Source organism: Trachurus japonicus, chromosome 15 (assembly GCF_045865225.1).
Source record: "Trachurus japonicus isolate A0001 chromosome 15, Traja_1.0".
NCBI lineage: Eukaryota > Metazoa > Chordata > Actinopteri > Carangiformes > Carangidae > Trachurus > Trachurus japonicus.
In genome coordinates, this window is record NC_140921.1 from 28,879,133 (window position 1) to 28,951,221 (window position 72,089).

Consider the following 72,089-nt stretch of genomic DNA (forward strand, 5'->3'; position numbering starts at 1 on the left):
TACATCAGCTCTCAAACCAGTGATATCTCGGTAATGGTACATTTCATTTTGGTCGCCTGCAGGCAGTGACTTCATATCCTCTATATGCAAATATCAGCACTGTGTTTTGTCATTCGCCTTATAGGTGGCTGGACTGTACGCTTGTGAACACTGAAATAAAACATCTCCATGTTGTGGGTATTTGTGCGTCTCCAGCGGCCACAGGAAGCAGCAGTGAGGCCGTTCAGGCTGCACGTCATAACAAAAGCTCTTAAGGCTACACAAAGGCCAGGTGTCTCAGGTTACAAGCCGAGGCACCTCAAGGATGAGGACAAGATGACTGGTGGAGTTAACATCCACAAGTCTGATAAAGAGCAGCCTCTCTGTCTCTGATGTTTCACAATAGTTCACCTAACCACACTGGTGTGAATAAACCTGCAGCACTTCATGGTGCCTCCAGGTGAACCTGTGCTGTCATGTTTTCTTCAGCTGTGATTGTGAACGTGTAGAAAACATCACTCACAGTTAAAGGGATAGTTCACCCAAAATTCAAATTTCACTCATTATCTACTCACCCTCATGTTGACTAAGAGCTGTGAGGATTTTTAGAGTCCTCCGTTCCTTCTCTGAGTTACGGGGGGGTCCGCACAGCAATATTTGTCAATGGATACCAACTTTCTTCGTCCAAAAAGACACACCAAAAAACATCAAAATGCCTCCATACTGCTCGTATGTAATGTCCCTCTTGTATTGAAGCCCCGACATGAGAAATTGTTCCGAAAAAAATTAAATAAGTCTATATTTTAAGCTTGTTTGTAGCGGAAGCTCCCAGTGTCTCAGTTCACTGCTCTTCCTGTGTCCGTGCAAATCTCGCGTGATTTGCACTGACCGGCGGAACAATTTCTCATGTCGGGGCTTCAATACAAGAGGGACATTACAGACGAGCAGTATGGCGGTATTTGGATGTTTTTTGGTGTGTCTTTTTGGACGAAGAAAGTTGGTATCCATTGACAAACCATTATATGGACAAATACTGCAGCGCGGACCCCCCCGTAACTCAGAGAAGGAACGGAGGACTCTGAAAATTCTCCCAGCCCTTAGTCGACATGAGGGTGAGTAGATAATGAGTGAAATTTGAATTTTGGGTGAACTATCCCTTTAAACACTTTAGAGACTCATTCGTGGTGATGATGATGCTGTGAAATTAAAAAATTAAAAATTAAAAACTCCTAGGAGTCCTAGGATTAAACAAAACAAGCTATAATCAAACCGTCTGTTCTCTTCTTATGTGGAGATTAACTGATGTGCATGCACGTGAAGAATTCCTCGGTGTCTGTCTAACTCCTGGAGAGGTGAAGCCTGTCTGTCTGTCTGTCTGAGGAGAGCTGCCTGCTGTTAGTCTGTTTATCTCCGAGGCCACACCCTACACCTTAACCTCCCTTTATCCTGGCTGCGTGTGTTTAACCACCAGTCTATTGTCCTGGCTCTCAGACCGAGGGTGTGGTTGTCCTTTACAATTACAGTCATTGGCTTTAGTAAACACAGGCGGTAAATCCACCTTAAAGCAGAGGTAGCCGGGCAGGAACACAGGACGCTTCAGAAGAGAACAGACCTTTTAAATTTAAGTATAAATATCTTTATTAGAGGAGTACAATGAGATCAGGCATGTGAACAACACAAAAATCAAATACTTTCACAATATGAAAGTTAAAAAGTCTTGCAGTCTTCAAAGTCTGACGATGTCGAACACAATCCTGAGTTCCTTCAGGCTCAGACACATCTCTGTGTGTCTGTCAGCGGCTCGGAGGCAAACTGGCAGGACTGTACTCTGCTCAACCGCAAATACAGCACACACACACACACACACACACACACACACACACACTAACATGCACACGCACACACGCGCACACACACACACACACACACACACACACACACACAGAAAAACACGTCTCATCATGTTATAAAAGAGGCAGCAGCAGAGGCCTGAGCTTGTTACTTATTAAACAAGAAGGAACCATTGAGAAAGTGACAGTTCACACGTCCTCATTTCAGCTGTTTTACTACTCATAATGCCATAAATAAATGAACAGTAACAGTAAGTTCATCACATGTATTTATTCTTATAACAATCTGTGCTGGTTTGTATGAGGATTTAAAGCTGCTATGAGTAACTCTCATACCCTTTTGTATTCAGTTTTCAGTTTTTTGTTATTCCTTTCTTTTGTTATTCTTTATTATTAGTTGATTATTGTTAGGGGTATTATAATTACTAATTCGTATTATTTTTATTGTCACACACAAGCTCTGCGGGGGTTCCCTGATGGGCCAGGCAGGTCGACGGACCCGTGGTCCCCCCGCCCCCCCCCCCCCCCCCCCCTCGTGGCCTCCCCGCTCCGCCGACTCTCTGCCGTGCCCGTCGCCGTGTGGCCCATCTCCCTATTTCTTAATGCATGACACACCAGATGAAAACAAATACAAACTAAACACTCTACATGGCCTACCCGGTCCCTTTTTAATGCACCACAAACACCCTGTTTTTAATGCACCACACTAACAAAAACAAAGGAAAGGGAAAGGTGGGCTGGGGGCGACCCAGGGTGGCTGGGTGTGGCGGGGCGGGGGGTTGACTGGGGGCGGTGGCGGCGGGGGTCCAGGGTCCGGTGCCTGGCCGAGCAACGGGACCCGATGCATCTTGTCAATGTGACATTCCACAAAATGACCCCAGTTTATTATTTACTTATCCATGCATTGACTTGTTCAATCGTTTTTGGTTTTCGCTCCTTATTTATCAACTTTATTCGTTTATTATCTATTTACTTTTTTTTTCTCCTCTTCCTCTCATTCGCATCGCTTCTTTAATTCATTTTATTAATCAATCAAATTATCTGTCTATTCTTATTTATTCACTCACGTCCAATTCCACTTAAGCATCCATCCTCTGCTCCCCCTTCCCTTGTTTCATTGTTTCATTCTTTCATCCTTGATCCCGGCTGTCCCCTTTTCTTCCTTCTTACCTCCAGAATTAATGCTGTCATCAGTACTGTTATGTTTGCTATATGTTTGCTGTCATAGCTGTTATCCCTACTACCCTTTGTATCGTTTTTGTTGTTGAGACCTAGGTCACCGTCATGATTCTTTAATTTCTTTCCTTATCTTTGCACTATTACCATCACCACACTACACTGCACTCGAACTACACACGCACATCTTCTGTATCCATTGCTGTATGTCCGTTATGTTGTTTGTCTTGTGTTTCACAATAAAAAAAAATAAAAAAAAAGCTGCTATGAGTTTTAGATGCACTTATGTTCACTATTATAATTTCTGTACAAATTCCACATTTCTTCTTTTTTTGTTGTTGAAAGAAACCATATTCAAATAAAAGCATGCTGTTCCCTATTTACCTCCATTTTCCCCACCTGGTTTGCAGCCTTTGACACGGCCAAGCTAACGTGGATGTTTGGTGACTGTCGAGCAGCATTATCCTACTCCCAGCAGGAACTGGACTTTTATCTGCAGTTCACCAGTCGCCACAGAAGCTGAGAACGACTGTGCAGCATCTTTTCCACTGGTCCGACCCTGCTAAGACCCACCGACATCAGGCCTTCATTGTGAGTGGAAGGGGTCAGATCCTGGTCAAATGATACAGACAATTACCAGAAAATATCAAAAATGTATTTAGGAACCGGGAGGGAGGTTATCAACTAAGAGGGGAACATAAATTCAAAATCTTAAAAACACGAACAACTCTGAAAGGTTTCTGTATATCCATTACTGGTGTCAAGTTATTGAACAATCAAACCGATAACCTCAGGAAAAGTCCAAATATCAGCAGGTTTAAGAAAATGTACAAAAATATGATGTTTAGCGGGTATAATGGACAGTGATCTTTAATGATAATGGTTCATTTGCTCCTTAATTGGTATGGCATGGTGATGAGGAAGTATGTATATGTGTATATGTATGTGTATAAGTGTTGATATGCATGTATTTAATATTTGTATTTAGACAAAGGGGTGAGAGCTAATAAGCTATGCCTCTTCTCACTCCTTTTCGATTATGTCACTTATTTCCCTTTTTCTTGTTTTATTTTATTTTATTTTTTTGCTTCCTCAATGCTCATTTCTATATTGTGTTGGACAAGAATTTGTTCAAGTAGCAAATCGGGAAGCTTTTATTTTATTATTTTCATATTCGAAATAAACAGTACAAACAAACAAACAAACAAATACACTAGATACAGCATTTTATCAGCTCCAGCTATGATTGGCATTGATGGAATAAAAAACACCCAGGTGAAACAACTGCAATAAATTCCATAGAGTCAGGTCACCATGAGGATGTTGGGTCAGACCCACGCATATACACTCACACACACAGCTGTCATTGCAAAATATCAGAATCCCCAGGACAGTGCCATTCAATGAACATTTCACAATAAAGTGATTCAGAGTGCGGTGGGTGGCCCGCCCGCTGGTACAAGTGCGTCTACATGTAAAGGATGTCATTTCCTGTCAACGACAACATTATGCTCTCACACACTGGGATAAAGTGATCAATCTACACCACTGGTTTACCATTTGATAAGTCACAGTAAATGGCCTGCACAACATTGACTTCTACTAGCTACTCACTGACATCTCTGTCCACAGCGTCACTGAAACACTGACTTTAAATGTGAAACTGCCTTATATGAGTCTAATAGATCCCCAGGTGTTTGATTTCGTGTCCCTAAAGGAACCCAAACTAGGAGGTCACAAAGGTCAAAAACTGCTTTTGTTGTTTTATACACTCTGTTGGACCTCATGGGCACGCACAATGGATTTTAGATTATTATTATTATTTCATTAAACAGGTGTACCAGTTTCTGCTTGTTTACCTTCCTTCTCCAGTGTAAAGCAGCTCTTTCACACCCAGATTCTGTCTTATCTTGTTTGATGGAACCACAGCTTTCAGTTTCGTCGTTACGGGAAAGGGTTATTTCATGAGTCAGTCATCTGTGGACAGGAGGGAAAAACCAGTGAACAAAGACAGGTAAAGAGATGGGAACAGATGGATGATGAAGTGATGCTTTCAAAATAAGGGTAATATCCCATGAATACATGTGAATATTGGCTTTTTCTCTGTCTGTATAGTTTTTGTTTCCTTGTCTCCTGCTAGTGCTCTCTGCAGGTATGTCTGCCTCCAGCAGTAGAATCAGGATGTGAGACTAGAGACCACCTACTACATCCATGATCCTGCTCTCTACTACTGCTTCTAATGATATAGATTTTATGTCATTATGCAGCTCAATATGGAAGTTGCATTGTCCTGTGTTGTCTTTCCTCCAGAAACATAACCATGTTAGGATACACCACAATTTGTAGGATACACCACAATTTGACAGAGCTGTTTCTTTAAGATTCTCTGGGTTGATTTACTGTATTACAGACATGACAGACAGCTGAGATTGTGAACTCTCCAAGTGAAAGGAACAACGCAGCAGAATGGACTTTCCTCTCAATAAACAACAGCCCGTCACAGACGAGGGCAGGCTGGGACGTGCAGGGACTGACACTAATGCAGTAAAGCCTGTCCAGTGTTGTACAATCACATGTCCCTGAGAGTGTTATGACAAACCTGTTAAATGTTGTGTTAAAAACCACAATGTTCAGTGAGTCTTTGTCGTGTTTGTGAGGGAGTGAAAGTTGCTTCACTGTTTTCACCTACTCCTCTACAAGGACGTTGCTTTTGTCCTGTGGTTTGTAAACTGCAGGCATCTATGGGGGTTTGTCCCCACCTGCTGGTCAACCATTGATAGAACATCTTAGTAGATGAAGTCCCTCTTCTGAAACAGTGTCAAATGTATTTGTATGTCACTTAAAATAGACTATTATGATATAATATGGGAAATAGGTTTGTGGATTTTTAAAAAAAATATATGGTAAGTGAGCTTATATAATACTATAGTGTATATATGGCAGAAAAAGTAGGAATTATCACTGACAATACAATCATATTCTAGGTTTTCATGCTTTGGTAAAAATAATCTAAATGCTGCAACTCATTAACCTTACTAATTAGTTCCTACCATTTATAACTGGTGAACTGAGCCATGTTGTAACTGTGCTGTACACTTTGATAACAATAATAATCCTTTTACCAGTTATAAATGTTTATAACTGATAATAAATGGCTGTAAACTGAGTAGAACAAACATGAATTAGATGATGAGGGAGAATGAGCTCAGTGAACAACAGACTGGGAACAGAGGATAAAGAATGAGTGAGCAGGTAAAGGAAGATCACCAACTGTGTTAGAGCTGGAGAGATAACGTCCTAAAGCAGCTGATCAACAGCTGTGATTATAATGAGGACAGCAAACACTGACATCAATCTGATCGTTGGATATGATCAGGATTTAGATCTGCCAAACCATGAAGATGCGGACGGAGGTGAACTGATGATGGAGGAAACGGAGGAAGACCAGAGATGAGATCAACAGCACAGAAAACAGTTTATAAATGTTTTATAAAGTGTCAATATACTAATCAATAAACTAGAATTACACCATTTATAAATCCTTTATGAGCATGGTCTTTCACAACACACTAAGCAGCAGCTTGTTATGTTCCAGAGTGAGAGGTTATAGTCATGAACAACTCATGAGAACTGATGATGATAATGGTAACTTTTATTTTAAAAAAGCAGATTCTGCATTTTAATCACAAGAGTCACCGGAGGACACATGTGAGTATCATCCTGATTTTCAGATTCATATAAGACAAGTCAGGAGAAAAATAAAATGAATCTAAACTCAGACATGTTACATTTCTATCACTACACTGCTGTTGGTCCTTGGAAAATCTACACCGAAACAATGGTTCTGAGAGAAAGGAGTCAAGGGTGAGTTTTTCAAACATTTAATCAAAAGATGAAACCAGTACGAGGGCATGATGAGACATCATTATCTTCAATATGATACACACAGCTGCAGGGGAGAAACTTGATAAAAGCAGCGTGGACATTTGTCTAAAACCAGAGACAGGAGAGAGGATTCACATCAGTGTCATCAGTCTTTTCATCCACATTAACCACAGGCCTGACACACAGCTGAGATGAATCACACGCAGCTGAGATGAATCTGATATTCATCTTCTCTTCTCCTCCCTGATCACGCCAACAAAGAACTTACAGGATAGAGAAAACAAAACGACAATGGTAAAGCTCTGAACTTTGTAAGTTTAGAAACTTGGACTCAACATGCAGATGTAATAATCTGAGGGATCTGTGTGAAGGGTCGTACAACACTCAGGACTTTCCCCTCTTCTCCTTTTTCTTCTCCTTCTCTTTCTCCTTCTTCTTATCCTTCTCCTTCTTTTTCTTGTGCGATTTGTCTTTACTTCTTTTGTCATCGTCGCTGGAGTAGCTGCTGTCATCTTTGCCTTTGCTCTCCTTCTTCTTCTTTTTCTTCTTGTGTGATTTGTCTTTACTCCTCCTTTTGTCATCGTCGCTGGAGTCGCTGCTGTCATCTTTGTCTTTGCTCTCCTTTCCTCTGCTGTCCTTGCTGGTTGTGTCTTCTGCCTTGGCTTTGCTGTGGCTCGTCAGCGCCTTGTCCTTCACCTCCTCCTTGACCTTGATGTTGGTCGCCGGCGTCTGTTTGCCGGGCACGGTGATGAGCAGATTTTCTTTAGGCATCTCCCCTCTCAGGGAGACGTTTTCCTGCTTCGTCTTGTTTTTGCAGCTGTCGTCCGGTTTTATTCTGCGTTCCTTCTCGTCCTTCCAGGCTTGTTGATAGGGATTTCTACATTGGTCATAGCCCCTGTCTGAGTGGAGTGGAAGTGGAATTGGGAGTGGGTTACTGCTGCTGCTGCTAGAATGGTGCGAGTGTCCTTTGCTGTCTCCAGTGTGCTTTCCCATCGGCACCTTCTGCTAAAAAAAGACAATAAAAGACCAAAATCATCAGACAACAAGGAACATAAAGGCTGTACATAATATTAGAAGTATTGGACAACAGATTTTGCTTTCCATATAAAAGCTTGCTGCAGTTGGCTCTGTGGACACCTGTTAGTAACAACAGAGAGAAACTGACATTCAGGCTTTTTTCATGTGAGAGTGAAAGCACAAGTGACCTCTGGAAAAGGCTGGTCGTAGTCTGTCACATACACTAGGTTGTAGGGGTGTGTATAGATGGTATCTATTGTGTAACCAGTTTAACCAAAAATCTATCTGCATCAGTATCTGTATTCATAGTTTCAGCAGCAATTATTGTTATTAACTGAGAACAGGTTATCGAAATTAAAAAGGAACTTCAGTGTAAAGGAAGTTGTGCAAATAAATTCTGGTCTTATAAGGTCTGAGAGAATCAAACTGATAATGATGATAATGATAAGATGCATTATTTCTCATTATTAGAACTACAGATTATTAGTATAGTGTTATCAGCAGGGACAGAGAAAAATTCTGCAGAATGGGTGTAGAGTTAGGGGAAAATATGAGGGGTTTTAAAAAAATAAATCAACAGAGATCTCAAAAGCAAGCAGACCAGATTAAAACAGTAAAAACAAAATAACACCATTTTATGCTAATAACAAGTGCTTCTACAATGTACTAAGGATGTTAGGAGGGAAGCAGGAGCTGGTTGGACATGATGTTTTAATGTCGATGAGGGAAATGCATAGTGTGCAGTTTGCAAAAGACACCTTCACTGCTGTGAATTCACTATATTGCTCCCTCCAGTGATGGTTGCGGCGCACCACCAGATGGAGCTGGACTACACTAATGTCAGGATAAAGTCAAAACACACTGCCCTCTGGAGTCAGTAAACAGCTGTCCCAGTGCTGCTGAGCAGAGAGACCAGGCCGCCAGTACCAAGAGACTTATGTATTATGTATGTTTTCTTTTACTTATTGATCTACTTTACTCAATTTTTGAATGTATGTATTTTCATTCATTCCTCTTTTAATGACAATTTACCTTTACCATTTGATTCATTTTTACAATTGGGCAGAAGGACTATGGGGGTCCTGGGTGGGATAGAAATATTACAAAAAAAAAGTGTTTCCTTCAGAAAATATTGCAAAAAAAAAAAGGACTGCTGAGTTCCAGATCAAGAAAAGTACTGTTAATATATCGGATCAATAAGAGATCACTTTTACATTTCTGATTGATAAAATAACCAGTGGTATATGGGATCAGTAAGAGAAAGAGAACTGATGAGGAAGCTGTATTGGTAGCTGGTGTTTCTGAGGAAGCACTGGAGAAGAAGACAGGAGGACATGCACAGCTCTGGTCGGTGGGACACATTCACCGTTGCTCTTTGGTCCGGAGGCACTTACACTGTTGAGGGGACTGTTTCGGTGGTTGGCTGCATGACTTTCAGCACTTTTCAATTCTCCAATGAACTCCTCACATTTCTGGCAGTAAAATCCAATGACTGGTGTCATGAAAGTCAGTCCTGCAGAGGGACAAGAGATGCAGTCAAACATTTACGGTTTTCTTTTGTGTGTGAAAGAAGGTAAAAAGAATCCAAACTAAAAGAGAAGGCTTTGTTACCATCCTGTTTCAACAACGCATCCATTTCCTTCATCAATGAGTCCATCTTACTGGCTCTGGCCTGTTTCTCTTTGTTCCTTTCCACAGGTTCACTTGTCTGGAGAAAAAGTGGCAGTTTTGAGGTTTAGTCTTAAATGTGTTCACCTTCATAATCAGAGAACATGATACACAGTCAAGACTGAGATTCGTCACCATGTGTTTATGTGAGCTCTGAGATGGGCCACTCCCCTCACTTTTGGTCCGCTTCTCCTTGGTGGCTGAGGCAGAAAGAACATGATGCTGTGTTAGAGGTCAGTGGTGTCCCTGTTTAAACCTGACGATTAATAAACTTGATACCTGACTGTTTGAGGTTCACACCTGCCAGAGGATGAAAGCAGCAGGGAAATATGGAGCAGAATCATTCACTATCATAAATCACATGTTTCTCTCTCTCCCGTCTAGGCCTGTCACAATTATTACATAATCGCCCCATCATGATCATTTGAGCTCACTGCAATTATTTTGCAAAATAGTTAAATGATTTCCATTCATCTTTATAAAAACAGCTGGATGAAACTAACAGAAATATAATATTTCCATCACTGTTTCCATGTCATTCTCCACCGTTTCAGGTTCGACTGGTGCTCTTTTAATGACATCATCACGTTGTGCTCCCTTCTTCTTCGATGGTTTAATGACACGAGTGGAACATTAGCATCACAGATTTAGTTGCAAAGCCAATAAATGTCTCTTCTTCATAAGGTGTATGTGTATTATTAAACTATGTTTAGGCTTATACTATAATAGTGGCATGAAATGATCAGAAAAAGACAATTCAATTCGTATGGCAATTAATCGTCAACTAAAGTTTCATGGTTGTGACAGCCCTAGTCCCGTCTTTGTAAAAAATTCTAGTGAGAATGTCTTAATCAAATGAATTGGGGCCAGGATGGATTAATAAATTAAAAAGGATTCATCCATCATGACTGAAACTTCATAAGACAAAAGACATCCCACATTATGTAATGTCTCACATGACACACCCCACATTGTCCCACAGATAATATTTTTATTAAAACTAAAAAAGATAAATAACTGGATTTGTGTCATGTGTTTTTCCAACCAAAATTTTGTAGTTTTATAAAGTTTTCATGTATGTAAGTGCCAGTGGATTTCATCCATCAGCTGGTGTTCTTGGTGGATATAAAATCCTCCTTCCAATTTTTTTAACTGTGCCAGATGGAGCAGCATCTTAGAGTGTACGGCCACTACATCGGTTGAATTTTTCTTCGTAATAACACAGATACACTGACAGGCACATACCTGTTAGAGTTGTTTTTTGTTTGTTATAATATATTTTAAAAATGGTTTGATCTTGTCGAGTTAATTCTCACCAGACAGATCACCTTAGAAAAAAAAAGCTGAAATAAAAAATTAATGGAATTATGTAGGAAAGAAGTAAATCTGAAGACAAAATAAAAGCAAGGAAAAGATTAGAAATGTGAAACCAGTTCATCACAGTGTTATATATGGTCAGTAATGATGGAGTTGGATTGGGATCCTCACCTTTGATCAGTGACTGCAGAGATTCCAGAGCGTGCCGGACCTTCGGGTTATTCACTGCGGACAGAGCCAAGCTTGCTGCTGTTGGTTCTGGACTGGGAAGTACAGGAGACCGCTGCTTCTCCGGCCTCTGGCCCTGCATTTTCGCCACAATGTCACTAATGTCTGCAGTACCCAGACTTTTCAAAATCCTCTTGATTTTCTCACACTCGCTGCTGTCCAGATTGGCAGAGGACAGGCTTGAGGAAGTCGTCTGAAGAGGTTGCACCTGCTTCCGATCAAGTTGGTCCTGAGAGCTAGCAAATGTGGACTTGGTCTGATGATGATGACGATGTTGACTGCGAGGAGAGCAAACATCGTCTTCTTGTTGGTGCGATTTTTTTCCAATCTCGGAAAACGATGCAAAAAGGTTGTCCTGTTTTCCTCCAGCGTCTTCACTCCCATACAGGAACGACTCTTCATCATCCAGCTCCTTGGCTCTCTGGACTGTGAAGTCCTCTTGACTTTGTCCTTGGAGCCAAGAGAAATCCCCGCCCACTCTGTCATGGGGGAGGAGCCAGCTGTCGTTCTCCTGTGACGCTGACTCCTTCTCATTGTCATGTTGCCGAGGTCTGTACTCATCTGACCCTATCCGCGCTTTTTTGCTTCCATCGGAGCCCTGGACAGAGGCAAGGCAAACACCACATGACAAACATTTAGCTTTTGCAGTTCCCATCACTTTGTCATCCTGTTGGGTTGTGGATAACATGTTAAAGGGATAGTTCAACATTTTGGTAAATTGGTCCATTGCCATAATCCCTATAGTTCTAGGAGTAGGTTCGTTACCTTTAATCGTCGGTGCAAGCTGTTTTTAGAATGGCGGAGCAGAGCCACGAGCTGCTCAGAGCTACGCTACGGAGGCTCATGGGATTTCTTGGTTTCCCTCATCAAACACACAATCCAACAACTCCAAAACGCTCTCGTGGACAAGTTGTGACCTGCACATTCACCATGCTATTTCATAATGATAATAATGATTGCAGGTCACAACTTGTCCACAAGAGCGTTTTGGAGTTGTTGGATTGTGTATTTGATGAGTTTGATGAGGGAAACCAAGAAATCCCATGAGCCTCCATAGCGGCCGTAGCTCTGCACCGCCGTTCTAAAAACAGCTTGCACCGACAATTAAAGGTAACAAACCTACTCCTAAAACTATAGGGATTATGGCAATGGGCCAATTTGCCAAAATGTTGAACTATCCCTTTAAGGTACAGGCTGGAGGGGCGTTAGTGAACAGCGTGGGTTCACCTATGTATTTAAGAGCAATTGACAACTTTTGAGAAACAACAAAAAGGGTAGCCATACTGTATGTGTCACACAGAGCTGAACTTATGAAAATGACCTCAGCACGCCTGAACACACCATCTTCAAGAATCACTTGTAGATATTTGTGCTGATAACCCACTGACAATACATCTTATTGAATGAATGTTGAACTCTACCTGAATAGTGAGGATGGCATCTTTGAGGGTGGGCAGCCGCTCTTCCAGTTCTCTGCTGTTCATGACTTGCTTCAGTCCCTCCAACAGACTCTTCCCTGTCATGTTGCTGCCAGGACTGCTGCTGCCGCTGTTGCTGCGGCTCCTCATCCTCTTCTTGTCTTTAGCGCATCTCCATTCATTGCTGCTGCTATGTGACCTGGACCTCCTGACCCGACTCTTGCTCCTCGTATGTTTTTTCTTGCTTCGGCTTGGGCTATGGCTCCTGCTCCTATCGCGAGCACTGCTGTTGCTTCTTGCCCTGCTTTTGCTTCTTGCCCTGCTTTTGCTCCTTGCCCTGCTCTTGCTTCGAGCTCGACTCTTTGCACGAACACGACTTTTGCTCCTTTCTATGCTCCGGCTGCGTACTCGGCTTTTGCTTCCTCCGCGGCTCTTGGCTGGGCCGCAGCTTTTGCCGCGACTTCTGCCACGACTTTTGCCACGGCTTCGACTACGACTTTTGCTCCTGCTCACAAGTTTCTGGAACTCCTGGTCTGATTTTACTGCTTCTTTCAGGACGTTTGCTGACTTAAACGCATCAGCCAGGTTAAAAGCCATGTTCCCTTTCAGATAATCTGGGAGGGGCTTGTTGGCTGCGATACATCTCAAGAATTCCTCACCAGCCTTGTCACTGAAAATTAACATGCATGAGTTTCAAACATTGGAAAAAAACAAAACTATGTTTAATCAACTGTTTCAATTTAGAAAAGTGCATATACCTGCTGTCTTGAGGATGAGGAGTGGGATTCCACTGTGGGACCTGTCGGGGTGGTGGTTCTGCATGTGGGACGATCTGCTGGCTGCCTCCCAAAGCAATCACTGTACTACGGTCTATGGAGAAGCTGCTACAGTGGGGCTGAGAGTATTCAGAATTCATGTTATAGAACTACACAAGACAGAACTGCAAAAGCATATCTTTTTTTTTTTGCATTTTTACTCTGTGTGGTTAAACTATTAAAAACGGGTTCCACAAACCAAATGCTTTCAAATTTACTATACATTTGCAAGTCAAAATAGTAATTGTTTAAATATCTTTTTCTGGAAAGGGATATCACAGCTTGCCGCAAATTAAATCCACAGAACCACAGAAATTGCTGAGTCAGAGACAAGGGACCATGCTGCAACGAGACTAGAGCAGCCACAACGCTGTCGACATGTTGACCTTCCAACCCACTAACACTCAGCAGCCATTACTACATTATAACATCAGTGCTTAGGTGCCATTGTTACTTAATTACATGAAAACTCAGTGTTTATTATTGTATTTACATTGACACTATGTGTTTATTACCTCTTGAGTATTGCATGATCACTCAGGGTTAATTACATAATTATGAGTACTCAGTAGTCATTTCTACATTACTTGAGTTCTCAGGCGCATTACTACAGTAGGGTGCTCAGTAGTCCTTAGAGTGTAATGATACATCAATCTATCGAATCAGTGATCACCGAATCAGTAGCATCGATCCAAAATGTAAACATCAATCGGACATCAATACATGTAATTATTTGTAAGTCACGCCTGTATTTTGAAATTCCCATGGCATGTCCTAACCATGAGTACTTTCTGCAATTTCATATTTCATTTGCAAAGACATGTGTAGCTAGCTGCCAAGTGTACTCTGATGTCAAATCAAACCAGTTCAGTTTTATATATCTAATACTATTATATATAAAACTGACTTGGTATATACACTGCCCATCCCACAAAACGAAAAAGTCACACACTCTTAATATTTCGTTGGACCGCCTTTAGCTTTGATTACGGAACGCATTTGCTGTGGCATCGTTTCGATAAGTTTCTGCAATGTCACAACATTTTTTCTGTCCAGAGTTGAAATCATTTTTTAAAGATTCTCAGTGGGGTGAAGGTCTGGACTCTGTGGTCACATTGGACCACATTTCTTCCTTGAAGATGATGGTTCCCCACTATCCTTCCAGTTTTTAATAATGTGTTGGATAGTTCTTAAAGGATAATTGCTGTGTTTTTTTTTTACAATTTGGATGATACCTGAATGATATCATCCAGGTCAGAGGTTAGTAGGTCAACCTACAGACCCTGGATGTTGATAACAGTTAACCCTGGACTCAGAGGGGAATAGCACTAGCGTATCATAACAAAATATTGGTGAAATGAACGAGTTTCTCTGCAGATAATGTGTTATTTAGAGGCGGCATTGCCGGCACTGCTCTGTAGACTCGCATTATATTGATATACGCGGCTCTCAGCTGGATCTAATTTCGTCAGAACGACTTGTAATGACACCAAAGTTATCTGGGTGAGTAAATGATCGTATTTTATGCTAGAAATAAGGTCCAGATTGTAAAAAACGGCAATTCCCCTTTAACCCAATTTTAGCTGTCTCAGAAATCTCCTTAGATGTTTTATTTGCTCGATGCCAATAATTTGACCCTTACTAACATCTTTTCCACGACCACAGGATGTGTCTTCCAACATGGTTGTTCAAGAAATGAGACTGCATCAGTTAAGGTTAAATAAGTTGTTGCCAGCTGAAACATAACCACCCATGTAGTAATTATCCAATGGGAGGCTCTTACCTATTACCTTACGCCCGGTTCACACCGGACGCCGAAGCGCCGCGAATAGCCGCGGAATGGAGCCCGCTTCCTTTCGGCGCCCTTGTTAACCGATAGTGTAGTTCAGACCAGACGCCGAAGCGGCGCCATACTCCGCGGCCGGCTCGCGCCGTGCAGCGATCGTTTCGGCGTCTGGTCTATTTTGTGCGCAAGCCGCGAGTGAGATCGCGTCCCTTCTGGCAGGAAGTCACACAAAGAAACACGAGACAATCCGGTCAATTTTCAAAATAAAAGCAATTTTCAAAATAAAATACCGTGATTGACAAATACCAGAGTCCAAAGTGTGTACGTTTGTAGCCTATTTGTGTTTATTAATCTAAACAGAGCGTGAGAGAGGGACACACACACACACATATACATAGGCTACACACACACAGCTGACGGGCGGAAGCGCTTGTCGACCGGCGTGGAGAAATAGGCGTCTGGTGTTAACAGGAGGGCCGCGGCTCGCACACGATTTTCGTGGCGCGGCACTTCGGTGGCCGGTGTGAACCGGGCGTTACCGGTAGTTAAATCAAAATGGTGACTTTTTTTGGGTGGGGGAGGGGCAGCGTATATTAGATTAGATATGCCTTTATTTATCCCACAATGGGGAAATTCCAGTGTTGTCTTCAGCAGTACACATACACATACTGTGTCATCAAAAAGTGCAGAAATATTATATATATAAAGAAAGAAAAAGTAGTAGTATCTACAGACACCCAACAGGTAGAAACGGTTGTACTTTGAGTAGTGATTAATTCTAATAACATTACTATTGAAGACTAATAAATGAATTTCCCTTTGGGGATTAATTAAGTAATTTGTCTTATATTGTATCGTATTACATTATAGTCATTACTACATTACATGAGCTCTCGGTAGCCATTACTAGATAGATAGATAGATATACTTTATTGATCCCAAGCTGGGAAATTACAGTGAAAAACAAACGAGAAGAACGAACCAACAAATAAACTGAAGTTTAAAAAACACGACGGGAGCTGTGGCTACAGGCAGCCACCTGGGATGGTGCCATCTTGAATTACTACTTTATTACCAGAGCACTCAGAGTTTATTACTATATTATAATGTGAGTGCTCAGTGGTCATGACTAAATTACACAAGCATCCAGTTGCCATTTGTACATTATGACTTACTCCATAATCTAAAAAGTACTCGGTCACTAATATCTTCAAACTTCATTCTGATCTCAACTACAGACAATCAGTTCCACAACTGTATCTTGCACAGTTGAGATGTGAATTGTGGTGACAACATTTGTTCGCACCAATGTTCTAAAGTACTCAAAACCACATCTGTTGTAGTTGCTGCTGCAGAGGGCGTCTCCAGAACGACATCTTACCATGAACATACACACACTCAAAAATGAAGAACAAGTTACGCAAATGTGGGATTTATGTTTTGCCTTCACGAGCGCTTCACAGAATTCAACCTATTATTGTCTTGTGTTGTGTCACCCTGTAGGCTAAGGCAAGTGGCAAACTGAATACAAACCAATAATTTAAAGCAGAAGTAAGTGATATATTTGTGTTAATATAAGTCTTAAATAGTTATATCTTCCGACAGCAATCACTTACATAGAGTGTTTGGACCGAAACACGGGTCTCTCAGTCCCTCTGCTCTGCTCTGAGCCCAGGAGAAAACATTTATCGTATCCTACAGTTTTTATCCAATTAGGAGAGAGAACGGCATGAGGAATGCCGTGAATGTGGCGACGTAGGGACGAGGACTGTTATGGTGCGTTCAAGGAAACTCGTATTTTTCCGACCGTGAAGTGGTACCAGGTCGATCTGGTACGAGTTCACCGGTCGGAAGTTACGAGTGGCCGTTATAGTGACTTTCACCGGTAAAACAGGTCGGAAAAACACGAGTGGGTTGCCTGGAACGCTACAAAGTCGTAAGTTGTGACTTGAAGCTGTAATTTACGATTTCAAAAGCCTGCCTGGAGCGCAGCATTAGCGAAAACGACCGGACCACTTACTTCTGCTTTAAGGACTGAACTAATGCTTGAATCTAGTCCAATGAACCTGTGATTCCCCCCCCCCCCACTCAGACACTGTTTAGGAACAAGCTGAATCTTAAAAGCTTAATATTTAAAGGTTTTTTTTTTTCCAAGTACATGTATATTATGTAAGCATTTGGCTGTTGCTGGTAATCTGCTACTACTAGATCTCTACTCGGGTCACAGGTTTTTACTGAAGGTTTAGGTTAACACCATTTTAACACTTCATGGACTGTTGTGCATTAAGTGATAAACACAGCTGTAAGTAAACTCCTATTAACACAACAACTCATCCTGCTTATGGATCTTCTTGTCAGAAAATGGCAAGTACAACCATAATATGCCACACCGTTCCACAGTATACAATCTGTCATATGATAAGCAATGCCACAATTGGTTTGCACCAGTGATATCAGTGACAGACATCAGAATACTTGCAAACAGCTCATGTCTTTGCAAATGTCAATATTTGACCTGACCAGTGCTGAGAAAAAGAATCACAGTTAAGAAAAGCTAACAGCAAGACAGGAAACTGGTTTTCTTGAAACTGTCAGATGTATTTTTTTATGTTGTTCCCTGAAGCAGACACAACAAGGCAACACAACAGCAACAGGAAAACATTACCATAAGTTAACACAATTACAGTAGTTAAAACGATCTCTTTTAACTTAACAATTCATTTTTAATCAAATTAAAATCAAGAAATAAATGCATTTAAAGACATCATATAATAAAAACAATATAGAAGACTTTAAGTAAATTTCAGGCTCCAAATGACCAATTGTTTGAATAAAGGTGGAAAAAATAACAAAGGATTGACAGACGGACAATTATCTTATACTGAAGAACACACATTCCAGTGCAATTACAACAATAAGTGGAAGTCCTCATGGCAGTGAACCTGGGAAATTTTACAGATTCAAAGACGTTGATGTATACGAAAATTCAACTATATAGACACAACACACACGTATATTGTTGTGCAATTTTGTCTTCCTGTTAACTACACACTCACACCAGAAAATTTACATTAATTTGCCGGTAACACCTTTGTACATAGCCCAGTGTCTCTGTCAAGTCTTGATTCCTTTATGTCTGTCACTGTAAGATGTGGGGGAAAACATGGAGAAGGTTTATGTTAAACATTGCTGAACAGATCATAATTTCACTAAATTATGCATTACATTCTATATATAATAAAATAAATAAAAAATAAGGTTGCATACTTGAACTATATTATTATATAAAATAACATTTAAAAAGAAGCAAAACTGTATCTTTATGATAACAATTCACATGTAATAACTACTCGTATTAGCATTACAGTGCATTATGATTAGCATTACAGTGCACTATGGTTCAGACCTATATAATAACATAATAAAATGTAGTCTCCTACAAACCAAGAGAAAAAACAGATAGTCTGTGTTGACTTACATGTTTTGATCACTCCATCCGGTACCGGTGGCTGATCCGTGTCGCCTGCTGTCAAGTGAAATGGCCTTTACAATATTTCGGGAAATATGTTTGTAGACAGCTACCGAGCAGTAGCCAAGGTGCCAGGGAACCGCAATTCAACTATAGCTGCAAACAGGACTCTCTGGCTTTGTGGCCATTATTGAACTGGTGTATTTTTTTTGTCTTGCTACATTCATCTCCTTTTCAGACCTGCAAACTCCAGAGAGTAAAAAAGGTGACAAGGTCCGAAAAACCAAACCAACCCCCCCCCCGGGAGAAAATGTTTGTGATTTTAATATGCAAGTTATGCTTTTTGGAGCGTTCCCAGTTAAACAGAGAGCAAATCTCTCATTAAAAAGACAGCTTTGAGAGAATAAGTACACCTCAATCAGGTGGGGTCAGCTGCAGAAAATGTTCACATTATTGGACTAAAAATTATGCATCAGTTTGGATGACCACATGACCTGTGGCTTTCAGCTTTCTATGATTATATTTAGCCTACTGTTTACAGCTGAGAATATCAGGTATTGTCCCCCCTCCATTAAATACAGTGCTGTGAAAAAGTATTTGCCCCCTTCCTGATTTCTTACTTTTTTGCAGATTTGTCACACAATGTTTTTATTTATTTGTATAATATTTTGATGGGGCAGCCATCTTGGTAAGGTTTTCACCACTGTTCCAAGCTTTCTCCATTAGTGGATAAAGGCTCTCACCATGGATCACTGGAGCCTGGATGTGAAGAGTGAAATTGAACCAGCTTTCCAAAAAAAATAAAAAGGTTTATCAAAGTTAGTTCATGATTTAACAAGAGGGGGCAATTACTTTTTCACATAGGATCAGGTAGGTTTGCATAGCTTTTTTCCCCTTAATAAATGAAATCATAATTTAAAAAGTGCATTTTATATTTACCGTACTTCGGTCATCTTTGTCTAGGCTATTAAAAGTTGTTTGATGACAAATAACAAGTTTGAGTAAGAAATCAGGAAGGGGAAAATACTTTTTCACAGCATTGTATGTAGCCTGGGGGTTGAAAATCACAGCACATAAAATGAGTGTGTATCACGTCTTTCCACATACGTTCTTCCTTCGCCTTTCAAACGGAGCAGAACCGGTCTGACAGAACACCAGCGGTAGAAGCAGGTCCATGGAGCTGTGTGCCGCGAACGTGCATGAAAAAACAAGCACGGCGAATGTGCGGCGCGCCGCGTGCATAACTCGCGCCTGCATTGAAAGTATGTGAGCAAAAGACGCTACAGCTGAATGGCCCCGATGCACACACACACGCTTATCCAAGGCGCCTGTCATCATAGTTTTCTGCGTTCCACCGATACATCAGATAACTTCCCGCGTGTCGTTTCAAAATAAAAGCTGTCCGATATGTTTATCAAGACTCTATCACCCCCCCCCCCAACCCCCCCCCCGCTTTGAAAAACTCCCCGGTTCTGCACGATTCACGTAAACGACCCAGTTGACCAGAAAAACGGCGATTATAGCCGAAAGGCGACTAGTTTGCAGGTATGCTTTTATGAAACAGACTGGGGTGATTTTGTGTCGCCAATGAGAGTAACCCTTTTTTGTGGATAATAAAAGCACATTGACTACTTTCCACACCTATAGGGGTTTCATGATTATAGATTTTCTTGGTACGATATTTGTCAGAAAAATAATCACAATTATTACGATCATTATATTTAATTTTTATAATAATTTTACAACACTGTGAATGTGTAAAATCAAATATAGTCAAAATGTAATTGCATTACTAATTATATAAACAAATATTTAAAGTATCTATTAAAATAAGATCAATTATTAATCCTTTAGAGGAAATGTTTGAAGTTTTTTAAATCTTTTTTTTCTTAGAAATGCCGTGCTAACAATTAAATTCCTAACAGTAAATTGACATTAACGCAGGTATTTACCTTTACTTAGGCGTACAAAGCCAGGTGGTTCAGACGTTCATATCAGCCATATTTCCTCTTTTTGCTGCTATTTCATTGTGGCAAGTTTGACAGGCTGGTATGGAAAGCCGTTTTAGTCATAATGAAATAAATTAATAAATGCATAAATAAATAAATATAGCCATGAAATGAGTCCCGAATTAAATAAATAGGATGATAAATAGATATAAATGAAATATAAATACATATATTTTTATTTTAAAAACAACATTTTTATTTTTCCAGGAGACTTTTATTTTCTAACGCCTCATTTATTTATTTCCAGATACTTTTATTTCCTAATGTCACATTTATTTATTTCCGGTTACTTTTATTTCATAACGTCACATTTATTTATTTCTGGGGACTTTTATTTCATAGCATCACATTTATTTATTTCCGGCGACTTTTATTTCATAACGTCACATTTATTTCTCTCCTCTTTTATTTCATACTGCAATATTCAAATGAGGGGGCGGGGTTATCTGGACATAAAAATGTTGTTTTTAAAATAAAAATATATGTATTTATATTTCAATTATATCTATTTATCATCCTATTTATTTAATTCGGGACTCATTTCATGGCTATATTTATTTATTTATGCATTTATTAATTTATTTCATTATGACTAAAACGGCTTTCCATAGCTGGCGGGCCGTCATTGACTTAATAGGTTTGTGTTTGGAGGGAATCAGTCTTCCTCTGCCAGACTTTACCACTCGCGCACATCTCTGTCTGCATTGCAACTGGCAGGGAACGTAAACAAAGTTACACACGCGGTTGTTGTGTAACTCTGTTTTCCGTATTTAGGAACCGATTTAATAATTATGGTGTTTAATACCGCGATTAATTGTGAAAACAAGTAATCACATCGCTACTATTGAGCTTGTCTTTCTGTTTGCACTGAGGACGCATAGAATATCCTCACATGCCTCGCAGAGCAAACACACAGACACATGGAGAGAGAGAGAGAGAGAGAGAGAGAGAGAGAGAGAGAGAGTGCCGGATTTGTCCCAATCATCCACTGAGTGTTTTTACAACTTATTTTGGGGCTGCAGCTGACTCTTTAAAGGGATAGTAGCATTTTTTTAAAGTGGGGTTGTATGATCTACAAATAGCCCCTAAGTACTTTAATTGCAGTAGAAGACTCTCTGTGCTCCGCAACGCCAGCCCATAGCCCTGCCCAGAGATTTACAACATACAGTGTTGTGAACAGACCCAAAGAATCGGCCTATTTTCGCGGCCTGAAAGTGGTTTTACCTGAAAAAAAATACTCAGTTCCATTGTTCGCTATATTATAATTTTTTCCAGCCCTTCAAAGTGCAGGAAAAACTCAGTTTTTATTTGGACCTAACCAACTCACGTATCCCTCAGCCCAGGGTTAGCACCCGCCGATTAGCAGTTGGTTAGGTCCAAATAAAAACTGCATTTTTCCTGCACTTTGAAGGACTGGAAAAAATTATATTATAGTGAACAATGGAACTGTGTATTTTTTTTCAGGTAAAACCTCTTTTAGGCCCCGAAAATAGGCCAGGTTGTATGCTACTATCCCTTTAACCCTCAGCACTGTGTAGCTACAGTGTTGCTGATTGAACGGCAACGTGCTGGACACGGGACGCAACAGGTCTGACAGCGTTTGTCATAGTCACAGGGGAAAAAAGCATGAAAATAAGTGTGTTCATCCAGATTGTTGTGTTTACATCTATTTCAATTGGACCCAGAGCCAATAAACACCATGGAGTCATTGATTGAACCCATGTGTGAACTGGCTGAATCCTTTACCATTGCTGACAAAAGCCTGATGTTAGTGACTCTTAATAGGATTTTTTGCTGGACACCTGAGACTGCTGTCACCCTGCTGCTCAATGTCAGTACTGACTTGAGTCTGTGGTGCTGTTCCAAATACTTCACTTACAAAACGTAAAAACTACATAAACGGTAAGTTTCACCTCTCAGTCAGTCACACTCTCTCCGATCTTTTGCTTTCTGCTCACTCTAAATCACTCAGTTAAATATGATATAATTCTGTCATTATCAATCATACATAACTGTGGTCATGAACTGGCACCTGGCTGTGATGCACTTGGTCAGTGCTGGTCAGTGCTTTGTGGTTAAAAGTAAAAGCACTGAACCAGTAAGTCTCAGCCACGCTCATCACTAATTTGTATACCCTGGAAACCATTGTGTTGTGTTGTATTTTCTGAATTTTTTTTTTTTTGGATTTTAACTTTAAAAGTCATAAAGCAGTTAAGTGTGACCGAGTCAACTCTCTCTTTTGCTCCCCTTGTAACAATTAACTACTGTATAAAAGGTAAAGATATTCATTTACATGTGGTATACAACCTTACATGTATCGCAAGCACTAAAAGTCTTTCTTGTGTCTGCAGCCTATCAAATAGTATAACATAACTTACACAGCTTAGAGTGCAGAGTCACTGACCATTATTTTTTAGCTGCTTGTAGTTTATTCAACTCTCATCAATCATAGAGCACAATGGAACATGGTTTGTTCCTTTCAGCTTTACTTAGACCTCTGGCCTAGAAATCTGGCCTGGAAGCAACTAAGCTAAAATAAGTATGCAGTATGACAAAGTTAGCGAAAGGGACTGCTCTGTACAGTGCCTTGCAAAAGTATTCATACCCCTTGAACTTTCCCACATTTTGTCATGTTACAACCACATACTTAAAATGTATTTTATTGGGATTTTATGTGAAAGACCAACAAAAAGTAGCGCAATTGTGAAGTGGAAGGAAAATGATACATTGTGTTGAAGGTTTTTTTTACAGATAAAAATCTGAAAATTGTGGTGTGCATATGAAATCAGCCCCAGAGTCAACACTTCAGCTGCAGTTACAGCAGCTGCAAGTCTTTTGGGGGTTTGTCTCTAGCAGCTTTGCACATCTACAGCTGCAGTTTTTGCCCGTTCTTTACAGAACAGCTCCAGTTGAGTCAGATTGGATGGAAAGAGTCTGTGATCAGCAGTTTTCAAGTCTTGCCACAGATTCTCAACAGGATTTAGGTCTGGACTTTCACTAGGCTGTTCTAACACATGGATATGCTTTGATGTAAACCCGTCCATTGTAGCTGTGGCTGGATGTTTAGGATGGTTGTCCTGCTGGAAGGTGAACTTCCGTCCCAGTCTCCTCCAGAATCCCCATCAACCCTGACCAGCTTCCCTGTCCCTGCTGAAGAAAAGCCCCCACAGCCTAATGCTGCCACCACCGTGTTTCACAGTGGGGATGGTGCGTTCGTGTTTTGTATGTAGGCCAAAAAGTTCAATTTTGGTCTTAAACTTGTACAAAAATCTTGAACACCATTTTCCTACCACATTACAACTATGCACTACTTTGTGTTGGTCAACTCTATCACATAAAATACATTTAGGTTTGTGGTTGTAACGTGACAAAATGTGGAAAGTTCAAGGGGGATGAATACTTTTGCAAGGCACCGTACACCAAACTCCAGACACAACACTCTTTGGGAGGTGAGGGGACGTGGCTCCTAGATTAGAACAAAACCAGGTTTAATCTGCCTTTTGCATTTTCAAAGATAATGAAGTTTTCCAAGAGGGTCTGGCTGCAGACCTCCACTGTCAGGGCGCTTCCTTGCAGACCTCCACTGTGAGGCCACCTCCACTGTGGGGACGGAAGTTGATTGAACACATAAATCATATTTACATTATTAAGCCCCAAGAAATAAAGTATGGTTATATGGGAAACTAGAAAATATATAGGTTCCTCCTGGTGTGCTCGCTTTTAAATTATATTTACCTACATTATATAAAATAAAGCCCCAAAAAATAAAGTATATAGGCCTATCAATTGTTCTGTGCCCTGCCCTGAACGGGTTTCGAACCCGGGTCTCCAACACCGCGGGCGCCGATGCTAACCATTTCGCCAAAAGCTCAACGGGCACTCTGCACATTGGTTACCACGTCTTTTAAGGGTGAGTAACTCGAGTACCACTAACCACCCGCGGTCCTCCGTCTCTCACACACACACACACACACACACACGATTATATCTATCGCTCTGGGCGAGGGTAGTCTGATCGATGATCATTGAATGGGAGGACCTCGACAAAAGGAAGTTCTACTCCTTCGGGGTGTTCATGACGATGACCATCCGGGCCACAGTCTACCCGGCCACGCTCATCCGCACCCGGCTGCAGGTACAGAGGGGCAAGTTGCTCTACAGCGGCACCTTCGATGCATTCTTCAAGATCCTGCGCAGGGAGGGAGTGCGAGGCCTGTACCGTGGCTTCATGGTCAACACCTTCACTCTCATCTCAGGCCAGGCTTACATAACCTTGTCCCCAGGCCGCCACAGAGTCGTTAATTAATTGTATAACGCTGGATGCGCTCGTTGATAAGTTTCGTTTTTAATGAGGAGGAAATAAGGAACTCAGCTGTGATTGAAAAGCATGAGTCGAAAGTTGTAACTGTGTAGTGGAAAGGGGTGCAAAGTAGGAAATGGTAACTGGTTGTGGAAACCCTGCTTTACATTGTTTTAACATAAAAAAAAAAGAAATCATCATTCTGAAGGTGTGGCGGCTTTTATTTTGCCGTGGCGGTGCGCCACGATCAATTACATGTAGAGGAAACGGCTGCCATTATTGACGACTTTTTCTTATTCTTCATGTTTAAATAAAAAAAAAAACTTCACAAATACATGCTTCCGGTTTGTTCGGTTTTATTTTGAAAAGATTCGAATCAACTTCCGTCCCCACAGTGGAGGTCGAGTAGCATGTGTCTGCAGACCCGGAGACCGCAGATTCAGACCCGCACGTTTGGACCCGCACATTCAGACCCCTTGGTTTTCTGCTACAGTGCCCCCTGGTTTGTGTTATGCTAATGTTACCTACTGGGAACATGGACGTGCAGACCCCCCAAAAAAAGGTATTGAACATTAATCACATTGTTCGTTTCATGTCATAAAAGTTTTTGTTGAAAATGCATCTGCAGCATAACGAACGTTTGACTTATACGTTTACAATTAGCCTTCATGCACGTCAAATGCTAACCAAGCGTATCATTTTTCTGCTAGAAGCTCATTGGCATTTTGTTTTTAATGAAACTGAAACTACCGTGTGCATTAAATTAAAAAAAAATAATAAAACTAAGTAGCCTATGTGTAGGTCGTTGGCACTGCCACTGTAGACTCACGTACTGTAAGTGCAACTTTATGCTACAACATGTTGTTTTTATTGACGTTTGTATTTTTTCTCTAGACAAATTGCTCAGGAAATTGATCCTGGTCTCTGGACAGAGGGGACAGGACATGATCATAAATACATGATTCTTGTGGAAAAAAATTGACTATTTCCTGTAATGTCCACTTTTATTTTTATTCATTTTAGGGCTTGCCTCGCCAGACATGTGGGAACGACTGTGGGATTTTTTTTTCTCATGGTAAGGTTTGTTGTGAAAGTATACGCACTGCAGGCATCAGTCAACAATGTAAATTGATGGTTCTTCTCTTCCAGTATTTATCATTTTGTCTGTTTTCAGTGAAGTGGACGAGTTCTGCAGGAGGCTGGAAAGGCAGATGAGGAAAGAAGGAGCACTGCCATAATATAAAGACTTATTTGTGAAAGCCTGTGCAATAAAACATTTGAAACCATTTTATTCCATTAAATTCATTGTAGGCTATTTTAAGACCGTTTTGTCATTATAACTCCATGCAATAGAACATTTAAAAGCGGTTAATTATTTATTTATTCCAAAAGATTTTTTTTTTTTTAAGTTTTAAAGTAATCCAAGCTTCACAATTAGGCTAGATCTTGGTGTTTTATTTGGATTTTATTTATTTAGTCCAAAAGATTTTTAAAAAGTTTAAAAGTAATCCAAGCTTCACAAACAATTAGATCTTGGTGTTTTATTTATTTATTTAGTCCAACATCTTTTTAAAATGTTTAAAAGTAATTCAAACTTCACAAACAATTAGATTCTTGGTGTTTTATTTCGACTTTGCCCTGTCGAAAATCCATAAGAAGGGGTCTGAACGGTCCAGACTGTGGAGTTGCAGTTTTACAGTCAACCAGTAGGTGTCTCCACAAGGGGTCTGAACGTGCGGGTCTGAATCTGCGGTCTCCGGGTCTGCAGAGACATACTATTGTGGAGGTCTGCAAGGAAGCGCCCTGACAAGTTTTCAGATTGAAATTGTGTATTAAAGAACCGTCACCCTCTGTGGGTCACTATAGTCCAGATGTATCTAGTCTAGCAGTGATGTTTGACCCGGTAGAAGTAAGAGGAGCACAAAACAACAATCAGTCACTCTGCTAAGTTTAAATTGACCTCTTCGCTTCAGTGAGTACAGTGACTGTGCGTTCACACCAAAAGCTTCCAAAGCGTCAAAAACGCTCGAGGGTGGGCGTCAGACAAGACAGCTCCCAAAACGGCAAATATTTTCAGCCGCTTTGGCCGCTCGTCACGTGACTGGCGTCAAAGTTCATTTGCGCTGGTCATTGGGAGCCGAAATACAAAAAAAAGAAGAAAAAAGGCAGCCGACGAACATCTCTATTCTGACAGGCTGCCGCCGGTTGCCGCTTAACCGCGTCATAGCTCATTACCCTAAAGTTAAACCTGGCTGAACTTCTCATCTGGTGACGCTTTGGACGCTTTGGAAGCTTTGGACGCTTTGGAAGCGCGGCGACGCCTGTTGACGCTCTGGACGCTCGGTGTCGCCAGGCTCTCATTGAAAATGAATTGACTTCCGGCGTTTTTGACGCTTTGGAAGCTTTTGGTGTGAACGTACAGTGAGGCTTACTGCTACTAGAGCACTGGAAAAGAGAGTAGCGACACCACCATAGACTCCCGTGGTCACTTTATTCTCCCCCTAGTGGCAGGATATGGGTATTGCAAATCCGCCCAAGAAACCCATTCACTCCAATGTATGTGTGTTGCCAACTTGCTTGTAAATTGATGAAAACTGCTGTGTTTTTGCTTTTAGGTGCCTTGGTCATATTAAGTTATGCTTATAATTTATTTATTTCAAAATTTAAATTGTGAACTACTGTTTTTTTTTTGTTTTTTTTTATTGGCCCGGCTATAAAAGATGACAACACTTAAAAACCATTACAAAATGTGACAAAATCAAACCCAAAACGTATTATGTTAAGTTTTTCCTCCAATTTTGATTAAAAAAATGATAATTAATAAAAACACACGGAGCTGTTTACAGTACTACCGGTCACACAGCGGACAAACACAGAAGGGGACGAGCGAACGCTTTACCGTTGCTAAGCAACCACCAGCTGTCAAAATAAATAAAGCCTCGCATGGAAATAAAATAAAAGCCAGCAGCACAATAACTTGCTTGACCAAACAAACAAACTAAAGAAAACACAGGCTTAAGTGGCGAACAGTTAGCTAACACAGTTGAATTTAGCGCGCAAACTTACAGTAGCCTATGACACTTTAGTGGACTTATCTTTATCATTTAAAACAGCAAGCATTCGTGACACAACAATTAATGGCCACTATATGTTAATATTTATCTGTAAAAGGGTCCACGATGATGCTATTAACGTGGGTGATCTATAAATGTCCTTAAATTATTGAAAATACCACACTGCTCATTCACCAACACTGCAGAGATGCCAGCTCTTGGGCGCATTTGCAATACCCATATCCCGCCACCAGGGGGCGTTTCCACTTGACCAATGCGTGTCGCTACTCTCTTTTCCAGTGCTCTAACTGCTACTGGTCTGCTCTGTGATGCTAATCTTAGCATTATGCTAGCTCAGCTCTCACCATCACTGAACCTCGCTGGCTGGGGTAACGCTAACACGGTCAGACTGCTGGGTACATACACCAATGTAGTGTCCTCTCGGGGGTCTGTGGAGGAGAAAATCCGTCGCTGAGGCCGGAGGTGGTCCAGAAGGCAGGTGTCCAGGGGGGGGGATAGGACAGGACCCTCCGAGTCTGAACCCAGGGCCGAGGGGCGGCGGAGGTCCGTACGGCGGCGGGCCGTGTGGTGGTTTACCTGGCCGATACATGGTCGTGTTCAGGCGAGCATACTATATCCAGTGACACGACAAGAAGAAACTCAGTGAGTAGGGGAGAGTCGTTTAAAAGTAAAACTGTTTTTTTTTCTTTCAACACAGCCGCGCGTTTCGGCTCCACGAAGAGAAGTGATTGTTGCTACCGCCGGAAATACGACACCGACACCCAAAAACATCCGGAGCAACACCTTCAAAATAAAAGTCGAGGACCCATCAGGTCTCACGCTCTCTCTCTTCGTCCTCTTTTTTAAATACGACACACTACACACACGACACACTACAAAATGCTTTCTACATAAATGTGTTTAAATAATAATAAATAAATAAAGATATTATATAATAACGTGAAATGTTGTCATTTTGACAAGCCCATATGAACATATTATAAGTATAATAGCCTATTTGTTTCATCCATTTATTTATTTTATTTCATTTTCCTAAAATTTCTTTGTTTATTGACTTTCTATTCTCTGGCCTATAATTGTTGTGTTCTTATTACAACATGCTCAGTTGTTTCTGTAAATGCATTTTCCTGGATGTGGTTTTATGGCAACCCAACATCTCTCAGTTGGTGACAAACATCAGAGGGTTGTTTTTACTGTTGTGCTTTTTGCTTTAACTACATTTGTTCTTACCTGAATATAGATGTTTACCTTTAACCTTTTACCTTCCCCTCCCCCCTGACATAATGTCTCCAGATTAAAGTTGGAGGCTGCAGTCAGACTGATCGTGTAGTCTTACTCTCCCAGGCTTCTCACCACTCGATCTGCTAATCATCCAGGACTGGACTTTGTTATCTGAGGCTCACTCACTCAAACAGAAGCTCTTCCAAATTTCCCTTGTATTCAACTCGGTGTGTTGTACAGTATGAATCCAGGTAGTCATATGTCACATGATCTTTAATATATAATCCATTTATGTGATCTGATGAAGTCTGAAAAAGATGATGACAGTGACACTCTGTGTCCCAACAATTTTTGATACTACAGTCCACACACACACACATGCAGATAGACACAACACAAAGAACTTCAGGAAACATCTTGACCAGTTTGACGGCACATGCAATGCAAATAAACCTGGCTGAGGCTCACATGTTCAATGCCTTTACTTTTAACTTCAAAAGTCACAAAGCTTTGCACCCCAGCCAGGATCATTGCCTTTTGAAAAAGTTATCAGAGAGAGAATGATAGCAGAGAGCAATTAAGGCTATAGCCCAATGACAGGTGCATCACTTTTTATTATCCCCAGGGAACAGTTATGTTGTGTTGTATTTGTGTTGAAAAGGTGTTGTAAAAGTGATGTTTTCTTCATTTGTTTGTGTTTTGTCCATTTGCAGTATGACATCAAGTCTAAATTCACCGTATTTGAATTGTTTCAACCTTGTATGCAGATCTCGTTTGAAGAGTCAAATTTTATGAGACCCTGAATGAAAAAAAGTGATAATATTTTCATTTCAGGTTTTATTGCTCATTTACACATCCATGCAAACCTTCCAACATCCAGTCTGTATGCACACAATCTTCCAGGACCAGTACAAGATGACATCTCTTAAATAAGTAACAAAGGACTCCAGTCAAATCTACTAAAACAAAACTAAGACTGGAAAGATGAAGCACTTTTCAAGTAACTGTCAAATTCAATTTAACTAGAAGAATTATTATTCATGTAATAATTCCTACGCCAGATACACAACAGGTGCATGAACACCAGAATCTGCAAAACCTTCCTGTCTTTCATACAAATGTCCATTATAAGGCTAACCTAGTGACACGATGAGGTCAAAACAGCAGAGTCCAACTGCTTCCGTTCAGAGCAGAGCTGTTGTACGTAAGAGGCAAAGAAAACATGAACACACCAGGCTGTAAAAAGCAAAAAGGACTACCTTCTGTAGTAAAGCAGTAACTCCAGAACAGTCAGTGTACAGATTTTCTGTGTGTTTTAACAGTTCAGTCAACTATAAACCATGCTCAAAGTTTTAGATGGTGATGATAAGGCATTTTTAAATTCAGTCACACATGAGAAGTGGTTGATGTTTGTGTGGACTCTGCTGCAGTGCCTCACACTGTGTCTTCAACTAGTGTACTGTCTGCCTTGGTTAAAGCCAGCTTGGTTGTAGTGCTGCCCGCCGTGTTGGAAGAACTGTTCAAACTGTCCTCCTTGGTTAAAATTCTGGCCTCCTCTTCCTCCCCAGCCTCCCCCTTGTCCACCTCCTCCTCCTCCTCCTCCTCGGCCCCCCCGTCCCCTGCCCCCCCGACCTCCTCGACCTCCACCTCCAGCTCTCTCATGATGCCAGCCTCCATCTTGGTGGTAATTGTCATGGTAACCACCACCACCTCCTCCTCCTCCTCCTCCTCCTCCATGATAGCCAGGATCCTGGAAGCTCCCTTGGTTGTTCCCCCCTCCTCCATAACCACCCCGCCCCCCTCCCCCATGATGACCTCCTGTGTCTTGATAGTGGCCCTGATTGTAACCCCCCCTCCCCCCCGTACCTCCATCTCCCCAGCCTCCTTGCACTTTACCCCCTCTGCCTCCGCCTCCTCCTCCTCCTCCTCCTCTACCTCCCCTATCTCCATGACCTCTGTCGTAGCCTCCGCGGCCACCTTGGGAGTAGTGGTCGTAGCCCCCCCTGCCGCCTCCGTGCCCACCCCCACCATAGTGTCCTCCGCCCTGGGGAGCGTCCTGGCGCTTCTGCCAGGTAGGCATCTCTGGTGGAGGAGGCTCGATCTCGCAGGGCCGGCCTCCCCTGTCTGGCACTCGGCCCATTAGAACCTGAGGAGAAGACACACAGTTCAGAAAATACTGACTAGTTTTTATCAGTCAGTACGTTTACATGACACTTGAAAAAAACGAATTATTGCCTTAATCCGACTATAACTGGACAACTGAAGTGCATGTAAACACCTTGGTCCGACTGAAATCGGAGTTGGAGAACTCCGATTAAGACACCCAGATAATGCGATTGGAATTCGATTTTCTCCGTCATGTATACACCTTAGTCGGAGTATAACTGGACAATATACTGTATGTGCGCATGCTCCACAACAGTAGAAACGGCACAAAGTGGAGCAGAGAAGAGCAAAGTAAAGAAAAATACCCAACGTCAGCGCCGATTCAATGCATTTCACACAGCGCGACCAGCCAAATCCGGCCCAGACTGGCGCGTCTGGTCGGGAACTGCAGTTGAGAATTTATTATTAAGCTTACTAAGTTGTTTATATTCTAGTCAACAGGACAGGGGGCGTATTAACCCGCTGAAACAACGGGTGACGCCGCATGAGGTGGCGGACCCCGTCAGTTATTCGATTTTCTCAGTTGCATGTAAATTGAGACAAGGACAGAAGTCAGATTAGACGCCAAAATCGAATTTTGAGCATTGCTCGAATAAGCTCTGCATGTAAACGTACTGAGTGTAACACAAAATGACGGGTTGTAGAAACAACCACTTCATCTGAAGTCTCAGTTACTTGGAACTCGAGTTCTGAGGGAGTTGCACATCCTGAACCATCAAACTAAGTGCTGGAATTCAAATCACTAAAAAGTTCTTTCAGTCTGCTTTTAAACACAACGATCTAATCTCATGATCTAATGATCTACAGGAAGTGTTTCTCCCTACTTATTGACATTGTTGAATAAGTGTTTTGCAGCACATTACGATGTTACTTCAAAGTTGTTTTTTGTCCTTTTGAATAAAAAAATATTATAATTTGATGAAAAATAAATGAGTTATGGCACAAAAAAAAAAACAGGTTTTGTGAGGTCACACTGTGAGGTCCCTGATATTCTGCATTCGCAAGAATGCGGGGTCATTGTGACCGTGACCACTGTCAACCAAACTCTAATCAGTTCCAGTAAATGTTTGTGCCAAGAAATACAAAGTCTGTCATCGTGTTACTGAGATATTGTGTCATAAAAGTGAAAAACAGGACTGTCACATAAACAACACTGACAGAAATACTTGTAAGTTAACCAAACAGCAAACATTTATACGAAACTGTGGTAAAATCTGTAGAAAAATGTAAGCATAAGCACATTGTGTTTTAACCACCTTATTAATTGCACAAGCAGTCTTCTCTCTGATCTTGCCACTGCTTGTGCGGAGGATCTTGGAGAAGTCTTGTCGAGCTGCCAGGAGATGAGCCACAGACATTTTACTTGTGGTGCCGAGAGCAGAACGGAGAGGCTGGTAAACTTTGGCCAACTTTTCAGAATGCGTCTGTAAAAACACAAACAAACAAATCAATACATCAAATCCATCAGTTTTTGCTTGGGAACATGAAATGTCGATCACCTAAAGCTGTGATATACATTAAATCATTGCGTGTCATGTAACTTTGTGGAATGGACCATGACACACATGTAAAACATTCAAATTCAGGTACGAAACACAACGTAGAATACTTTGAGTGACTGACTAAAAAGTCTCATTCTAAACATGTTGCACATGCACACTATGGTTAAAATGATCACACAGACAGAACATATCCATTCCTGGTGTTATTTTTGCCTTTATTTCACTCATAGTGAGAGAGAGGGAGAGAGAAAGAGAGAGAGAGAAACCTAGGATTTAGGAATGGCGGCCCGCCACTCCTAAATGAATGTAGAGGAAACACTGTGACTGCCACAGTTGTTAGATTTCATCAATGAGAACAACATTTACCTCCTAAAAAGTATTTAACCAGCCGGTGGTAAACCTCTAAAAACCTGCTGTTAAGTTACACGCTCGTTTTCTCCCCCGGGATGACGACGGAGGTTGACCGGCCCATGAGCTCAGCAGACGGGCTGCTGCCTCTGGGAAGCTCCCGCTGCTTCCACAGTGGCTCTGCACAAAAATGTCGGAGGAAATCTCCTAACAGGCGTTATCTGGATAAACTGACCACAGGCTGGGGATCTAAACTGTGACTTTCTCACATGAAAAAATATAATAACTTTTTAAAAAGTGATGTATTAACAGCACTGCAGCGAGAATTACAACAGCTTTTAGCTGCTTAGCTTTACCGCTAACGGTGCCAGTTGCCGCGAAATGCATTCTGGGAAACACAAATCCTGGATGACTGACAAGAGGGTTCACATTGTTCATTCTGCTATGGAACAAATGCGCCCAGGTGCTGAGACCGATGCAGTATCTTTGACAGAGTGAAGCCTCTTGTCATCCAGCCTGTTTGGAGGCGAGAGATTAAGAAAACAAACACGTGCGCATGCACATGCCGATATATCGAGGCCGGAAAAATTATCAAGTTCATTTTTATTTATCGTGCGATTAATTGATTTATTGATTATCGTCCAGGCCTAGCTGTCTCTAATACTAACCGCCTCTGAGTGGGATCCACAACAGCCTTCTTTCACTTCAAAGCCTGGTTGGCGATTACTTCTCCCTCTCCTGCTCTTTCAGCTCTGTGTCTTATGTTTAGTTCTTCTTCTGCCTCCTTTAGTAATAATGATACATGTAATGAAAGTAGATTTGTTTGCTGTAATAGAGGCGAGCCTCAGTGTATTGGAAGGACTCCTCTTCCCTGCAGTTTCGGAGCAACTGTGAAGTGGATCGGAAGACTGATGCTAAGCTGACCAGTGATGGAAATGTCACCACCCAGTCAGTCGTTTAAAATTACAGAGCTGGCTCTGTTGTTGCGCTCCGGCCACAAATGGCCGTGTTTGAGGGATTATGCTGATTCCAGCTGACTACCTGCAGGTGAGATATCTGTCATATTCAACACGGCTTCTGTTAGAATAAAAGTTCTTGTAGAAACCGATCATTTTTCTCAACAGGTTTCCAGTGTTCCAGTTTCCTCTGTTTTTTCACTTATTAAATAACCTTGTAAACAACGTCTTCTCTCCTCTCAGCAAAGCATACAGCAAACCTGAGCTAAGATAAAAAATGACCAAACTAATGCCGAACACAACCTCATCTACAAAGACTTGTGTTGATGTTTCATTGTCGTTTCATCAGGAAACTGTGGGTGTGTGTTTCAGGTCTGAGGAAGAATCAGGAGTTTCCAAATACCTTTGCTCTGTCAGACCATCCAAACGACTGCACTGTCACATCCAGGCGTTTCAACAACATCTTCCTCCTCACTTCATACTCATTCACCAGTGCTTGGTTTATGGCCTCAATTTTTTCCTAGTAAAATGAGAAGGGTTAGGGTTAGCAGAAGAAGAGTCATTCACTTCCAGCGTTCCACATTTGCGTTGTACTTCTACATCATCTTTCAGTGTTTACCAGGTGCACAGGTCCCAGGGGCTTCTTCAGTAAAGGCTCTCCTACGTGATTTGGTGGAACTCGGCTCATGGCTTCTTTCAGCTGCCAAAGATGAAAACATCCAGTGAATTATTCCACAGTAACAACAGCATGCATACAGAACTACCGTCCCTCTAATACTGTGGCTTTGGGCTTGTACTGCACATGATTAAAGGGACAGTTCACCCAAAATTGAAATTTCACTCATTATCTACTCACCCTCATGTCGACTAAGGGCTGGGAGAAGTTTCAGAGTCCTCCGTGGCTTCTCTGAGTTACAGGGGGTCTCGGCGTAGCAGTGCATGTCCATATTAATGGTTGCAAATGGATAACAACTGTCTTCGTAAAGGGTTAGGGTTAGGCAAATATCTCCATGCTGCTCGTATGTAATGTCCGTCTTGTATTGAAGCCCCGAAAGGCTCCTCTTCCCGGTTCATCCAATTTGGACGAACCGGGAAGAGGAGCTTCCGCTACAAACAAGCTTGAAAAATAGACTTATTTAATTTTTTTCGGGACAATTTCGCATTTCGGGGCTTCAATACAAGACGGACATTACATACGAGCAGCATGGAGATATTTGGATGTTTTTTGGTGTGCCTTTTTGTTACGAAGACAGTTGGTATCCATTTGCAACCGTTATATGGACATGCACTGCTACGCCGAGACCCCCTGTAACTCAGAGAAGCCGGAGGACTCTGAAACTTCTCCCAGCCCTTAGTCGACATGAGGGTGAGTAGATAATGAGTGCAATTTCAATTTTGGGTGAACTATCCCTTTAAGAGAAGGAGAACCAAAAAAGTTACAACTAAAACTATGATTACAAAGTGTACAGGGGGTTTTCAGCTGTTGGGGGGAGTTTAAACAACCCACAGATCTGACACATTACAGTCCACCTGCACCGTGTCAGACTGAGGCTTACTGAGTGCTCTGAAGTTCACCAGACCAACTGACCTTTTTCTCAATCCCACTGAAGAACTGGAACATGGTGATGTTGGCAGGAGGTTTGGACATGCCCAGTGACATGCAGATGCCCTTTAGCTCCTGAAACACAGGGCTGCCTGACTCCTGGGCTTTCTTCTGAGGCTTGGTGACCAGAATCATCCGTGATGCTTCCAACTCGGAGACCAGGAAGGCTGAGAGAGAAATTAGGTTTGGTTGAATTCTAATCCCTGTTCCACATTTGCAGTACACAAAAATAAACAGTAAAATATGATTGAAAACACCACACACACAATCCTAAACAACTGTATTCTATACTTTCAAGTAAGTTCAAATAAAATGCAGCATATAAAAATATCTGAGCTGGCGCATCTTGATTGACAGGGTCACCAGAAATTTGTAGGGCTGTCCCGATTATCATATTAAGATAATCAATTATTCGCGGACATAAAATAGATCAAAAGACTGTAGCGGAAATAATGAATGTATGGCAAACAAACACTGCATGTCTCCAAAATCAGGCATGTTTCCAGGATGCCAAGTAGCCTACTCATTTCAATGTAACAATTGCCGATGAGAACCGGTGTCAAAAAGGGAAAAAAAAATCGATCACGGACTTCATGATCGATTACCATGGCAACGAACAAAGCTTTGATTTTTTTGGGTCAGCCCTAGAAATTTGTGATGTCAAAATTTGGTCATGAGGCAGAAAATGTTGGGAACTACTGCCTTAGAGTATATAAAAAAATTCTCATGGTTAAAAGTAGAAAAAAGGCTTGCCTTAAGTACAGTCACATTCTTCAGCAATACTGTTTATTCCACCAAACCTAAGTTTTTACATAACCAAATTATCAGATGATGGTCAAATTACATTACCATGCCCAAAATCTAACGCTTTAAAAAAGACAGTTATCTTTCGTGCCATCAAGCTTTGGAATAACTGCCCCCTCCACATACAGCAAGTCCTCATTCAAATACCATCTAAGAATGCATTATTTAACAGCTGAGCAATAATCCAGTCTGGGAAGTATATCTTATCCTTGTTTTGTTCCTGTTAAATGAATGATTGATAAGAAGACTAATACCAACTTGTTTAAATGCAATCAAATGTAGGCGTAAAATGTAACATTTCACTGCACCAATGTGCTGTTACTGCAAACACGACGTATTAAGATGTGATATTGAAAATATGATCTGTTTTTTTTTTGTTTTCGATGTAAGGTTCTTCGGACCCCAGGAAGACTAGCTTGTGCCATTGGCATCAGCTAATGGGGATCCTTTTAAATAAATAAACTCTGTTATGTTTTGTTCTACTTCTGGTAGAAGTATCTCCATATTGCCTAAATGTCTCCTGCAGTTGAAAAACACTTTTATTCACTTGTATGATGTTATTTGCTAATGTGTAGGTGTCAGAACACAAAAGCGTACGCAGGTAAGATGCAACATAGATTATATTAATTTTTAACTGGACATCTTGTACTGGAAAGCGTGGCACACAAGCACTGTTACACCCCTAAAGAGAGGTCAGCACAACCTGAACCTATTTGGAATGACTGACCAGATAAGTTTCAGTTTCTCTGGAATTGGAAACCCTGACTCCACAAAGGCTGCTTATGCTGCCACCTAGTGGTGACTACATGCCACATCCCTCTCCTGTGCAGCAGAGCTCTTCAGATTACAGTATGTGTGGAAGTGTCACAGGTGGGTGCGGTACAGTCCACGTAGACCGAGACAAGACTTTAACCCTTCAGCTCACAGGGTCAATGCTTCATTGAACATGTGCAGTCATTAGAGACGATACAAAGTGCTGTTGTCTTACTGAGCAGCAGCAGACAGTCAGTCCTGTTGAGAAACCTCTGGGTGAGGTCTCCACTGACCAGGACAGAGTAAGGGCAGGCGAGCTCTGACAGCAGACCACTCATCTCCAGCTGGAAGCCCTCGGCCTCGCTGGGACCTGGGAGGGGCAGAAGGATACACACATTAAACACACAGCCGTTAAAGTAACAAAGCCATTTTACTCCCTCCTGCCAACAGAACATAAATCATAGCATGTGACATTTAACACAAGTATATATCAGATTTTTCATTACTTCGTTATCAACCTTCAGCTCCCAAGTAAAGGAAATGACACACCTTACATTGTCAATATTATCTCCATCAGGAGCAACTTAAAGGGATAGTTCACCCAAAATTCAAATTTCACTCATTATCTACTCACCCTCATGTCAACTAAGAGCTGAGAGAATTTTCAGAGTCCTCCGTGCCTTTTCTGAGTTACGGGGGGGTCCGTGCAGCAGTATTTGTCCATATAATGGTTGTCAATGGATACCAACTTTCTTCGTCCAAAAAGACACACCAAAAAACATCCAAATACCTCCATACTGCTCGTGTGTAATGTCCCTCTTGTATTGAAGCCACGACATGAGAAATTGTTCTGAAAAAAATTAAATAAGTCTATATTTTAAGCTTATTTGTAGCGGAAGCTCCCAGTGTGTCTTGGTTCACTGCTCTTCCTGTGTCAGTGCAAATCTTGCGTGACTTGCACTGACCGGCGGAACAATTTCTCATGTTGGGGCTTCAATACAAGAGGGACATTACACACGAGCAGTATGGAGGTATTTGGATGTTTTTTGGTGTCTTTTTGGACGAAGAAAGTTGGTATCCATTGACAACCATTATATGGACAAATACTGCTACGCGGACCCCCCCGTAACTCAGAGAAGGCACGGAGGACTGTGAAAATTCTCGCAGCTCTCAACATGAGGGTGAGTAGATAATGAGTGAAATTTGAATTTTGGGTGAAGTATCCCTTTAACTCAACAGTGGTAAAATGTCTTACAGTTTGTGGCGTGGACATTCTCCTCCAACTTGCAGTAAAGTCTGAGCTCTGAGATGACCCAGGCACAGAGCTTAGTAAACTCGGGTGAAGCTGCTCCTCCACTCACAGCAGAATCCAGAGCTCCATCCTCCAATAGAGGGCCCTGGTACCTGTGACACACACAAAACACATGGCTATTTGAGCTGAGCCACAACTCGTTGCCCCCCACAGCACATTAGGTAAAACAAAGTACACAAAAACATATTACTTTCCCCTGCTGGTGAAAGAGTGAGTAAAGGAGAGATGTTGGACACTGAAATTGGATGATTTTAACCATATCACCTTCAACTCTGACATGACTGGCTTCACTCAGGGTCTTAACTGTCCAACAAGACAGATTGAGACACTTGATCTTTTGTATGCAAACGTGAAATGCTGTGCACATTATCAGGTTAAAAAAGAGATAATTTGACCTACTGTAGATATGTACCATTTAACTCACCCTGCTTCTTCCCATGAGTGGGAAGGAGTTTCTCATCAGTCACTATGTGCAAAGTTGATTCTCCATATCTCACCCAACAACTGATTTGCTTGTTAATTTCATGCATTATTAAACTCTGAAAACTCTGTCTGCAACAGCTGGGGCAACAGATGATCACAGACAGGAGTGCTGCAGAATCTCAGATGAGATGTAAACGTGGCTCAAAGCAGGTATTGGTTTGAACAGAACAGCTCTCCATTCATAGAGAGTGCTACATCTTAATTTTCCTGAAGATCAGTCCCACCACATCAACCCTCTTGGTGCTGAAGTACCGGTACCGACACATTCACACTGAAGCCAAGCAAAAAAAAAAAAAAACCTTATCTTGAAATCTGGTTATCTTAAAGAAATCTTGCTCGTTTCCACACAAACGTAGTCCATGTGAAGTAAGGTGGCACCTAAACATTTCAGCACATTAGAAATGAACGCAAAGACAGAGTTAATACACCGTGCACGAGCAGAGAGTGGGGCTAACAGTGGTGAGCTGACAGGAATGTGTTGGAGCTGACTGAATCGTGACGGCAGCTGCTGTGCTGACGCAGCTAACAAGTCGCCACATAAAACCACCATGCACAGGTCCCTTGACACCAACACAGCCCGGTGTACACTCGGCTGTCCAGCACATTCACCGGAGAGAGGCAACGTCAAATTAACGTTAGTCACCCCGGGACATTAGCCGGTTAGCTACAGATAGCTACACTGTGGTGGCTACAGGAGAGTCACATAAGGCTGGACACAGGGGGAGCCGGTGTCTGCGCATAATGCTCACAGTCAAGTCTGTCAACTTACCCTAAGTCTTCCAGAGAGACGAGGATGTCATTCTCCATCCCACTACGATGATGTTGTAGAACCTCGGGCTGTGAATCAGGATTTTCTCATCAGCCAGCTCAGCTGATACACGTTTTGCCTCTCCCTCTTCTTCTATGGATTCACTACTAGCTATCGGTTTACAGTTATTTACTGCCACCTACTGGATCAGGGGGGCAGCAACAAAGAGGCTGACTTTTTTTTTTAGGAATGAATTGACAACAAAATTAGACAGATAGTGGTTCTTTCTATGGTTCTAGTTTTGAGTGTTATGCAGACAATGCAACCTGGGAAAGATAGTATATTTTTGGATGAGCAAAATCAATTCCACAATTTGCTGCAAGTCACCGCTAATACCCTACATTGACTTGACTGTTGAATTCAGTACTACTTGTTGGGGCAGTTGTAGGCCTAACTGACAAAATCAATTGAATGCAAAAGGACTCAAATTCTTTATGGAATCCAACTGAGATAACTGAAGACACTGATGATTATTTTGCTCATAATAAGTGTTTCTCTTTGGGGTCTTGGTTGTGACACATCTGCCATGGAAACATCTGCACATGGCTGATTGAAGAATCTAAAATTTTCTCCAACAATTGCATTTTAAGAGATATACTCCATCTTAACTCACATCCTTGAGAGAAAATAAAGGAAAGTGCTTTCAAGTTAATTCTTCACTGAATTTCACTTTTGGGTTATTTTTTTCCTATTTTCTTTCCAAGTCATGGAATTCACATGCAGTGCTTTTTTCTTTTGTTCATAAATTGTGGTCTAACTATCCTCTCATCAAATGCTAATGGTGCTCATGAATTTACTGTGATTGTTTGCTCAAGATGTACAAAATTTGTGATTCATTGTCAGCCATTATCAAGACCGTTGAAACTTCCCGACAAAGAAGGTAGAGTGGATTCATTCAGATGTTCGGCAGGCAGCTCTCTGGGAGACCATCCACTGCAATGGGGAGACATCACCGAAGAAGCTACATCCTCTCAGAGATGAGGAAGATCATACTGAAGGTAGATGTCCAAGTTGGTGTGTAACTCTTCCTGCTTTTGAGTTCTTCAGTAGAGTGACTACATGGACGGCTGATGTACAATTTCACATTGTCAGAAACCCTAACACAAGCACTGACTTGAATTCTGAAAGCAGAAAGTGCTATATGTTGGGGTCAGGGCCTGAAGTTAACTTTTTTGGCCACCAGCCACTGTGGCAGGTAGATTTTGAAATCCACCTGCCACAGTGGTTTTTTTACCAGCCAAAATTTTTGGTGCCTAAAATAAAGGTGAACAGCTCAGAAAATGCATAAGAATGGTTCTTGTACCGGTACAGAATACACATATACAGTATTTATTAAACCATCTTTGCTTTTATTCTTTAAGTAGTTCAGTGGTTCCCAAACTTTCTTTGCTGGGCCCCCCTTTGGCTGAGAAGAAAATCCCGTCCCCCTCCCTTTTTTTTTTTTTTTTACTGTTTAACAGTATTCTTTTCGTTGTATTTTCAAGCACCTGAATAGTGTAATTATTTTCTTTTTTCTTTTTATTTATTTTACATTTTTTTGTGTTACAATATTCAACCTGACCGTCCAGCTGCTCATACTGTAACATACATGTAGTACAGTTCGTAGTGATTCCATCAACGTCAGGACAATTAAGGGAAAACCATGGGGAAAACCCTGCCTTCACCTCCCAAATGACAGCTGTCAGATGAGACAACTTTCCAACTTGTGTGTGCGTTTTTGGCAGTATCTAAACAGCGCGCGCGAGATGAACACACAGACACACACACAGCTGAGGGGAAGAAGTGCGGCGACGAGGACGCATCTACGCCAGGGACACGCCGGCCACAGAGTGTTGGCGGGTGCCAATTCCATGCCCTGGTTGGGGTAGTATTGCTGATTTCAGGAGATGCGGTTTCCTTCAGCTATTCTGGATCATCAACTTTTCTGCAAGTCACTATTATTACTCCAACTTGAGCATTGACTTGACTGCTGAATTCAGTAAGTGCTACTTGATGGGGCAGTTAGAGCTGAATCAACTGAATGCAACCGGAGCCATATTCTGATGGGAATCCAGCCCTCAAAGTGCAAAGTGCATAAGATTGTCACCAATATTCCCCTAACACAAGCACAGACTTGACTTGTCAAAGCAGTAAGTGCTATTTGTTGGGGTAGTGTTGTTGATATCAGAAACCACACGGGCAGCCATTCCAGATAATATACTGTTGGATGAGCAAAATCAATTTCAAACTTCTCTGCGAGTCACCGCTACTACCCTAACTGGAGCATTGACTTGACTGTTGAATTCAGTAAGTGCTACTTGTTGGGGCAGTTGTAACTGAGACATTCAACCGAATGCAAAAGGACTCAAATTCTTTATGGAATCCAACTCAGATCACCTCAAATGAAGACACTGATGATTCTTTTGTTCATAAGTGCTTCTCTTTGGGGTTGTCTTGGTTGTGACACATCTGCCATGGAAACATCTGCACATGGCTGATTGAAGAATCTAAAATGTTCTCCAACAATTGCATTTGAATTACTCGGTAAGAGATATACTCCATCTTAACTCACATCCTTGAGAGAAAATAAAGGAAAGTGCTTTCAAGTTGGGGTGTAGTTCTTCACTGAATTTCAACATGAAATTCTCTTTTGGGTAATTTCTTTCCTAAGCTGTGCCATCATACTCATTTTCTTTCCAAGTCATAGAATTCACATGCAGTGCTTTTTTTTCTCTTTTGTTCATAAATACTGATGAAAGTGCAGCTTGTAGCCACAAATTGCATCAAAGAAGTGCATTGTGGTCTAACTATCCTCTCATCAAATGCTAATGGTTCTCATGAATTTACTGTGATTGTTTGCTCAAGATGTACAAAATTTGTGATTCATTGTCAGCCATTATCAAGACCGTTGAAACTTCCCAACAAAGAAGGTGGAGTAGGGTGGGAGTGGCTTCATTCAGATTTAAGGCAGGCAGATCTCTGGGAGAACATCCACTGCAATGGGGAGACATCACTGCAGAAGCTACATCATCTGGATCATCAACTTTTCTGCAAGTCACTATTATTACTCCAACTTGAGCATTGACTTGACTGCTGAATTCAGTAAGTGCTACTTGTTGGGGCAGTTTGAGCTGACAGAATCAACTGAATGCAACCTGAGCCATATTGTGATGGGAATCCAGATCATCTCAAATGAAGACACTGATGATTCTTTTGCTCATAAGTGCTTCTCTTTGGGGTTGTCTTGGTTGTGAAATACTCCACAAGTGTAGAGATTGCTAGTTCAATTTGTTTTCAGAAAAAACTGCAAAGTGCATTAGATTGTCACCAATATTCCCCTAACACAAGCACAGACTTGACTTGTCAAAGCAGTAAGTGCTATTTGTTGGGGTAGTGTTGTTGATATCAGAAACCATGAGGGCAGCCATTCCAGATAATATACTGTTGGATGAGCAAAACCAATTTCAAACTTCTCTGCGAGTCACCGCTATTACCCTAACTGGAGCACTGACTTGACTGTTGAATTCAGTAAGTGCTACTTGTTGGGGCAGTTGTAACTGAGACATTCAACCAAATGCAAAAGGACTCAAATTCTTTATGGAATCCAATTCAGATCACCTCAAATGAAGACACTGATGATTCTTTTGTTCATAAGTGCTTCTCTTTGGGGTTGTCTTGGTTGTGACACATCTGCCATGGAAACATCTGCACATGGCTGATTGAAGAATCTAAAATGTTCTCCAACAATTGCATTTGAATTACTCGGTAAGAGATATACTCCATCTTAACTCACATCCTTGAGAGAAAATAAAGGAAAGTGCTTTCAAGTTGGGGTGTAGTTCTTCACTGAATTTCAACATGAATTTCTCTTTTGGGTAATTTATTTCCTTAGCTGTGCCATCATACTCATTTTCTTTCCAAGTCATAGAATTCACATGCAGTGCTTTTTTTTCTCTTTTGTTCATAAATACTGATGAAAGTGCAGCTTGTAGCCACAAATTGCATCAAAGAAGTGCATTGTGGTCTAACTATCCTCTCATCAAATGCTAATGGTTCTCATGAATTTACTGTGATTGTTTGCTCAAGATGTACAAAATTTGTGATTCATTGTCAGCCATTATCAAGACCGTTGAAACTTCCCAACAAAGAAGGTGGAGTAGGGTGGGAGTGGCTTCATTCAGATTTAAGGCAGGCAGATCTCTGGGAGAACATCCACTGCAATGGGGAGACATCACTGCAGAAGCTACATCATCTGGATCATCAACTTTTCTGCAAGTCACTATTATTACTCCAACTTGAGCATTGACTTGACTGCTGAATTCAGTAAGTGCTACTTGTTGGGGCAGTTTGAGCTGACAGAATCAACTGAATGCAACCAGAGCCATATTGTGATGGGAATCCAGATCATCTCAAATGAAGACACTGATGATTCTTTTGCTCATAAGTGCTTCTCTTTGGGGTTGTCTTGGTTGTGAAATACTCCACAAGTGTAGAGATTGCTAGTTCAATTTGTTTTCAGAAAAAACTGCAAAGTGCATTAGATTGTCACCAATATTCCCCTAACACAAGCACAGACTTGACTTGTCAAAGCAGTAAGTGCTATTTGTTGGGGTAGTGTTGTTGATATCAGAAACCATGAGGGCAGCCATTCCAGATAATATACTGTTGGATGAGCAAAACCAATTTCAAACTTCTCTGCGAGTCACCGCTATTACCCTAACTGGAGCACTGACTTGACTGTTGAATTCAGTAAGTGCTACTTGTTGGGGCAGTTGTAACTGAGACATTCAACCAAATGCAAAAGGACTCAAATTCTTTATGGAATCCAATTCAGATCACCTCAAATGAAGACACTGATGATTCTTTTGTTCATAAGTGCTTCTCTTTGGGGTTGTCTTGGTTGTGACACATCTGCCATGGAAACATCTGCACATGGCTGATTGAAGAATCTAAAATGTTCTCCAACAATTGCATTTGAATTACTCGGTAAGAGATATACTCCATCTTAACTCACATCCTTGAGAGAAAATAAAGGAAAGTGCTTTCAAGTTGGGGTGTAGTTCTTCACTGAATTTCAACATGAATTTCTCTTTTGGGTAATTTATTTCCTTAGCTGTGCCATCATACTCATTTTCTTTCCAAGTCATAGAATTCACATGCAGTGCTTTTTTTTCTCTTTTGTTCATAAATACTGATGAAAGTGCAGCTTGTAGCCACAAATTGCATCAAAGAAGTGCATTGTGGTCTAACTATCCTCTCATCAAATGCTAATGGTGCTCATGAATTTACTGTGATTGTTTGCTCAAGATGTACAAAATTTGTGATTCATTGTCAGCCATTATCAAGACCGTTAAAACTTCCCAACAAAGAAGGTGGAGTGGGGTGGGAGTGGCTTCATTCAGATTTAAGGCAGGCAGATCTCTGGGAGAACATCCACTGCAATGGGGAGACATCACTGCAGAAGCTACATCATCTGGATCATCAACTTTTCTGCAAGTCACTATTATTACTCCAACTTGAGCATTGACTTGACTGCTGAATTCAGTAAGTGCTACTTGTTGGGGCAGTTTGAGCTAACAGAATCAACTGAATGCAACCTGAGCCATATTGTGATGGGAATCCAGATCATCTCAAATGAAGACACTGATGATTCTTTTGCTCATAAGTGCTTCTCTTTGGGGTTGTCTTGGTTGTGAAATACTCCACAAGTGTAGAGATTGCTAGTTCAATTTGTTTTCAGAAAAAACTGCAAAGTGCATTAGATTGTCACCAATATTCCCCTAACACAAGTGTGATAGGGAGAACTCCCCCTCCTTCCACTGGCAGCTCGGCCACGGCCACGCCTCTCCAATCAGTGCCGATTCCTAACAGCTGAGGCTAGATCACTTCCTGGTCATCTTTAAATGTAGCTGCAGACAGCCAGCTGTAGGTTCTCCTCACTCTCTCCTGATCCTCCACTGCCACGAATGGCAATGTTTATTTAAGATATGCTTCTCCTCTTTTTGTTGGAAGTAAATTCTGGCATATGCACTTAGCACTCTCCTTACATTTGTACAGGTGCAGGACTGAGCACTTAAGCTGCTGGTCACCGTGTTCCCTTCCCCGTTTGGTGCAGCACTCATCATGTGTGGATGTGTGTATGTGTGGCTGTATCATGTGAAGTTCTCAGGTATGACTTGCTTTTGGTATTTTGAGTATTTTCCTGTATTTTTGGTTGGATATGTTGTTCATATGATATTCAGTACATACTAGTCACAGTATTTTACATCTTGTATATGATGCATGCTTTTCATACTAGGAACGAGGAAGTGATGTCGGCTCCTGGTGCTGTAGCTGAGCTCTAGGCACTGCTGTTTTTGCCCTTTTGTTAAATATATTTTGTGTACTTATGGTTACCATGTTTTATTAAGTGTTTCCTTATAATTTGTTGTAGCACTTAGGTTAAAACCTAAGTTTTGTTTGTTTCTTTTCTTTTGTAAACCAACATTGAGTTTACATTCTATTCTGGAGTCCTTTAAAGCAGAACTTTGCAAGTCGGCCGGAAATAGCTTGCTCCTTCGTTGGTTTCTCTTTTTTCCCTCTCCGGAGCTCCCCCACAGTTCTGGGAGGCACATGTCACTGTCGTAAAACCTCGGCGCCGCCAGCTCCTCCACCCCCCCTACACGTTGTAACTGTTGTAAATGTTCCTTTAAGAACGTAAGCGTGAAGGCGCCGGGACGTCATTGAGCGTCGCGCCGCGTTGTTTTGTTTTCAGTTGAGAAGAAGGCTACCCGATGAGTGGACGCCATTAGCTTACTGAGCTGGTTTCTCCCTATGGTTTCTCCTTTTTCTTCTTCTTAACTCAGCTAACAGTGAGTAAAGTGAGACCGCTTCTTTGTCATGTATGATAGTATGAAGTGTTCGGCTCAATAAAAGGGCAAGAGTGAAGTCCCAAGTGAACTATTTTTGTGGACATTACTGTTTTTCCTGCTCACACGACCGACTCTCACTCACGAACTGTTACAAGTGGCGCCCGAACATTTTTTCTTTTTCCTTGGACCTTTCCTTAACAAGCTCTCCGAGACCGAGCTGGAGGTTGTTGTTTTTTCTTCGTCGTTTTCTCATCGTGCTGGACTGAGTTGTGCTTCACCGCGTGCGGCGGCAACATCACAGGCAACTGGCGGGTGTAGCGGCGGTGCTAACTCCGGCGGAGAGGCTTCTTCTTCTTTCCACCATCTCCGGACCTGTTGGTGCGGGCAGCGGCGCGCTGCGGAGGTTCCTGCCGGCGGCTGGCGAGCGGCTCCCGTTGGTCGAGGACTTTGAGAAGGCCTACCAGTCCATCTACCCTCTGCACGGCTAAAGAAACCCGAGTTTAAGGTGGGCAAGCTGATGGAGTTCCACAGCGGCATGACGGGGGAGGCATCCGGTGGCGTCGTTGGAGCCAAGGTGGAGAGAGCTGGCGGCTGCGAGACCCCCATCCAGGGGGCGGTTAAAAAAAAAAAAAAAAAAAAAAAAAGACACTTCTAAACAAGTTGTACGGCCTTTCCACTTAACATGTCTGTGCTAAGTGGTATTGTTAAGTGCAGGTATTGATAGCTGCATGTTGAGTTTGACTCAAAAAAAATAAAAAATAAAATAAAAATTACAAAAACAGTGAGAAAATGGAAGCTAGGGTAACTAATCTTGACTTAGCAGACTCTGACCCCTTCCTCCCTTCCCAGACCGCTGTTCAGGAGACTGATGAAGGGACTCATGACGTTGACATGTCTGACTCACCTCTGTCCACTGACCCTGTTAGGCCCTACAGCCTGAGACCCAGACGGAACCCCAGAGTGACCTCTGGATGGACTGACAGTAGGTGGACTAATCCATATCATACTGACAGACTTGACTTGAGGTGAATGTTTGGGTTCATGTAAATGTGTATTAATGAGTAATGTGTGTTTTATACTTGTGGTTTAAGTTTTCTATCCTGCCTACCTGAGTGGTAGTGACAGTGTTTTTCCATTGAAAACTGTTTACGTATTGATAACTATTTCAAGATGTTCTCATAACAGAAGAGTAAGAATAATGTTCATAACGTGGGACATATTTGCTGCAGTAGGATGTGTTGTGTTTTTCATTTCAATTTGTCATTGAGGACTTTACATTTGCTTGGTACTGACATGTATGCCAGCTGCCTGCATAATATACTGTATACTGCCCTGTTTAGTTATGACAGCTTAAGTGCTTTTCATGTATGAGAGTATGTTAAGTATAGCCTGTTTCTCGGATGCGTACGGCTGGGGACAGCCTTTGTCTTACTGGGGGGAATATGTAACAGTTGTAAATGTTCCTTTAAGAACGTAAGCGTGAAGGCGCCGGGACGTCATTGAGCGTCGCGCCGCGTTGTTTTGTTTTCAGTTGAGTAGAAGGCTACCCGATGAGTGGACGCCATTAGCTTACTGAGCTGGTTTCTCCCTATGGTTTCTCCTTTTTCTTCTTCTTAACTCAGCTAACAGTGAGTAAAGTGAGACCGCTTCTTTGTCATGTATGATAGTATGAAGTGTTCGGCTCAATAAAAGGGCAAGAGTGAAGTCCCAAGTGAACTATTTTTGTGGACATTACTGTTTTTCCTGCTCACACGACCGACTCTCACTCACGAACTGTTACAACGTGCTTGTGTTTACTGCTGTTTGCTAAGCCCTGCTAACACCGAGCTAACGCTAACACCGAGCTAACGCTAACACCGAGCTAACGCTATGCTAACACGGAGCTAACGCTAATACAGCCACACACAGGCACAAAGACACAGACATACACACACAGGAATAAAGGTTCCAAAACGCGAAGGTGTGTGTGTCATGATGTATTACATTATCTTATAAAAGACCCATGGTGTGTGTATCTGTGTTAGCATTAGCTCCCCGTTAGCCACAAGCTGAACTTCATCAGTAAACATTTAATGTTTCCATGGTTTCCTCCGACTTTCCGAACTCAAACCAATCACGATTCGTGACATGCATGACGTCATATGCGTTCTTATCTCGTACTGCCGTAAGGCAGTTTCTCGCGATACTTCTATCCATTGACGAGATTTGTAACACCGAGACGGACGACTGATCTTGCAAGTGCGGTTTTCAGCCAGTGGGGGGGGTGAGCGCATTGGCCTAGACCCCATTCACCTCATAACAGGGCTGTAAACTAACTTTTTGGCTCACCTGCCAAGGGGACCGGTAGATGAAAAAATCTACCGGCCAAGGACATTTTTTACCGGCCAAAAGTTGCCTCTTTTCGTTACATATACATCAGTTTCAGCACTTTTCATTGAGATAACAGTTTTTATAGCAATACATGCTTAGAAAAGAAGCCAAAGCCAAATAAATTGTAATCTTATTGAATAATCAAAACATTCCAAATTGGGAAAACTAACAAACGAAACACTCCTTTTATTCTATTCTATTCTGTATTCTGTTACTCAGAGATGTTCACAAGTCTTTTTTTGCAAGTCCAAGTCAAGTCTCAAGTCTTTGTGGGGTGAGACTTCATCAAGTCTCAAGTCTTTGGTCAGGAGTCCAAGTCAAGTCTCAAGTCTCCAAAAAATAAAAGTCTCCTCTCTCTTCTGGTTGTAATGACCCTTCTGCTATCCAGTCTACTAAGAATAGGCTACTGCACAGTTAAATCTAAGAAATTCAAAGCATTTACTGTATTATTATCACTCCTTTATTAGCAAACAGTACCTACTGATTACTTGTTTATGATCACTTTAAATAGGCTATTGCAATGCAATATGAAGAAAACACACAATGAAAGCTTTCCTTTAAAGAAAAACTGTATTCTGAGTCAAGAAAGAATCAAGGCTGCTCTGCCCCTCTGCATGTGTCTGACAGAAGAGCTGCTGTTATTTATTTTTTTTAATTAGCTCAGTCAACTCATGGGGGCGTGTCGACCCGTGCAGACTTCTATACGGGCCTTCAGTCATATTTTGCAGCAAAAAAAACAACAACAACAACTTATCCTACAGTAGCCTGATATGTGCCAGACCAGTTATGCAGCAGCTAGTCCCCGTTAAGGAGGGCCAGACAACAGACGTTGTGCCTCACCTGTACGGACGGTGTGGCTATAGGTGTAATATTCTCAGAGAATATGATTTCCGACCGGTCCCTGAAGTATACATGAATGTGATTGGCACAGGTGGCGGGTGTGTGTTTACTTCCTGGTTCTACTGCAGACAGAGATGCAGACTGCTGTGTGTTCCCGAAGTGGTGAATAAAAGTACAGTTAGCAGCACGTCGTGTGTTGGCTCAACTTCTGTTACACAGTACAGAACAAGACATGGTGTCAGAGTAAAAGGAAAAAGAAGCGTCGCAACGAGATGGACGTCGCCGGAGTTCCGTCACCTCGTATGGACTGGGATGCGAGCAACCTGCCCGAAGCATGGCGAAAATTCAAGCTCCACGTGGAATTGATGTTTTCTGGTCCGTTTAAGAAGAAGGGGGAAGACGAAAAGTGCAGCTACCTTCTCATTTGGGTCGGCGAAAGAGGCCGGGACATATACAACACATGGACGCTTACAGACGACGAACGAAAGGTACTGGACACGTACTATGGGCGCTATGAAGCATACGTCATGCCAAAGTCAAACATCTTATTTGCTCGTTATAAATTCCAAGAAAAAGTCCAAGGAGCTAACGAGCCATTTGAACAGTTTTTGACGGATTTGAGACTGCTTGTGAAGGACTGTAATTATGCAAACAACGAGGAAATGGTGAGAGACCGTGTCGTGTTTGGAATCCATTCACCTAAAGTAAGAGAAAAACTACTGCATGTCGGTTCCAACTTGACGTTGGATAGAGCTATAGACATCGTCAGGTCTCATGATATGGCCCAAGCACAGCTCAAGACTATAGCTAGCGGCAACAGCGGCCTGCAGGAGCAGTCTGTCCATGCTATCGGTCGCCATTATCCAAGGAAGACAGCTTGGAAAACGCGCCAGGACAGAGCAACAGGAAATATGGAGAGCACCTACAGACCTGAAGGGGACAGAGAGCGTCATAAAACCTGTGGCTACTGCGGAAACAAGCCTCATGGAGCAAAAGACAGCTGTCCAGCGAAAGGTAAACAGTGCAAAATATGCAGCAAATGGAATCATTTTGCAAAAGTATGCCGCTCAAAGCAAAGTAAAGGAGTGCACACTGTAAGTGAAATTGACTCACACAGCAAGACAGACAATGAAGATTTGTTTATTGATGCATTAACACAAGACAGTAATAACAAAAGACAAACTGAACAGGCATATGCAGATGTGTTGGTTGGACCTAGTAAAACTACAGTCACCTTTAAGCTAGACACTGGAGCCTCAGCTAATGTAATTCCCACTAATGTTTTCCAAAGGCTTGGGATACAGGACACACTACAACCAACAACACGCCCTCTCTATGGCTATGGGGGTGAGAAGCTATCTGTCAGAGGAAAGTGCAACATCAAATGCCAGTACAAAGACATTCATCTGACATTAAAGGTCCACATCGTTGACACACTGGCTCCTCCAGTGCTAGGATTAAAAGCATGTTTGGACTTTGGACTCATTAAACTCATACTGTCCGTGCACAGCTCACCTGAGGCATCAGTTATGGATGAGTTTGCTGATGTATTCACAGGAATAGGACTGTTTCCTGGAGAGTGCACAATTCACATTAACCCCAATGCAGTACCTGTAGTCCACCCACCTAGGCGCGTCCCTTTGGCCCTCCGCGACCGCCTCAAGGAGGAACTACAAAACATGGAAAAACAAGACATTATTGTGAAAGTCACTGAACCAACTGAATGGGTTAATTCCATGGTCGCAGCAGAAAAACCACGCACAGGAAAACTGAGAGTATGTCTTGATCCAAGGGACCTGAATAAAGTCATAAAACGCCCGCACTACCCTTTACCTACCCTTGACGACACCACATCCAAATTGGCAGGAGCCTGTTTCTTCAGTGTAATGGATGCAAGGTCGGGCTACTGGGCCATTAAGCTCTCAGATGAGTCCTCACAGCTGACAACATTCAACACTGTTTTCGGACGATACAGATTCCTCCGCTTGCCTTTTGGATTGATCTCTGCTCAGGATGAGTTTCAGCGTAAAGTTGATGAGACTTATGAGGGTTTGCAGGGTGTCACCGCAATAGTTGACGATATCCTCATCTATGGCAAGACTAAAGAAGAACATGATACCAACCTCCGTGCCATGTTGCAGCGCTCCAGGGAGCGAGGAGTCAAGCTCAACCCAGATAAGAGTACAATCTGTGCCACTGAGGTCAGCTACTTTGGACACAGAATCACCAAGGATGGAATCAAGCCGGATCCAGCTAAGATTGCAGCTGTAAAGGACATGGAGCCACCAAAAGACAAAGGTGAGCTGGAAACAATCCTTGGCATGATTAATTATTTGTCCAAATTTGCCCCTGGACTGTCTGATGTCAATGCACCCATGCGTCACCTGTTAAAAGATTCGAGTGAATTCAGATGGGATGCACAACAGGAGGAAGCATTCAAGAAAATTAAAGAGTTGCTCACTCAGGAACCAGGTCCAGTATTAAGATATTTTGACCCGAGCAAAGAACTCAGACTCCAAGTTGACGCATCAAAATATGGATTAGGTGCAGTACTGTTACAAGAAGGAAAGCCCATAGGCTATGCATCTAAATCACTGACTGATTGTGAAGTCAATTATGCACAAATTGAGAAGGAGCTATATGCTATTCTGTTTGGATGCAAGCGCTTCCACCAGTACATCTATGGTCGCCACATCATCGTGGAAAGTGACCATAAGCCACTTGAATCCATTTTGCGAAAACCACTTGCAGCAGCGCCTCCAAGGTTACAAAGAATGATGCTTCAGCTACAGAGGTATAACTTTACCATCACTCACAGACCAGGCAAGGACATTCCTGTCGCAGACACTCTCTCCAGAAAGTCACTGCCTGACCAGGACACCAGCCTCAGTGAAGGTATGGACATGCAGGTGCACACTGTTTACAGCAACCTACCTGTCAGTGACACTAGACTTGAAGACATCAAGACAGAGACTGGAAAAGATGCTCAACTCATCGTGCTGAGAAAGACAATTAAGTCAGGATGGCCTGAGGAGAGGAAACTATGCCCTCAGAGCATAGCAGAATATTGGAACCACCGGGACGAGCTCTCGCAAATGAACAACATCCTGTTCAAGGGGGAAAAGATCATCATACCCACCTCACTGCGCACAGAGATGTTATACCGTATCCATGCAGGTCACATGGGTATGGAGAAGTGCAAACAGCGTGCGCGTGACATCATCTTCTGGCCTGGGATGAACAAGCAGATTGAGGAGTTAGTTGGGAAATGCCACATCTGTAATGAACATAAACCATCAAACACTAAAGAGCCAATGATAAGTCACAAGATCCCAGACAGGCCGTGGCAAACAGTTGCTACTGACCTGTTCACCTGGAACAATGAGGACTATTTAGTCACAGTAGACTATTACAGCAGATACTTCGAGCTTGACAGATTACACAGCACCACAGCCGCTGCTGTGATACATAAACTGAAAGCTTCTTTTGCAAGACACGGGATACCAGAGACCGTTATATCAGATAATGGTCCACAGTACAGATGTAGAGAGTTTGAGGGTTTTGCAAACACATGGGGGTTCACACACATTACCTCCAGCCCGCACTATCCTCAAAGTAACGGCTTAGCCGAGAAGTCTGTTCACATTGCAAAGTCCCTTATGGAAAAGGCCAAAGCTGATCAGAAAGACCCCTACCTGAGTCTGCTTGAGTATCGCAATACCCCAGTGGACAACTTCAAATCACCAGTTCAGCTGCTTATGAGTCGTCGCACACGCTCAATCCTGCCTAACACCCATCAGCAGCTGCAACCCAAGATCATCAGACACAAAGATGTTCACATCAGGAGAACCCACAGACAACAACAGCAGAAAAAATACTACGACAGATCAGCTAAGCAGATGTCACCTCTGCATGAAGGACAATACATCCGCTTTCAGGAGAAAGGCTACTGGAAACCAGCAGTTGTCATTCGCTCAGCTGATACTGAAAGATCATACCACATACGCGCATCAGAAGGAGGACAAGAATACAGGCGAAACAGACGACACCTCCTGGACACAACAGAGACACTGAACACTCAGACTGAAGAAAACACAAAACATGACACACAACATACACTGCACACTGACACACATACCTCAAAGATGACAACAGAGGCAGCCCCACAGGCTGTGCGGTATCAGACAAGGTCTGGACGCGAGGTTAAACCCAGAGTTGTTATGGACTTATAGAAATATGCTCAATGATGTTCAGATACATATAATTCAATGACAGTGTTATTGTGTTCTACTTAAGATATGTTATCCAGTATGACATTTGAGCAAGCTAAGTGATAATTGAGATCTGTTTATTGAATCCTTACGTTATGAAAGTCATAAATGTGCTAACTTAATCTCAACATGTTTCAGCAAGGGTTTATTGCACAGAAAAGCTATTCTTGAATGTTGTGTTTCATATTTTCTTAAAAGAAGGGGGATGTAATATTCTCAGAGAATATGATTTCCGACCGGTCCCTGAAGTATACATGAATGTGATTGGCACAGGTGGCGGGTGTGTGTTTACTTCCTGGTTCTACTGCAGACAGAGATGCAGACTGCTGTGTGTTCCCGAAGTGGTGAATAAAAGTACAGTTAGCAGCACGTCGTGTGTTGGCTCAACTTCTGTTACACAGTACAGAACAAGACAATAGGCTATTAAAAAAAAAAAAAAAAGCCGGTTTACAGTCACCTGTCACTCACTCGCAGCTGACTGCGCTGTCAGAGGAGCTCTGCTGTCCCTCTCTCTTGTGTTTGGCTGCACTCGGGCACCAGCCAAAAATAATAATAATGATTGTTCACGAGTCTCAAAACACGAGTCCAAGTCAAGTCTGAAGTCTCTGTGTGTGCAACTCGAGTTCGAGTCGCAAACTGAGTCCTCATCTCTGGTCCATAGCTCCGTGAGCGCGAGAGAGATAGGCACGCACGCACACACACACACAGCTGCGGGGCAAAAGCGCTGTCAACCGGCGCGGAGAAATGCACGTCTGGTGTGAAAGGGAGGCTCCGGCTCGGTGCGCGGCGCTTTGCAGCGCTTCCGTGGTGTCCGCGTGTGACACTGGCGTGAGGCTACAACTGTTTTCTACAGCGGGGTCGTCGGGGGAGCTACTTCAGTGCGACACAACATCAACAACACGGGATAAGCGGGACAAACATCTACCGGCCCCCGTGGCGTGTAGCCCTCCAAATTTAAGTCGCCAGGGGAATATTTTAGTCGCATTTGGCGAGTGGCGACCGTTAGTTTACAGCCCTGCCTCATAACAGGTCACTCTACCATCACAGTGACTCTGAGCCACAATAATTACAGCCCAAATCCTGCATAGTTCTGCTTTAATGCCAGTACAGGTGGGTTGGTCATAGGCTTACAGGTGGTGGCTCACTAGGTGGAGGGTTTCCCCGCTCTCTGAGTTTTATTTGCATGTTTACTACTTTGTTGTGTTATAATCTGTGTTTTCTTGCTTTGCAGTGTACTGGTGGTGGTGGCCCATCTTCCCCTCACCCCCCCCACTCCTGTTGGCCTCCCTGATACCACCCCCCTTACTGGTAAATGCTCCAGTATAGCGACCCCTCTTTTAGTAGAGAGTATATTTTCCTAGTGAGATTTTTAAGCCAAGTTGGCACATTACAAATGTCTAAATAAAACTTGAATATTTTTGCAAAACTAGAAACTCACCTCTCTGCTCCTTCTTACTTTAAACCAAAGAACCTGTGTAGTATTCTCTGGGTGAAATTTCCAGAGTGGCGTCGCACTGTCAGGGGTATAGAGCTGCCCTGGTCACAAATTGGCGTTGTCGGCAGGATGTTGTAAAGCAGAGACGTGTCCTTCTAGTACATTTGCTCGCAGTTGGTTTATGTAGGGTTTTTGTTTGTGTGTTGTCTTTTTTTTTCTCTTTTTTTCTTTTTTTGTTTTGGGCAAAAACAGCAGTTGGCCGTGGATTCTTCTCAAAGAGGCACCTCTTTTGGAAAAGAACCTACATTCCTGTCCTGAACTTTGGCCCTCAGGTGCTAAGCCAAGACACTGACCCAGTTCTTCAGATATGGCGGATGAAGAGCAGGACTTGCGGGATTTGGTGGTACAACTAAGGGCTCAAAATGAACAACTTACACAAGAACTTTCTACGACACGAGCCCCTCCGCCAAACTCCATCCCTGGTTCTTCTGAACCTCCTCGGCCTGTTAACCCCCCTGGTGCAGCCTCTGGTTCAGCCTCTGAACGCCTCCTCTACATCCCCAGAGAGAGGAAATGTCCCATGTTTAGCGGGAACGTGGGTATAGGGATAGTAGAATGGGTTGAAGAGGTCCGTGCTAGTATACGGGCCAGACATTTAACTCCCATAGATCAGGCATACTTTATTTATGATCATTTGGAGGGGTCTGCCAAAGATGAGATAAAGTATAGGCCTAAGCAAGATCGTGAGGACCCAGAGAAAGTTTTGGCTATACTACAGGAGGTGTATGGATGTTCACTGTCTTATGTTGCTTTGCAGAAGGATTTCTTCTCCAGAAAACAGCTAGAGGGTGAGTCATTACAAGACTACTCCCATGCTTTATTTGAGCTTATGGAAAAAATTATGAGAAATGCTCCTCAGGCTATACCTAACTCTGCCATTTTATTGAGGGACCAGTTTGTCGAACATGTTAATGATGCAGACCTCCGTAGGTCTTTAAAACAGGTTGTACGTGTTAAGCCATCAGCTACCCTCTTGGATGTGCGAGGTGAAGCGATTAGATGGGAGAGGGAGGGTAGGCAGCTGGAAAGTAGGCCCCGCAGCTTTTCGGTCCCCTCTATCTGTGCCACCCACCTTTCAAGAGTATCAGGGCAGAACAGCACACCACCTCAAATTGAAATGGCTGAGATAAAAGAAATGCTAAAAAAACAACAGGAACAAATTCAACAGCTTTCTACTCTACTCTAAAATCAGCCGTCGGAAAACTAATGCCCTCTGTTTTGCAGAGCCACAATTCAGAAGGGGGCATTGCAGGCTCATGTCATCCAGTGGACGAACAGTCGCTTTCTCAAATTGTTAGTCCTTGTCCACATGTGATGGTAGGCATGGGTGGGGTTGAAGTAAATTGTCTGCTTGATACCGGGTCCATGGTTTCCACCATTAAGGAGTCCTTTTTCCACCAACATTTTAGCAACTCCCCTCATGCATGCCAATGGTTACAACTTACAGCAGCTAATGGCCTTAGTATTCCATATGAGGGGTATGTAGAGCTTGATGTTTCTGTATTGGGTACAGTTATTCCTAAAAGGGGAATCCTAGTGGTCAAGGATCCTCCTGGGTCCTCACCTGAAACAGGTATTCCTGGTGTTTTAGGTATGAATGTGATATGTGAATGTTATGCAGAGTTGTTTGGACAATATGCTTCATCCCTTTTTGAGGTTCCACTGGTGCAAGAGGCTCCCGAGGCATGGAAGAAAGCTCTCCAAAAGTGTCACGAGGTGCAAACCAGAACATCAACACGTACCCGTGGAGTTGCTAGGGTGAGGGGAAAGCGCCCAGTCTACATACCTGGGGGGACAGTACAATTGGTGGCAGCAACATGTTCACAAAAATGTTTTCCATCTTCTCATGCTTTGTTTGAACCCTTTGTTGACCCTGAAGCCCTCCCTGCAGGTTTACTAGTATTTCTTGCTATGGTCACAGTGCATCATGGTACTGCTTACATCCCAGTTGTGAATGTTGGTAAAACTGATGCTAAACTTTTCCCCCGCTGTGCTCTAGGAATGCTGAACCAGGCCCAAGTAGTGAGTTTACCCACAGAAATCAGCGAGGTCCCTAAGAATCCAGCGGGATTGAATACCCTGGCCACCATGAGTTCCCAGGTAGGGCAGGTGAGGAACATCTCTGACACCCTAGCTTCCCTTGATCTTGGCAATGTTCCAGAGACAGAGCAGGCTAAGATACAGTCCATGTTTGAGAAACATCAGGCAGTTTTTTCCACATGTGAAGGGGATCTGGGATGTACTAATCTTATAGAGCATGAAATTCCATTGTTAGATGATGTGCCTGTGCGACAGAGGTTTAGAAGAATTCCCCCCTCAGATTATGATTCTGTCAAGGCCCATATTAACCAGCTCTTAGAGACCCAGGTTATCCGAGAAAGTTGCAGCCCATACGCATCCCCCATAGTCCTCGTCAAAAAGAAAGATGGACGCTTAAGGATGTGTGTGGATTATCGTCAACTCAACAGCAAGACACGCAGGGACGCCTTCCCTCTACCCCGGATAGAGGAGTCTCTCGATGCCCTGGCAGGGGCACGGTGGTTCTCAACGATGGATCTGGCAAGTGGCTATAACCAGGTACCGATGGCCGAGAGAGATAAGGCAAAAACAGCCTTTTGCACGCCTTTTGGCCTGTTTGAGTTTAATCGCATGCCCTTTGGCCTCTGTAATGCACCAGGTACATTTCTTTTTTTTTTTTTTTGAACATTCTGTTTATTGAATTTTTCCATATTCAAAACAAGTGTTTCAGTGACTTATTGTGAACATATTTTTTTCAACCCAAACCCCCCTCCCGTTCCCTCCCCCCGTTTCCCATTACTGGTATACTGTATATCAAAAATGTACTTACAGTTAATACAAATTATAATACAGTAGGATCAAGACATAGAATAGGTACAAAAAAAAAAAATATATATATAGAATAAATAAAAATAAATAAATAAATAAAAATAGTGATAATGACAACAAGTAGTAATAAATAGATTAATAATGAGATAGAACAAATGGAGAAAAGTACATAGTTTAAATACATTGCTTAGTAAAAGGAGAAGTTAAACAAAATATAGATAGTTAAATTTCTCAAGTCGGCAACTACGTCTATCTTTGGCGTGACTCTTCAATCAGCTATGTCTGCTGTGTTCAGATGCTCCATTAGACCACCCCATACTCCTTCAAATTTATCTGGCCTTTGTTTCAGATTGTACATTATTTTTTCGTTGGGGATACAAGAGGTCAGTTCACTAAGCCAGAGTGAGGGTGGGGGCGGGTGCTCATCCTTCCACTTAAGAGCTATGCATTTATTAGCTGTTGTCAAAGCTATTCTTATGAATCTGATTTTGTTGCCCCTTACAGGCAGCATCGATGTGTCCCCTAATAAAATTAACCTTAGTTCAGATGGAATATTTATTTTAGTTGTCTTGGATATGGTTCTAAGTATTGTTTCCCAGTAGTTGAATAATTGTGAACAAGACCAGAACATATGAAGAAGAGAGCCAACTTCGGATTTGCATCTTGGACAGTATTGAGAGATTGTCTGATTTATCTTGTGTAGTCTTTCGGGGGTGAAATAGACTCTATGTATTAGATTATATTGGGTTAATATATGTTTACTATTATGGGAAAAGCGCTGGGCCTTTTCACATAACTCAGTCCAATCAGCATCTTCAAAGTTATGAGACAGGTCAGCCTCCCATTTTTCCCTAACCTTAAGTCCCTCTTTTTCGACTGTTAATACCAGCATACATGTGAGATATAAACCCCTTGAGCTCCTTTTTGCTGCTCAATATATTATCTAAGGGTTGTTTTTTAACTGGTAGAAGTCTGCCCCCCTGTTCTGTTCGAATGTAATGCTTGAGTTGCAAAAATTTAAAGAAGTGCTTTTTATCAAGGCTGTACCTGGCTGTAAGATTTTCAAATGACTCTAGGACCCCATTTTTGTACAAGTCCCCAAATGTCCTAATTCCCTTTGTGAACCACGCCTGGGTGATGCCATCTCTTAGGACCTTTGGTAGAAACGGATTCGCATGGAAGGGAGTAAGGTCATATAAGGGTTGGCTACTTTGGGTCTTTTTACGTAAATCAGACCACATTTTGTAGGTGTGTTTTATGAATGGGTTTGTTGTCAGCGTACAAAGTTGTTTGAGTGAAGGAACATATGGGATTGATGCGAGACGAAAAGAATTAATATCCTGCTGTTCCATCTGTACCCAAGAGGGGGGTTGTTGTAAATTTGCTTTCCATACCCAGACCGCCCGGCATTGTGCTGCCCAGTAATACGTTTCAAAGTTAGGGAGTTTCATTCCACCTTCCTGAGATGTTCCCTGAAGGATTTTTAGCTTTATTCTGGGAATTTTGCCCTTCCATATAAATCTAGATATAGCTGAGTGTAACTGTTTAAAGAAGTATTTAGGTATCGCAGTGGGTAGCATCTGAAACAGAAAGAGAAATTTCGGTAGGATAGTCATTTTGATACAGCTGACTCGACCCATCAAAGACAGAGGAAGGTTCATCCACCTGTTAAGCTCCGCTTCAGTTTTTTTTAATAAAGGTAAATAGTTTAGAGAGAAAGCCTTTGAGCATACATTGGGGATCTGAAGGCCCAGATATGTTAATTTCTCAGAGCACCATTGAAAGGGTATGTTATGTCTCGATATTTGAGACCCCGCTGTGTTAAGTGGCATAACAACGCTCTTACTGAGATTTATCTTATATCCAGAGATAACACCGAATCCGGTTAATGTTTCTAATAATGTGGGTATTGACGATTCCGGTTCTGTTAAATAAATTAGGATATCGTCCGCATATAACGAAATTTTGTGGGTGGTGCCCCCCATCTGTTTACCTTTAATTAATGGATGGGATCTTATTGCTGTCGCTAATGGTTCTATTGCCAGCGCGAATAGCAAAGGCGAGAGACCGCAGCCTTGTCTTGTGGAGCGTGAGAGGGTAATTTTAGAAGAAATATCATTATTTGTTTGAATTTGAGCCATTGGGCATCTGTATAACATCTTAACCAATTTAATAAAAGTAGGGCCAAAATTCATTCTATTCATTACATCAAAAAGATAGGGCCATTCTACACGGTCGAAAGCTTTCTCCGCATCTAACGACACAGTGATTGTAGGAGAGTTATCTGTCTCAGAGGCGTGGATGATGTTGAAAAGCCTTCTGACATTATCAAATGGGGAGCGATTCTGGATAAATCCAGTTTGGTCCAAGTGTATTAAATCTGGGATATGTTTTTCTAATCGCAGTGATAGTATTTTAGAGAATATTTTATAATCTGTGGATAGAAGTGAAATCGGTCGGTATGAGCTGCATAGTTTCGGGTCCTTCCCAGGTTTAGGTAGAACCGTAATTAGCGCCAATTCTAAAGATTCTGGCAGTCTTCCATTTTCAATAGCATGATTATACATCAATAGCAAAGGTTTAAGTAGTTTAGGGAGAAAAGTCTTGAAGAATTCAATGGGAAAGCCGTCCAAACCAGGGGATTTCCCTGACTTAATTTTGGAGATGGCTTCTGATATTTCTTTTTCTGTGATAACTCCTTCCATGCTCCCCTTAGCTCCCTCATTAAGCTTTTTGAGCACCAGGTACATTTCAAAGGCTAATGGAATGGATCTTTGGTGCCCAGCATTTTCAGACACTATTACTGTACCTGGATGACGTGATTGTCTTCTCCTCCACAGTAGATGAGCACCTGAAACGTCTCGATGCAGTGCTGTCCCATTTGAAACAGGAGAAACTGAAAGTAAAGTTGGAGAAATGCTGCTTTTTCCGCACAGAGGTAAATTATCTTGGTCATGTGATTTCCAAAGATGGAGTGGCCACAGACCCAGGAAAAACATCAGCCGTGGCAAATTGGACCAGACCAGTAAATGTGACAGAGCTGAGGTCATTTTTAGGCTTTTGTAGCTATTATCGACGTTTTGTGGAGGGGTTTGCTAAGATTGCAGCCCCCCTCCATCGCCTGGTGGCTGACATGACAGACGCTCGCACAAAAAAAGCATCACAAAAGACAATTGGGGAACGTTGGACTGAGCAATGTGAGGGGAGCTTCCAGGACCTCAAATCCAGATTGATCAGTGCCCCGTGTTGGCTTATGCTGACTTTTCTCTGCCTTTTATTCTAGAGGTGGATGCCAGCCTCAGTGGATTGGGTGCGGTGCTATCTCAGGAGCAGAATGGTAAAGTGAGGCCGATAGCATATGCCAGCAGAGCCCTGACTCCAGCAGAGAGAAATATGCCCAACTACAGTTCCATGAAGCTTGAGTTTTTGGCCTTGAAATGGGCAATGACTGAAAAATTTCGGGACTATTTGTTAGGCCAAAAATGTGTTGTATGGACCGATAACAATCCACTTAGCCACTTGAACACTGCAAAGTTGGGGGCAACAGAACAGCGTTGGGCTGCTCAACTTGCAACTTTTGATTTCTCCATCAGGTATCGCTCAGGTCGCTCTAATGCTAATGCTAATGCTGACTCCCTTTCCAGGCAGCATCACCCTGGCAACACACCAGCAGACCTGGGGACCTCCCTCCCAGGAACTGCCCTTCCGGAGTCCCTGAGATGCCGGGTTCAACCACCACGGCAGGTAACCCAAATGTCTGTGTCTGCCCTCCCCTCTTATGCTCCAGATTACCTTGCCACACTCCAGCATGCAGACCCAGTGTTGGGAACCTTTCTCCAGTTTTGGCGTTGCAAACGCCCTCCGGACAAGAAGGAACGGCAGGCCATCTCAAAACCAGTACAGGAACTGGTGCGTCAGTGGAACAGGGTGGTCGAGAAAGAGGGGCTCCTATATCGTCGCATACTCCGTCCGGATGGTGGAGAAGAAATATATCAGCTGCTGCTGCCGGCCTGCCTGCGAGAGGAGGTCCTCCAGCAATTGCATCAGGGGCATGGCCATCAAGGAGTGGAGAGAACCACAAACCTGGTGAGGCAGCGGTGCTATTGGCCAGGTCTGTATAAGGATGTCAAGGACTGGTGTCAAAAATGTGAACGATGCACCCTGGCCAAGCCTGTACATCCTGCTGTGAGGACACCCATGGGCCACTTGATGGCGTCTCGACCAAATCAGATCCTAGCCATTGACTTTTCCCTGCTAGAACGTTCTCGTGATGGAAGAGAACAAGTCCTCATCATGACTGATGTATTCTCCAAATTCACCCAAGCTGTACCCACCCGTGATCAGAGAGCCCCGGGGTACTGGTCCGAGAATGGTTTTACAGGTTTGGAGTACCAGCCCGAATACATTCGGATCAAGGCCGGAACTTTGAGAGCCTGTTAATCCAACAACTCTGCAGTTTTTATGGCATACAAAAGACACGCACTACCCCATACCACCCCCAGGGGAACGGCCAGTGGGAGAGGTTCAATAGGACTCTACATGGCCTGTTGCAGGCTCTTCCACCTGCCAAGAAGCCAGACTGGCCCAGCTATCTCCCGCATGTCGCCTTCTCCTATAACACAACCACCCATCAAACCACTGGTGAGTCACCGTACCTTTTAATGTTTGGACAAGAACCCCAACTTCCTGTTGATTTTCTTCTTGGCAGGATTCAGGAACCAACTGGAGGTACAGTCAATGACTGGTTGAGAGAACATCAAATGCGCCTTCAGACTGTCTTTGATGGTGCCAAGGAACGGATCCAGGCAGCAGCTTGCCTTAGGAAAGAGCGACATAACCAACAAGTGGCTGGTGGCAGCCTGACAGAGGGTGAAGTGGTCTACTTGCAAGACAACAGCGCTCGAGGCAGAGTGAAGATCCAGGATGTGTGGGGTCCCATGAAATACAGAGTTGTCAAGGCCCCCCCTGATGGCGGAGCAGTGTATTCTATTGCACCTCTAAATTATGCAGGAAAGATCAAGCATGTCCACCGAACCCTCCTGCGACGGGCTCCACTTACCACCCCTCTTACTGGTGAACCAGACCCTGGAGAGCCAGTGGGACCGCTCACCAATGGAGAAGATGAGGAACATAGTGGTGAGTGGTGCATTGTTCCTCAATTAGCGACTGCTCCTGATCCCTCTGTTTCCCTTCCTCAACCGCCTATACCTGCAGAGCCGAGGGCTGTCACATTGGTGAATGTGGACACTACGGACCCTATGGAAGGACCCAGCGTAGGCCCCCTTCGTCGAAGCCAGCGTGAGACAGCAGGGAGACACTCAAACCCTCACAATCTCCCGGTGACAATATGGAGAAGAGGGAGAGAGGCTGCAACTTCTCAGGTGCCTGGGTCTGGTAATATGATTGCCACTAATTATAGGTGGTGGAACTAGTTTCCCCCTGAGACCTATCTTTGTTGTTTTGGGGGTGTTATATTATTTTTATTATTAGTGTTATTATTTTTCTTTTTGTTTATCGGCGTCCCGCCAATAGGAAGTTGGGGGTAGATTGTGATAGGGAGAACTCCCCCTCCTTCCACTGGCAGCTCGGCCACGGCCACGCCTCTCCAATCAGTGCAGATTCCTAACAGCTGAGGCTAGATCACTTCCTGGTCATCTTTAAATGTAGCTGCAGACAGCCAGCTGTAGGTTCTCCTCACTCTCTACTGATCCTCCACTGCCACGAATGGCAATGTTTAAGGTATGCTTCTCCTCTTTTTGTTGGAAGTAAATTCTGGCATATGCACTTAGCACTCTCCTTACATTTGTACAGGTGCAGGACTGAGCACTTAAGCTGCTGGTCACCATGTTCCCTTCCCCGTTTGGTGCAGCACTCATCATGTGTGGATGTGTGTATGTGTGGCTGTATCATGTGAAGTTCTCAGGTATGATTTGCTTTTGGTATTTTGAGTATTTTCCTGTATTTTTGGTTGGATATGTTGTTCATATGATATTCAGTACATACTAGTCACAGTATTTTACATCTTGTATATGATGCATGCTTTTCATACTAGGAACGAGGAAGTGATGTCGGCTCCTGGTGCTGTAGCTGAGCTCTAGGCACTGCTGTTTTTGCCCTTTTGTTAAATATATTTTGTGTACTTATGGTTACCATGTTTTATTAAGTGTTTCCTTATAATTTGTTGTAGCACTTAGGTTAAAACCTAAGTTTTCTTTTCTTTTCTTTTGTAAACCAACATTGAGTTTACATTCTATTCTGGAGTCCTTTAATGCCAGTACAGGCGGGTTGGTCATAGGCTTACAGGTGGTGGCTCACTAGTAGAGTAGAGAATAGAGTAGAGAATACTTTATTCATCCCGAGGAGGGAAATTCATATTAGTGTAGTAGCTCACACGACAATGACACAAAAAAGAAAGAAAGATGGAGCAGGGTCGCCGGATGGAGCAGGGCCGCCGGATGGAGCAGGAACCGCCGGGTGGAACAGGAACCGCCGGATGGAGCAGGAACCGCCGGATGGAGCAGGAACCGCCGGATGGAGCAGGAACCGCCGGATGGAGCAGGAACCGCCGGGTGGAGCAGGGCCGCCGGGTGGAGCAGGACCGATGGTGAAGAGGCAGCTGGGTGGATCAGGATCATTGGTGGAGGGGCCAAATCATTTTGCTTATCTGCCCCACTACTATATTCCTCCATCTTGCAGCAAGGAGAGAGAAGCCGTCCACCACCGCTACTTTCCTGGTCAGTCAAGGTGCCATGAAGTGGATGATCCAGGCCGTCTAGAATTGCCTCCTCCTTCTTCAGTGCTCTAGTGCCTCAGGATGTTTAGTCTGTATCCTAGCAACAACTTCATGGAGAACTTCAGATGGAACTTAAGCAGTTGCCATTAGGTGGGATGTACACAAGTGTTGTTATGATTCGAAAAAATAAAATAAATGTCTACTTTCTTCACCAATATCTCCAGCTCTTCATCACTCTTGTTGGGCAGAGAGTTGATATTTCCAATGATGACTGACCTCAGAAAGGACTGATAGGACATCTCCACCTCCAAGCCTTTAACTTTGCACCAGCAGCAGCAGCACAACAACCACCACAAAAGCACCTCTTCAGATCATCTGAGGACAGGATGGTGGTGTCCTCCAGATCTGTCCATTTTCAATGAAAGAAGCTCATCTCTGAAGAATCTCTTCTCCCCAGAGAAGCATCCATCAGTAGATAACAAAAAACACAACAAAAATAAAGCAAATGTTGAGTAAAAACTCAAAAACTCAGAGCTACCAGACTTTGCTGCTCCCAGTTGAAGCGCATGTTCCGGAACTACCAAAACTAGGTGGAGGGTTTCCCCGCTCTCTGAGTTTTATTTGCATGTTTACTACTTTGTTGTGTTCTAATCTGTGTTTTCTTGCTTTGCAGTGTATGTGTGTGTCTAACTCCCCCCTTCTGGTACCTGGTGGTGGTGGCCCATCTTCCCCTCACCCCCCCCCCCACTCCTGTTGGCCTCCCTGATACCACCCCCCTTACTGGTAAATGCTCCAGTATAGCGACCCCTCTTTTAGTAGAGAGTATATTTTCCTAGTGAGATTTTTAAGCCAAGTTGGCACATTACAAATGTCTAAATAAAACTTGAATATTTTTGCAAAACTAGAAACTCACCTCTCTGCTCCTTCTTAACCAAAGAACCTGTGTAGTATTCTCTGGGTGAAATTCCCAGAGTGGTGTTGTCGCACTGTCAGGGGTATAGAGCTGCCCTGGTCACACAAGCACAGACTTGACTTGTCAAAGCAGTAAGTGCTATTTGTTGGGGTAGTGTTGTTGATATCAGAAACCATGAGGGCAGCCATTCCAGATAATATACTGTTGGATGAGCAAAACCAATTTCAAACTTCTCTGCGAGTCACCGCTATTACCCTAACTGGAGCACTGACTTGACTGTTGAATTCAGTAAGTGCTACTTGTTGGGGCAGTTGTAACTGACACAATCAACCGAATGCAAAAGGACTCAAATTCTTTATGGAATCCAACTCAGATCACCTCAAATGAAGACACTGATGATTCTTTTGCTCATAAGTGCTTCTCTTTGGGGTTGTCTTGGTTGTGAAATACTCCACAAGTGTAGAGATTGCCAGTTCAATTTGTTTTCAGGAAAAACAGCAAAGTGCATTTGTTTGTCACCAATATTCCTCTAACACAAGCACAGACTTGACTTGTCAAAGCAGTAAGTGCTATTTGTTGGGGTAGTGTTGTTGATATCAGAAACCACACGGGCAGCCATTCCAGATAATATACTGTTGGATGAGCAAAACCAATTTCAAACTTCTCTGCAAGTCACCGCTATTACCCTAACTGGAGCATTGACTTGACTGTTGAATTCAGTAAGTGCTACTTGTTGGGGCAGTTGTAACTGAGACATTCAACCGAATGCAAAAGGACTCAAATACTTTATGGAATCCAACTCAGATCACCTCAAATTAAGACACTGATGATTCTTTTGTTCATAAGTGCTTCTCTTTGGGGTTGTCTTGGTTGTGACACATCTGCCATGGAAACATCTGCACATGGCTGATTGAAGAATCTAAAATGTTCTCCAACAATTGCATTTGAATTACTCGGTAAGAGATATACTCCATCTTAACTCACATCCTTGAGAGAAAATAAAGGAAAGTGCTTTCAAGCTGGGGTGTAGTTCTTCACTGAATTTCAACATGAATTTCTCTTTTGGGTAATTTCTTTCCTAAGCTGTGCCATCATACTCATTTTCTTTCCAAGTCATAGAATTCAGATGCAGTGCTTTTTTTTCTCTTTTGTTCATAAATACTGATGAAAGTGCAGCTTGTAGCCACAAGTTGCATCAAAGAAGTGCATTGTGGTCTAACTGTCCTCTCATCAAATGCTAATGGTGCTCATGAATTTACTGTGATTGTTTGCTCAAGATGTACAAAATTTGTGATTCATTGTCAGCCATTATCAAGACCGTTGAAACTTCCCGACAAAGAAGGTGGAGTGGGGTGGGAGTGGCTTCATTCAGATTTAAGGCAGGCAGATCTCTGGGAGGACATCCACTGCAATGGGGAGACATCACCGAAGAAGCTACATCATCTGGATCATCAACTTTTCTGCAAGTCACTATTATTATTCTAACTTGAGCATTGACTTGACTGCTGAATTCAGTAAGTGCTTCTTGTTGGGGCAGTTTGAGCTGACACAATCAACCGAATGCAAAATGACTCAAATTCTTTATGGAATCCAACTCAGATCACCTCAAATGAAGACACTGATGATTCTTTTGCTCATAAGTGCTTCTCTTTGGGGTTGTCTTGGTTGTGAAATACTCCACAAGTGTAGAGATTGCCAGTTCAATTTGTTTTCAGGAAAAACAGCAAAGTGCATTTGTTTGTCACCAATATTCCCCTAACACAAGCACAGACTTGACTTGTCAAAGCAGTAAGTGCTATTTGTTGGGGTAGTGTTGTTGATATCAGAAACCACACGGGCAGCCATTCCAGATAATATACTGTTGGATGAGCAAAACCAATTTCAAACTTCTCTGCGAGTCACCGCTATTACCCTAACTGGAGCATTGACTTGACTGCTGAATTCAGTAAGTGCTACTTGTTGGGGCAGTTGTAACTGAGACATTCAACCGAATGCAAAAGGACTCAAATTCTTTATGGAATCCAACTCAGATCACCTCAAATGAAGACACTGATGATTCTTTTGCTCATAAGTGCTTCTCTTTGGGGTTGTCTTGGTTGTGAAATACTCCACAAGTGTAGAGATTGCCAGTTCAATTTGTTTTCAGGAAAAACAGCAAAGTGCATTTGTTTGTCACCAATATTCCCCTAACACAAGCACAGACTTGACTTGTCAAAGCAGTAAGTGCTATTTGTTGGGGTAGTGTTGTTGATATCAGAAACCACACGGGCAGCCATTCCAGATAATATACTGTTGGATGAGCAAAACCAATTTCAAACTTCTCTGCGAGTCACCGCTATTACCCTAACTGGAGCATTGACTTGACTGTTGAATTCAGTAAGTGCTACTTGTTGGGGCAGTTGTAACTGAGACATTCAACCGAATGCAAAAGGACTCAAATTCTTTATGGAATCCAACTCAGATCACCTCAAATGAAGACACTGATGATTCTTTTGCTCATAAGTGCTTCTCTTTGGGGTTGTCTTGGTTGTGAAATACTCCACAAGTGTAGAGATTGCCAGTTCAATTTGTTTTCAGGAAAAACAGCAAAGTGCATTTGTTTGTCACCAATATTCCCCTAACACAAGCACAGACTTGACTTGTCAAAGCAGTAAGTGCTATTTGTTGGGGTAGTGTTGTTGATATCAGAAACCACACGGGCAGCCATTCCAGATAATATACTGTTGGATGAGCAAAACCAATTTCAAACTTCTCTGCGAGTCACCGCTATTACCCTAACTGGAGCATTGACTTGACTGTTGAATTCAGTAAGTGCTACTTGTTGGGGCAGTTGTAACTGAGACATTCAACCGAATGCAAAAGGACTCAAATTCTTATGGAATCCAACTCAGATCACCTCAAATTAAGACACTGATGATTCTTTTGTTCATAAGTGCTTCTCTTTGGGGTTGTCTTGGTTGTGACACATCTGCCATGGAAACATCTGCACATGGCTGATTGAAGAATCTAAAATGTTCTCCAACAATTGCATTTGAATTACTCGGTAAGAGATATACTCCATCTTAACTCACATCCTTGAGAGAAAATAAAGGAAAGTGCTTTCAAGTTGGGGTGTAGTTCTTCACTGAATTTCAACATGAATTTCTCTTTTGGGTAATTTCTTTCCTAAGCTGTGCCATCATACTCATTTTCTTTCCAAGTCATAGAATTCAGATGCAGTGCTTTTTTTTTCTCTTTTGTTCATAAATACTGATGAAAGTGCAGCTTGTAGCCACAAGTTGCATCAAAGAAGTGCATTGTGGTCTAACTATCCTCTCATCAAATGTTAATGGTGCTCATGAATTTACTGTGATTGTTTGCTCAAGATGTACAAAATTTGTGATTCATTGCCAGCCATTATCAAGACCGTTGAAACTTCCCGACAAAGAAGGTGGAGTGGGGTGGGAGTGGCTTCATTCAGATTTAAGGCAGGCAGATCTCTGGGAGGACATCCACTGCAATGGGGAGACATCACCGAAGAAGCTACATCATCTGGATCATCAACTTTTCTGCAAGTCACTATTATTACTCCAACTTGAGCATTGACTTGACTGCTGAATTCAGTAAGTGCTTCTTGTTGGGGCAGTTTGAGCTGACAGAATCAACGGAATGCAACCTGAGCCATATTGTGATGGGAATCCAGCCCAGATCATCTCAAATGAAGGCACTGATGATTCTTTTGCTCATAAGTGCTTCTCTTTGGGGTTGTCTTGGTTGTGAAATACTCCACAAGTGTAGAGATTGCCAGTTCAATTTGTTTTCAGAAAAAACTGCAAAGTGCATTAGCTTGTCACCAATATTCCCCTAACACAAGCACAGACTTGACTTGTCAAAGCAGTAAGTGCTATTTGTTGGGGTAGTGTTGTTGATATCAGAAACCATGAGGGCAGCCATTCCAGATAATATACTGTTGGATGAGCAAAACCAATTTCAAACTTCTCTGCGAGTCACCGCTATTACCCTAACTGGAGCACTGACTTGACTGTTCAGTAAGTGCTACTTGTTGGGGCAGTTGTAACTGACACAATCAACCGAATGCAAAAGGACTCAAATTCTTTATGGAATCCAACTCAGATCACCTCAAATGAAGACACTGATGATTCTTTTGCTCATAAGTGCTTCTCTTTGGGGTTGTCTTGGTTGTTACACATCTGCCATGGAAACATGTGCACATGGCTGATTGAAGAATCTATTATTATTATTCAAATATTTTTATTGGCTTTTTATACTGCAAATACATACAACACAGTCAACAAGGCTGCAAACCGCAGTCACAATATACATGAAAAATAGAGCAACCAGTAACAATATAAACGTACACGTATAAAATGAAAAATGTATATAAAAAATAAAATGAAATAAATAAATATAATGACATCGATAACAGAAAGTAAACATAAAGCGTACAAATTTAAACCTGTTACAGAGATTGTGAGTCAATTAAGTAGTAGTCTCAGTGTCCCTAGCTGGGAACTCCAGATTAAAGTAGTTCAAAAACGGCTGCCAGACATTGTAAAATCTCTGGGTTGATCCCCTGATTGAGTGTTTCAATTTCTCAAGTTTCAAATGCGCCATTACATCCCCCACCCAGCGCCTCTGCGTGGGAGGCCTAACTGATTTCCAGTTACACAAAATCAGGCGCCTAGCTAGTAGGGATGAGAAGGCGATGGCATCCGACTGTACCCTAGATATCGCCACCTCAGCAGGGGCCACACCAAACAATGCGATTTCAGGGGCAGGGCCTATGTCTTTGTTGCAAATATAAGAGAATGTGTCAAAAATTGAGGACCAAAACTGTACCAATTTTGGACATGTCCAAAACATGTGGTAGAGGGTGGCCGGAGCCTGGCAGCATCGGGAGCAGGTTGGATCCACATCTGGGTATATCCTGGCCAATTTAGTTTTAGATAAATGTAGCCTGTGGAGCACTTTGAACTGGAGCAAACCGTGTCTGATACAGATTGAGCTTGAGTTTACTCTCCTAATTGCACTTTGCCAGGAATCATCCGAAACTTCAAATCCCAGTTCCTCTTCCCATGCTGCCCTAATATTATTAAGTGAAGGAGAGGTGATCAATTGAATACTCTCATACAGTCTGCTCACTCCCCCTCTTTGGTCCGGATCCCCACTCAAACATTCATCTATCCAGTCATTCGGTGAGAGTGACGGAAAGGAAGGAAAATGCTTCCGAACAAAAGCGCGCACCTGAAAATATCTTAATGAATGTGATCTGGGAATATTATATTCACTCACAAGCTGCTCAAAAGACATGAACCCACCGTCCTTAAAAAGATCCTTCACCCGTTTCAGACCATTCCTGAACCATAACTTAAACGCTGTGTCCATGAGTGAGCGCGGGAAGAGTGCATTAGCCGAGATTGGGAGGGAGGACATAGCCTGTCTATGTTTGAAGTGGGTCCTGAATTGAGACCATATTCGTAGTGAGCCACTCACAATAGGGTTGTTAGTAAGACGCTGTTTACTGAGTGGTAGTGGCGCACATACTAAAGAAGGTAGGGACACAGGGTGGGTGGAATGTTGTTCCATTTCAATCCATACAGGTCCGTCCCCTTCATAAAATGCGGAGACCCAGTATGAAAGTTTATAGATATTCGCCGCCCAATAGTATTGTAGAAAATTCGGTAGTGCTAAACCTCCAGCCTCTTTCTGTTTCTCAAGATGCGCCCTCCTTATCCGTGGGATGGTTTTATTCCATACAAAGACGGATATGGATTTATCTATCTATTTAAAAAAGGACTTTGGGATAAAAACCGGCACTGTATGAAACAAGAATAGGAACCTGG

At 42.5% G+C, this 72,089-nt stretch overlaps 2 protein-coding genes and 2 long non-coding RNA genes across 7 annotated transcripts; 1 reads left to right on the top strand and 3 right to left on the bottom strand.

Annotated features, from left to right (window-relative positions):
• Window positions 1-1,264: 1,264 nt before the first annotated feature.
• Window positions 1,265-5,799, bottom strand: LOC146973890 (uncharacterized). Its single transcript, XR_015037794.1, has 3 exons — window positions 5,357-5,799; window positions 4,865-4,982; window positions 1,265-1,807 (listed from the first exon to the last, which is right to left on the bottom strand). It is a non-coding gene; the product is annotated as an uncharacterized LOC146973890 (long non-coding RNA).
• Window positions 5,800-6,870: 1,071 nt separating this feature from the next.
• On the bottom strand, window positions 6,871-28,754 carry LOC146973891 (uncharacterized). 2 transcript variants are annotated; one of them, XM_085800904.1, is made up of 8 exons: window positions 28,395-28,754; window positions 13,297-13,433; window positions 12,542-13,208; window positions 11,064-11,718; window positions 9,711-9,775; window positions 9,519-9,615; window positions 9,302-9,420; window positions 6,871-7,892 (listed from the first exon to the last, which is right to left on the bottom strand). In XM_085800904.1, exons 1-8 carry the CDS (start codon window positions 28,578-28,580, stop codon window positions 7,275-7,277), a joined length of 2,544 nt encoding a protein of 847 aa, XP_085657030.1. In that variant the 5' UTR covers window positions 28,581-28,754; the 3' UTR covers window positions 6,871-7,274. The 2 variants fall into 2 exon arrangements, with proteins under 2 accessions (XP_085657030.1, XP_085657029.1); XM_085800903.1 differs by having other exon boundaries at window positions 6,871-7,895; window positions 28,395-28,752.
• A 1,275-nt stretch (window positions 28,755-30,029) lies between these two features.
• On the bottom strand, window positions 30,030-40,067 carry tslig3a (tRNA splicing ligase complex subunit 3A). Its single transcript, XM_085800910.1, has 8 exons — window positions 39,909-40,067; window positions 38,600-38,748; window positions 37,580-37,714; window positions 35,773-35,954; window positions 34,804-34,884; window positions 34,588-34,704; window positions 32,635-32,802; window positions 30,030-31,358 (listed from the first exon to the last, which is right to left on the bottom strand). The coding sequence occupies exons 1-8, from the start codon at window positions 39,944-39,946 to the stop codon at window positions 30,660-30,662; spliced, it is 1,569 nt and encodes a 522-aa protein (XP_085657036.1). The 5' UTR covers window positions 39,947-40,067; the 3' UTR covers window positions 30,030-30,659.
• Window positions 40,068-56,943: 16,876 nt separating this feature from the next.
• LOC146973893 (uncharacterized) lies at window positions 56,944-64,889 on the top strand. 3 transcript variants are annotated; one of them, XR_015037790.1, is made up of 3 exons: window positions 56,944-58,430; window positions 61,345-63,981; window positions 64,412-64,889. It is a non-coding gene; the product is annotated as an uncharacterized LOC146973893 (long non-coding RNA). The 3 variants fall into 3 exon arrangements; XR_015037792.1 differs by lacking the exon at window positions 64,412-64,889 and having other exon boundaries at window positions 61,345-63,736; window positions 63,815-64,401; XR_015037791.1 differs by lacking the exon at window positions 64,412-64,889 and having other exon boundaries at window positions 61,345-63,241; window positions 63,309-64,401.
• Window positions 64,890-72,089: the final 7,200 nt, after the last annotated feature.

Excerpts from the sequence above, each read along its gene's own strand:
- LOC146973891 (XM_085800903.1), bottom strand. The coding sequence starts at position 28,580 with ATGTATCGGCCAGGTAAACCACCACACGGCCCGCCGCCGTACGGACCT. Across the intron at positions 9,776-11,063 it reads TCTGCAGTCACTGATCAAAG|CCACCAAGGAGAAGCGGACC; the intron begins GTGAGGATCCCA and ends TTTCTGCCTCAG. Across the intron at positions 7,896-9,301 it reads GAAACAGTCCCCTCAACAGT|CAGAAGGTGCCGATGGGAAA; the intron begins GTAAGTGCCTCC and ends GTCTTTTTTTAG.
- tslig3a (XM_085800910.1), bottom strand. The coding sequence starts at position 39,946 with ATGGAGAATGACATCCTCGTCTCTCTGGAAGACTTAGG. Across the intron at positions 34,705-34,803 it reads CCCTGGGACCTGTGCACCTG|GAAAAAATTGAGGCCATAAA; the intron begins GTAAACACTGAA and ends TCATTTTACTAG. Across the intron at positions 32,803-34,587 it reads GATGGTCTGACAGAGCAAAG|ACGCATTCTGAAAAGTTGGC; the intron begins GTATTTGGAAAC and ends GTGTTTTTACAG.